At 45.8% G+C, this 71,676-nt stretch overlaps 3 protein-coding genes, 2 long non-coding RNA genes and 1 pseudogene across 9 annotated transcripts in view; 4 read left to right on the top strand and 2 right to left on the bottom strand.

Annotated features, from left to right (window-relative positions):
• The window catches only part of LOC133888197 (uncharacterized), a 3,628-nt gene extending 1,592 nt beyond the window's left edge, over nt 1-2,036 (bottom strand). For 2 of the 3 annotated variants that reach the window (XR_009903745.1, XR_009903743.1), the window contains exons 1-2: nt 1,547-2,036; nt 491-692 (exon numbers count right to left, since the gene is read on the bottom strand). This is a non-coding gene — a long non-coding RNA (uncharacterized LOC133888197). The remainder of the gene's footprint in view (nt 1-490; nt 693-1,546) is intronic. The other variant, XR_009903744.1, reaches the window with a different exon arrangement.
• A 3,245-nt stretch (nt 2,037-5,281) lies between these two features.
• Nucleotides 5,282-11,490, top strand: LOC133912137 (putative disease resistance protein At3g14460). 2 transcript variants are annotated; one of them, XM_062354729.1, is made up of 2 exons: nt 5,282-10,054; nt 10,411-11,490. In XM_062354729.1, the coding sequence occupies exon 1, from the start codon at nt 5,844-5,846 to the stop codon at nt 9,963-9,965; it is 4,122 nt and encodes a 1,373-aa protein (XP_062210713.1). In that variant the 5' UTR covers nt 5,282-5,843; the 3' UTR covers nt 9,966-10,054; nt 10,411-11,490. The 2 variants fall into 2 exon arrangements, with proteins under 2 accessions (XP_062210713.1, XP_062210722.1); XM_062354738.1 differs by having other exon boundaries at nt 10,419-11,490.
• A 10,371-nt stretch (nt 11,491-21,861) lies between these two features.
• On the top strand, nt 21,862-31,674 carry LOC133912150 (cullin-1). Of its 2 annotated transcripts, XM_062354756.1 has the most exons (18): nt 21,862-22,197; nt 22,304-22,403; nt 26,274-26,459; nt 26,580-26,627; nt 26,703-26,906; nt 26,983-27,060; nt 27,184-27,273; nt 27,357-27,437; nt 27,516-27,578; nt 28,798-28,833; nt 28,916-29,002; nt 29,103-29,252; nt 29,344-29,399; nt 29,501-29,783; nt 29,950-30,093; nt 30,171-30,389; nt 30,483-30,650; nt 31,056-31,674. In XM_062354756.1, the coding sequence occupies exons 1-18, from the start codon at nt 22,058-22,060 to the stop codon at nt 31,155-31,157; spliced, it is 2,235 nt and encodes a 744-aa protein (XP_062210740.1). In that variant the 5' UTR covers nt 21,862-22,057; the 3' UTR covers nt 31,158-31,674. The 2 variants fall into 2 exon arrangements, with proteins under 2 accessions (XP_062210740.1, XP_062210734.1); XM_062354750.1 differs by lacking the exons at nt 21,862-22,197; nt 22,304-22,403 and adding an exon at nt 22,435-23,667.
• Nucleotides 31,675-33,556: 1,882 nt separating this feature from the next.
• On the bottom strand, nt 33,557-37,463 carry LOC133883285 (probable potassium transporter 3; annotated as a pseudogene).
• A 1,510-nt stretch (nt 37,464-38,973) lies between these two features.
• LOC133888209 (uncharacterized) lies at nt 38,974-41,282 on the top strand. The gene is made up of 3 exons (XR_009903746.1): nt 38,974-39,256; nt 39,876-40,992; nt 41,076-41,282. It is a non-coding gene; the product is annotated as an uncharacterized LOC133888209 (long non-coding RNA).
• A 22,175-nt stretch (nt 41,283-63,457) lies between these two features.
• On the top strand, nt 63,458-64,329 carry LOC133888215 (protein SRC2-like). The gene has a single exon (XM_062328373.1). It carries the CDS (start codon nt 63,469-63,471, stop codon nt 64,327-64,329), a length of 861 nt encoding a protein of 286 aa, XP_062184357.1. The 5' UTR covers nt 63,458-63,468.
• The last annotated feature ends 7,347 nt before the right edge of the window (nt 64,330-71,676 follow it).

Here is a 71,676-nt window from a genome sequence, read left to right on the forward strand (position 1 = left end):
AACTGATATGATTGTAACAAACGTACACATATCTGTGTGAAAAGCCAACCCTCATTTGAATGAAAGCACAAAAGTGTAATTGAGTTGGAATGACAGATTTATTCAGTTCGTCATGTAAGTTACGACATCATGTAAATTTAGGGTAGCTCATGCAAATGACTTCATTTTGATGCTAATCATCCAGCTTCATAACCAAAATTCCTCGAAATTTGATGGGTTCTCACAGAAGTTGTTAACTTGTTAAGTCTTGTCATAAGAATATCCTATGCCAGGCTAGAAAAAGAAGTAATCACCAAATACGCACGAAAATGGTCAAGCTTCAGTTATACCAGTTCACATAACTTCTGTTGACAGTGGTCAGTGAATGCAAACTGATAAAAAATTGCATATGAAAGATCATGGCAGCAAGGGACTGTATTAATACTGCAGTTTATCCATGTAATCTATCTAACATAATCCATGGCATGAGTCGCATCGCAGTAGAGCATACCTTGAGATGGCTAAAATTGCCAGCAGCCCTTTAGCAACAAAATGAAAGAGGAGCAGAAGTTTAGCTGCAACGAATGGGAAGGGAGAAGAAGAATAAGTGTAGCACTCATTTGCTTTCCGAATGCAACTACTAGTTCTTGGTGTTTGCTCTGATATCCCTCCTTTACTTACTGTGTTCTTTCTCCTTTTCCTCCCTAAAACACCTGCAGTAAAAAAAGTTAAGGCATGACCAGGAAAATGCAAACAATGTATGCCGAGCATCCTAGCTTCATTTTCATATCTGTTGAACCAAATTTCATATTTTTAGTTAAGAGTATCATGGATAGTCACTTTTAGGGCAGCATCTGGCTATAAAGCAAGAAAATATTTTACTTAAACAAAAAGAATATTCAACTAAGAGATAAATTTCAGTATAGCCAACTACCACCTGCAAGGTTGCAAGCTGCAGACACCTAAAAGTTAGAACACAATGAGAGAAAAATTCAGGATAGCCACCAACATACACGCAGAGCCGCAGAGGATCCAAAAGATTGTTTAGAAAAGAAAAAAAAAGTTTCAGGAGTATACTGTATAAGTTCAAGATAGGATGGGGACAACTCTTTCAGAAGTTTCATTCGCCCAATTTATACAGCAAACAAAAATTTATCTCAATTCGTTTTAAATCTAAATATGTACACGGCACTGAATTCAGTATAGGTAACTATGACTGGGTCCATCTTCTAAAACTGACCCCAAAATCATAAGAAACAAATAAGTGTCCTCCTAAACTCAAAATCACAAAGATCTCGACAGCACATCAGCCAGCAGAAACAAACACTTCCTTAATGCAAACATCTATATATATCAACGTGTAACAGGACGCGAATGCTGGAGCACCAAGGCAGATATTGAATAGTAGCATATACGAATGAAAGATGAAACTGAAGCTGTTTGTGCATTCTTGGTACCTAGGATTAAGTCGGAGCAAGCAGCCAGGAATTTGGTAGGAAATTTAACTAAAGAACTCTGGAAGATATTCTATATTTCAGTGCGGAGCAATAAGTTTAGTAAAGCTCACTTGTATGATGGCAGAAAGTGCACAAAAATTTCTGCCAGAAGAAATACACACGCAGTCTGAAATATCTGCAGATCAATCCACTAAACACAACTGGCATATGAAGCCACCAATCTGAAAAGACAAAAATGTTCAGAGGAGTGTAAGTCAGAAGAAGAGAAGAAATGGTTTCGCATACCGATGGGCCATAGTTCGTTCCACACAACAAGCACGTCTTTTGTATGTTGGCTTTGGATAATTTTTTTAGTATGAGAATCTCTATAGGTGGTCAGGTGAACCACCACTGAGTGCATACAATACAGATGAAGTAATCAACTAAACGAAGTCCTATAGTACAGATGAAGTAATCAAGTAACCGATGTGGGGGCTATATAACACAATCAGGATTTTTAAACATACAGAATCTTCAGACTGTCATGGACCGCTCAAACAAAGGCAAAGGAGACATCACCAGCTCCATATTCTACATGACTCGATCTCAACCATGGATGTTCAAACAAGGCAATCAGATGACTATGAGGTTACAAAGTATAAACAGAACACTCTGTTGTTGTTTAAGCTGATAGCCAATTGCAATTTATTTCTTGGAAAAATCAATATGCTGGTACCATGATATTTTTATTCAATGATAATGACACATGAACATATCGTGCATGAAGTATGAACCCATCAGCTATAACAATTGAGCTAAATTTCTCAAGTCAATAATATGCAAACAGATAAACCACCGCATAAGAAACCATGAAGGTTATAAACAGCCCAAATTTTTTCTGTAAATGTAAAACTTGATAATAATAAGTTGCATAGTCTTATACAAAGAAGTATAAAACATGGTACATATGAACGAACAGTGCAATAAATTATTGACTTCTATTGCACACTTAACCACCCAGATTATGTGGACATGCAAACAAAAATGCATGCAACTTTTCTTATGCACAACAGTATGGATAACAAAATATATTATCAGACACCTAATTAATAGGTAAAAAACTAACATTCAGAGTAACCTTATACGCATTCCATCTCACGAGCGATGTGGCGAGCCAGCAGCCACTGGACTCGCTCGCGTGCAGGGAGGTGCATGTACCCGGAGGAAGCGGAGAAAGCTCGCGCACCCCACTGCCGACGACAATGCCTCGGCTCAACCTGTGGGTGGAGCTTGACAGGAGCTCCCTCGGCCAGCGGCGCGAGATGTCACAGTCCAGCTGCGCAACTCAATCTCTAGAAAGATCTTACTACGTACTTGGAGCAAGATACGCCCTAGCGCGCGGCAACTCAATCTCTAGAAGCGTGAAAGATCGATGCACCCTGACCCAACCCCCGCTACGTAGGATTGGTCAACTCATACTCCAGTCAATCATGGACCGGTGGGATTACTGCTATCACCTAGCTGAGCCATGCGTCAGCAAGTGGGCCCACTCTTCAGCTGCGGTTCACAGGAAATGCCGAATGCGTGACCCCACGGTGATCGGCGCAGTTTCATGGTTCCTTCGGCAGATCACATCGTGAGCATGCAAGTGCGGATCACAATCGTACTGTCAGCCCTCGGAGTTCCATTCTTGCAAACGTCAAAAGAGAATAAACCACTTTACACTTTGGAACTCTTGCCTCCATCCAACTCCAAAAGCATCCAACAATGGAAGCAATCACCATCCAGCTAGGTGTGCCTTTGCATTCTTATTGCAACATGAGAAACTAAGCGAAGAAGTGTCTTAATTTGTATGTGATGAAATATTAATCATAGTTATTATGTCTTAAACTTAGTTAGCATATATTTGTGGATTCTTGTTCTGGTTCTTGTCTAACTCGAGTTTGTGGTATTTGAAATTGACGAATTCTTCTCTATACGCAGAAAAATTACACACCGAAAATTCCGTGTAAACATCAGATGTTCCGATGTTCACCGGAAGTCCCGGGGTGGGAAGTATGTACTCGTCCGACTATTTCTTGTAGAGAGCAATTTTTTGGGTAAAATTGGAGATCAATACACCGAAAGGTCCGGTGAATGTGGTGGCTACACCAGAGGATATCACCGAAGCATTTTCAGTGCTGAAGCAAAAATGAAAGCAAACATCGGATCGTCCGGTGATGGACTTTGAGAGTGCTGGAGTATTTTCTACAGAGAGAAAATTTTTGGCATCAAGTTTGATTATGTACGCCACATAGTCCGGTGCTGTAATTATGAACACCGAAGAATGCACTGGACCTTTTGCTGCAGAGAGGTTGCAAGAGGGTGGTTCAGTAGATTGGCACACATAGGATTATCCGGTGATGGACATAAGATCACTGGAAGCCTTCATCGGATATTTTCTTGCGGAGAGCAAAGTTTTCTTGGAATAGATAGTGTTACACTCACCGGATAGTTCAGTGTTCAGGAGCAAAACACAATGGAACATTCGGTATTCACGTTTTCTGCAAGATGTGCTTTGAGTTGAAGTTTTTAATTTTGGCTAACCTAGAAATGTTTTGAAGTGTGGAAAAATATGTTTGATTGTTTCAAGTTGTGCAGGTGACGGATGCAACTTGGTGATCGGTGGCGAGTAATCGGGGCTATGTGGGTGTTTGGTGTCGGACGATCAAGGAGGGTCGGGCAGAGTCAAGGGTAATCCTAGCTGTACACATGAAGGTCAGGTAAAGCATGAAACGAAGGATGGAGATGGCGTGTTGACAAATTGAAGCGAAGGGGAATGCCGGTGCAAATGATAAGACAGCCCAAGAGATCGGGAGCGGTGGAGACTTGTCGACGATCAAGATCACAAGACGGAGGACACATGTCATCATCAGAGCGCTTGCTTCAGGTGGGAGAAAGTGGCGGCTCGTCACGCTTTGAGAAGCGTGCTAGGGTTTCCCCGATTGGTCTCAAAACCATGGGAGGACTGGAGAAGTATGTGGCACCATCGTGAAGCTTGTGTCGAGACGAAGCTAAATCATAGAGGTGCCACGGCCATCCTACAAATGAAGAAGAAAATAGACTAAAATACTCTCAGTGGTAGGTAGAAGTGTATTACAAGAGAGAGCTATTTTGGAAAAAAGTTAGGAAACTTAGGGGTCAAATTTCGAGGGCCTATAAATAGAGGGGTGAGGCTATGTAAGAGTGTGTACCAGCCATTTGAGCCCATTGTACCACCCATATGAGAGCATTGTGATAGGGTTTTAGTGGAGAGGATGATGAGCGCTTAGTCTATGTAATAGGTGAGAGTTTTGAGAGAAAATTTTTTATAATCCGCCTATAATAGGGCTGACCTCTTTGAGTAATAAAGTTTATTTTGTTTCATATGCTTGATTTCACCTCCTTCTAATTTTTCTCTCTTGATTTCTTTGCCTTGTGTGCAAGATTTTTCTTTCTGGTTTTGATTTTTATTTTTACTTTTGGCTAAAATTTCAAGTAACTTGTAAGGTCATTCTTCTAATTACTAGAAGCATAAAATTCACATATACACACTTATGTGATAGGGTCTTAAATTCTCTTGCCTCTAGATAATCAACTTTGAGATTTTCGTTGCTCGGTGTTCATCATTTCTTGTTTCTTTGTTAGTTGTGATCTTTTGAGTGCTAAGACATATTGATTGATCTTAAATAGAACCTATGGTTCATATACTATCCGTAGTGTCGTGTTACCTTAATTTTTTCTTATTAAAATTTCTCTCGATTTTTGCTTCCGCTTGAGTTTTAAGGTGCGTTGGGTGATTCAAATAGGAGAAGACCATTTCGTAAGAAATTTGCTAAGATGTCTATTCACCTCACTTTAGTCGTCAATCTTGTTCCCACATAACACGATTAATTTATGCACATATGAAATATATATGGTTTCAGATGATATATAGTAGCCAATTGTCCGATACTCGCAACGAGCACTCGATAATTTTTAATGTGCCCATCACTTGGGTCAATTATTACTAAGAAAGTTGTCAGAACTCAGAAGGCCGTCCCTGACGGACACGTATCCTCTGACTTTATAAAGTAATTTGATATGTCCTTTTCAGATTTAACAGTTTATAAAACTTAATATCATGACATTGTTCATTAAGCGAAGTTAGAGGATACGATGCCGTCCCTGACTGGTCTGTGCTGAAAATTACTCACAGTTTAAGTTTTCCGGTCAAGTGGACGGCTGCCTACCCTCTGAGATTTTGTCCTGCTCGCTTCCCTCCAGTGACGGGCCTCACCTCGTGCCAATCCCACTTCCACTTCGCTGGCCTTTCTCACCTCCCCAACGCGGCTCACACCCTTGTCGCTGTCGCAGCCGCTGCCACCACCACCACCACCACCGCATCCAGTTTCCAGTGATGCACGCCCGATGATGGCGGCCTCTCATTTGGTGAGCGCTGCCCGGTGGATCGCCGGAGTCATCACAGAGAAGGTCATCACCAGCAAGCTAAAGGAATGGGTTTCCCAGTTCTCGGGCCTCGGAGGCGACGTGGACGACCTCAAGGCACAGATGAGCTACGTCAAGACGGTGCTAAGCATGACCGAGGGGAGGCGGATCCGGAACACTCACCTGACCAACCTTCTCGCCAGGCTGCACCAGCTGATCCACGAAGCCGACGATGTGCTCGACGAGCTCGACTACCATCGCATCCGTCAGGAGGCGGAGACGGCCGCCACCACAAACATGGTCAGCGTGCCGTCGGCAGCGGCCACGGCCACCTCCTACGCACTCCATCTCCTGAGCGATGTCGCGAGCCACCATCCGCTGGTCTCCCCTACGTTCAGGGAGGTGCTCATGTACCCCTGGGGCCGGAGGAAGCGGAGAAAACTCGCGAACCCCACTGCCAACGCCAGTTCCCCGGCTCAGTCGTGGGTGGAGCTTGACAAGAGCTCCCTCAGCCGGCGGATCAGACAGGTCACAATCCAGCTGCGCGACGTTGGCGACCAGGTGTGGAAGACACTACAGCTGGAGGATCTGGAGTCTATCGGCCCGACGTCTGGTAGCCGGCTTGAGAATCCACGGTTGACAAGCTCGTACCCCGCCGGAGAGCAGAAGATGTTTGGCCGGAACGGCCAAAAGGAAAGCATTATTGACGTGCTGACCGATACCAAGTGCTGCAGCCAGAGCAGGCTGTTAGTGCTGCCCATAGTCGGCAACGGCGGCATGGGAAAGACGACTTTGTTGCAACACGTGTATCATAATCAGAGAGTACGGAGCTTCTTCCAGATCAAGATGTGGATCTGGATACCCCGCTGCCACAAGTTCGACGTCGTGCGCCTAACGCGTGAGATGCTTCTGGAGGCTGCGCATGCCACCGGAGAGAAGGAGAATAAGGGGAGCAAAAACCTGAACAGTCTTCAGGCAAACCTCGTGAAAAGGTTGCAGGGGAAGAGGTTTCTGGTTGTCTTCGATGACCTTTGGGATGTCGAGAAGAACAAGTGGGAAGTGCTGCTGGCTCCACTGGAGTGGATCAAGGCCACTAGTAACTGTACAATCTTGGTCACCACCAGGGACCGGCGGGTTGCAGAGCTGATCAGAACAGCACCACCGATCAATTTGAGTGGTTTGAAGGGAGAAGCATTCTGGGATTGCTTCAGAGCTTACATATTTGGTGATGAGAAGCATGACGGGCATCAACATTTAAAAGACATTGGAAGACAAATTGCCAGCAAATTGAACGGTTATCCGTTGGCGGCAAAAAGTGTGGGGGCATTACTGAGGAAGGACCTTAGCATTGAACATTGGAATAGAGTTTTAGAGAGCAGAGAATGGGAAGCGAAGGATGGAACTGATGGCATCATTTCTATTCTAAGGCTTAGCTATGACGACCTTCCTTTTCATCTCAAGAGGTGCTTCTCATACTGCTCACTGTTCCCGAAGAGCTATCAATTTCAGGAGAAAGATCTTGTGTTTATTTGGGTCTCACAAGGCTTTGTTGATACTGGATGTGATAGGAAGCCAGAAGAAGTTGGTCGCGAGTACCTGAATGACTTGGTTAGTTTGGGCTTCTTTCAGAAGATGGTCAATCCTGCAAACTGTCACACTTGCTACCTTATGCATGATATAATTCATGACTTGGCAATTAATGTATCTTCAGATTATTGCTTGATCATCGATAGCTTTTCCACGCTCAATATGCAATCATCGGCAACCATTCGCCATCTGTCCATAATCACAGATAATATACATCATGGGGACATATCCAGGAATGTACCACGTAATGAGAACATTGAGAACATTGTTACCAAGATAGCCAGTTCGATGCAGATGAGATACCTGAGGTCATTAATGCTGTTTGGCAAATATGATTCTAACTTTGCACGTGTTTTCAGAAGGGCTTTCAGAGAAGCAACAAATATGCGCTCAATAATAATGCGCATTATCCCCTATCATGAAGGTTCTCTATTGCATGACCTAGGCCAATGCATTCATCTTCGATACATAAAAATCATTGCTGATGATCATGTTCAGTTCCCGGAAGCTCTGAATGGACTCTACCATTTGCAAGTGCTGGATGTAGGAGGAACCACTGGTGATCTATCGGGAAATGTCTATAATGTATATAGTGGGGCATCAACTCAAACAAGGTTGGCAAAACCTGGTGTCCTCACTTCTCTGCATTGTCTCTATCTCAATAACTGCACGGGGTGCAAAAATTTTCCAGCATTTTCGCAGTTTCCAGCACTTAAAAAACTGCATTTGATTGGTATGCCTGCTGTAACAGATTTGCAAACCGCTTCTTTAGAGGAAGTGATATTATCTGATATGACAGCACTAGAGACATGGACTGTCACAGAAAAACACCAACTCATTGATGATCTTAAGGTACTCGATATCTGCGATTGCCCCAAACTGGGAAACTTGCCTTTACCACCTTCTGATGAAGTGAATTATCGCCAATTTCAAAGATTGGTGATTAAGAATTGCTCTTGCCTGATGGTGCTTCCTCCACTTCCTCTCGATCCTAAAAGTAACCTGTCTATTGAGGATGTACAGTCATTTCCATGTAGAATCATATCTTATCGTGCAGATACCAATCCATCCTTGCTCCTAAAGGGGAAGGATGAACTGAGAGTTCTTGATGGAAGGGTTTTGTCATTTCGAAATCTACTTTATTTGCAAGAGCTCTCCATTGATGGATGTCCTAGCCTTACAAGCATCTCATGGGAAGGATTTCACCAATTTAGAATCTTGAAGGATCTGAACATATATCGCTGCCCGAACCTGCTCTCAATGCCTATTACAGAAACAGAGCAACAGCTCGCTAAGGGACTTCTTCCATCGCTCCAGAGGCTTGAAATCTGGTCCTGTGGTATCACTGGGAAGAATCTATCTTGTTTACTGTCAAATCTACCACATCTCTCTTTCCTGAAGTTAAAAGAGTGTCGTCAAATCAGAAGATTGGCTGTGGACCAACAAGCAGATCAAGGGAGCGCAATTTTGCTACCTGATGGTGCAGTAGATGATGGGTTGTTGCACATCAAACCTCAGTCCTTGACATCATTACAAGAGTTGTGCTTCGACAGCTGCCCAACAGTTTGTGAAAATGTGGAGGGTCTCAAAGGACTTGTTACACTCAAAATATTGGAGATACTTGCGTGTCCAAGGTTCCTTTCCTACTTAGTATTTCAAAATGAAGATATGAATCACATCGAAGGTACATGTCTCCTTCCATCATCACTGCGAGAGCTCAAGATAGACCAGGCAGAGTGGAAGTTGATGTCCCTCCATGGACTCACTGCCATTGAGAGGCTATCCATTAGCTACAGCGAACTAGAAGCTCTTGACTTGGAATCCTGCATGGGGTTGAAGTACATTCATGTTATTTGTTGTCCAGCACTTTCCACCCTACAAGGTTTGAAATCGTGTCTTCAGCTTAGAGGATTGGAAATATTTTTTAGTCCCGTGTTTTGGAGAGCATGGGACCTTGCACTGCAAAGAGATGGAGCAAGTGATGAGTTATCATTCCCAGTGGAATTTGTTCGCACGAGCGATAGTTCAATTCTTACCTTGTCAATATGCAAGCACCTAAAACAGCTTTGGCGGCTAGAGTTTCGCTGCCTTTCCGATAAACTGGTAATGGAGCAGGAGAAAGCACTTGAGCAGCTCATCTCTCTCAATGAGCTCCAATTCTTTGAGTGTGATTGTGACTTCTCCATACCAGCAGAACTGCAGCAGCTTACATCACTCAAGAAGTTAGAGCTCATGAGTTGTTCGACTACTTCCTTATTTCCGGAAAGAGGCTTGCCACCTGCGTTGGAACATTTGGTAATTGTTGACTGCAAGTATCTCGAGTCATTACCTGCCGGAATGCATGGCCACTCCTTTCTGAAGAACTTGGAGATAAAGTCCTGTCCACAAATTCGGTCTCTGCCTAGAGGGGGCCTGCCAGGTTCTCTTCAAGAGCTGAAGTTTGAAAATTGCAGCAGTAAGCTGCAGGAGGAACTCCAAAGGATGAATACAGCTGGAATGGTAATATTATGGTCATGAGACGATTTCTGTGGCTGAGCAGATACTGGAGCTTTTATTTCCTCCAAAACGATACTGGAGTTTTCAGTGAGCTTCCACCCATATGCCAGGTTTGCCTTAGTAACCCCATCATGTGCATATGTTTGAAAAATCATTTAAACTATGAACTGTAGATGTATAGTGCAAATTCAAGGTGTGTAGACGTGGAATAACATCATTGAGATGAGTTAGCTCTAGTGCACCGACTAGATGCATGTTCTGTAAATTGAAGGACATTCAAGTAGAGATAACACAGGCTTCAAAGTTCTTCGTTAAATATTGAGTGGAGCAAACATCGTATGATTACCTTTCCTATGAAATATCCTTGACATTTGACAAGCAAATCATAATAATGTCCACAACGTATCCTAAACTGATTAAAATTTGTAGGAACAGGCCTCTTTTTTAACAGAACTTTCTTGCTCAGCATTGCAGGTTGTGTGGCTGCAACAACATTCTGATGTACCACAAAACTAAAACTTTGGCAATAAATTTCTGAAGACCGGAATGTGAGTACCTTCAGTTAACTTTGGCTCAGATTAAGTTATACAGCAGGTCCAGGGATCCTTAGTTATTTCCTGAGAGATGAAATCCCCGGCCTTTTGTGTTCTGGCTCACGAGCTTTGGTGGCGGGTGCTAGGCACCTATGTACCGGCCGATGTGATCTCGTTCCTCGACTGGTGGACGGATCTTCGCCGATGGGTAGCAAGTAATTTCCGGAAGGGTCTCAACTCTCTAGAGGACTTTTACGGTACACCTAAATGAGTGCATACCGTCCATTTTTTTATCCGGTGGCTTAGATTGGCCCAATGATACTCTATCGCCCATCAGTATCATGGGTATCATTAAAGAGTATCATGGGTATCATAAGGGTAAGATTGGAAAAAAAAAACTATGATAAACTTGTAAATTATATGTTTAATTAGGGAAGATCAAAATGTTAGTTTATTCTTCGGATAAGCTTTCACTTATTCTGTTCATTTCATTTATTAGGGTTTCTACCCTCTGTCGGTCGGTCAATGATGGGTGACGAAGGTCCGAAGTCCGATCAGTCAATGACGTAATTACCCATAAGGGTATCAAGATAATTACAATAATACCTACTAAAATGGACGGTTGGATTACAACAATGATACTTTCCATCATCTAGTATCATGGTGTACTGTAAAGGTTCTCACTCTCTAATCCTCCTCACCGCTTGGCGTATTTGGTTATCGCGGAACGATGTTATTTTCAATAGCCGTCGCGTCAGCTCTGACACCCTGATGGCCCATATCATGGAGGACGATGCACGATGGTGCGAAGCCGGGGCGAAAAACTTGGCCATCCTTTGGGAGCGGCTGTGCACGTTTGGCTCAGTGCTCTAATCCTGTTGCGGCTCATGTTCATAGAGGTTGCTTCAGTCATGTAATAGCTTCTTAAGATGATCCTTCTTTTGACCGTTTAACGGTCGTGGTGTAATAACTTTAATTCATTTCTCTTCTTAATATAAAGATGTGCAACTCTCTTGTGTATTCGAGAAAAAAAAATCCCCGGCTTTTTGGAGAATCACCTCAATATGCAAAATGACTGTTCTGCCTTCCAAGTCCAAACAGGACAGAAGCAAACCTCAGACATTGTACAAGCAAAGTATTTCGAAATTCTTGAATTCAGATGAAAGCCAGCCATAAAAACACAACCTGGAAAAATGAGAGAGAAAGAGTTCACTGTCACAGTAAAAATCGAGCCATGCATTGTCATTGATTTGTTTCATTCTCCGAGCGAATAGCATGTGTCCAGTGGTAAAATTGACAGTATTGCTTTGCAAAATCTTGCAGTTTTGAAGCCAGATCCAACCTTAGGCTATGTTTGGAAGCAAGGGGAGGAAATCCTAGGGAAGGAGATCCTTTATGGGTTTTTGAGGGCAATTCATTTCCCTAGGGGATTTTCCCGTCTGGATTTATTTCCCCTGCGGCTATTAGGAACTAAGGGGATGGAAATCCCGAGGAACAAAAATAGTCTAAAAAAATCAGAAAAAAAAAGAGAAACTCATTGCAATATCAATTAGCATTGAAAAACTCTGCACCAAAGGTGCTATGCAGGCTCCATCGAGCGAATTTATCAAAAGTTCAAGGAACAGTACAGTTAGGTAAGATCTCCAGCAAGAACTATCATCACACCACAGCTTTATAGGCACAACACATTACTTCCAAGTTCCAACACTATATTCCAAGTTTCCAATTAACAAGGTACCTAGAAATAGATACTATACTAGCTAAAACATCCCTACCACTGCAAAGAGGTTTCTGGCTTGATACTTGAATCTTCTGGACGCTCAAACCTGCAAAAAAGAAGAAAAAAACAGATATTGTGAGGTCATTGTTCATCATCATCTTCTCATCTTTGTTACTAGCTGTCTTGTTCATAAGTGAGCAGAAAAAGAAGCTATTTTCACTTCACCCTCTCTGCTTTGTTTGGTCATGCACTACATAGAAGTTTCCTGACAATATAAATCCTGGCTGGCTCTTGCTAAATGGGGAACACTACATTTATTTTCAGTTGCATAAATGCCAAATTTTTCCAGGAGGAACTAATGATTCTTCTATCAGTATAAGAACAGTTTATTTTCTAGGAGGAGGAACATACAGGGAAATTCAGTAGAATTTCAGGACCCCAGTACTTAAGAGCTGCAAGATCATAAGCACGAGCGGCTGCCTCCTTGCTATCATAAGCCCCTGGAAACAAAATATTCATCACAGGAAAGCATTAAGAATTGTTTCATATTGAGACAAGGATGCAGATCAAAAGATAATCTGGCGGCTAGTAACATGAATTTGGCAAAACAGGTGGCAGCTGGATTAGATATATTAAGTACTTGCCTTTGAATAACCATGGGCATAAATTTAGTGATGACATCATACAAAAGTCATCAACCAATATGATTATATACAACTACAAGTATGATAAAGGCATCAGCAATGACGGACACTAGAATATGTATTGAACTTTGTATAAGGCATCAGTATGATCAGTTCGTTACTGTCATGCGAAAATGCTTTTGTCCAAGTGAACCTCGAAGCTAGCAATATGACACTCTATGAGCTGCAGAAAGCAATTAGTGATCTTTGTATGATCGGTAGATATGCATGATTATAGCAAATCACATCCATTTGGCCAGATTGAAGCAAATCGGAGCGAGATCGCGGCAAACCTGGTAGAGATCGGTGTAGGAGAGGATGAAGAACTCCTTCTTGACTGGCTTGAGTGATCAAAACATTATTGCCCTCCATTCTTGCGATCTATGACTCAATGAATCTATTCTCCGGGCCTCCCCGACCAAGATCTACGAGAAAAAGGTGAAGAGTTGAGGAACCTAGTGTCAACAGGAGAGGGAAAGGGGGAGGAGAACTCACGAGTAACCGGCGAGAAGGAAGTGGAGGCGGCATCCACAGAGGCGGAGGTGGAGAGGAGGTCGGTGGTGGTTGCGGCATCGTGGAGGTGGAGAGGGGATGATGGCGGAGGTAGTGGCGGCGGAGGAGGCTGAGATGGAGAGGGCTGGCCGTGGTGGATGGGGTGGCGGTGTTGGCCGCGGAGGAAGCAAGCGAGCAAGATGGGGGAGACGCGCCAGACCTGGGAAGATGGGGCGTAAATTCCACATGAAAACAGCATGAGCCGGACATAGATTCACGTCGCATAGGCTTCCAAACACACCTTCCACTCTGCCCGTGGATCATTCCCCGTGGGCTTGCTCCTCTGGAAAAAGGTCAGGATCCCAGAGGGTTTTGAGCCTTCCAAACATAGCCTTAGAGATGGAGTTTCCAGCGGCCGCTGGCCGAACAATCCAGCATCGCTAAGTGCCTGCGGGCGGCGGCAGGTAGTGAGCGGAGAGGCACCAGCGGCCACTGGCAAGCAGCGACGTGCACACGGGTGGATGGGTGCCCGATGGCAAGCGGGCCCACGCAACGGGCAGGCGATGGAGGTCGACGGCCCACCTGCAGCGGGCTGTGGCGACACTTGGGCTGGCGTGTAACGGCCATTGCCATCCACCGCCGGGGAGGGGGAGCAGCGGGGTTGGACGAAGCGACTGACAGTTAAGCGAGCGGCGCGATAGCTACTTGCCGGCGGACGGGCGATGAGCTCATTTCCGACTGGCAGGCGCCCGAATCGCAGCATCGCTTAGTCGGCCGAGCGCCGGCGAGACAAGAAGCAACTGGGAACAAGGGCCTTATACAAACTGCCGAATCCAAAATTCGGCTTAGCTGACATTTTGTCCAATGTTTAGGTTGTTTTTATTTTGATGACATATCGATAATAGAGTAAATTTTACAAAATAACAATAATTTTGTGAAATCTTTTACAAACTCTTAAAAAACGGTCCATGGTTCAATCACTGATATTCAGCTGAATATCCCTTTTTCTTTTTGCAAAAATTCAATATATAATGAACCGTTTTACGATACCTATAAATGTACCATGTTAGCTTGTGTTAATTTTTTTACCAATTTATAGAATTTAAGGTACATAAGGTAGAATTATTAAGTATATTTTATAGAAACAGAGTGTTTTCACATATTTATGTGTAAGCATGTGATAGAAAATGCGCTCGTGAGTGCGTAAGTGTAGTATGCGTGTATGGTGGTGTGCACGTGTAAAATTTTGCTACCTCTAAAGACGAACTAAAAAAAGATTATACATGATAGGTACAGTATGCATATATGCACCTAGTTAACTTAAATTGATGGATTAATTGTGTGCGCCGGAAACCTATATGGCTCCAAGATTACTCAACGCAGGAGCCAGGTGGCATAGTTGTGATAATTTTAGTTCGGTTTCGATCGGTTCAGTTGTCTCATCATTTCTTCTTGGTTCTATGTACGGCACAACTGAGACAAGAAGAGGGAGGCCATGACCCGTCGCCGGCACACGACTACGCAGCCTTCCTCCACCACAGATAGCTCGGCATGTAGCCGTCTCTTCAAGATTGTCACGTTGGACTGTGCAACTGTCCGGCAGCGCCAAGATGGAAAGCAGCTAGCCGGCCGTCGAAGCAGCATGTGTATCCAACAGGGGCATCGTCAGAAGGTGATTTTGTTCAAATATTTTGTAGTTTATCTAAATTATATGCGTTCTCTCTAGTATCTGAACAATTGTTCTGTTATATACGCTGTTGTGATTTTTTTATTTTGAATTGAGTAATATTTTTTAACTTCCAATACCGGCTCGAAAAATGTTGTGTTCACCCACCACAGGATTTGAGAAACAGTTGTTCTATTTACATACCACTTTCTCAATCTTATGCAATAAAAATACATGTTATCCTCATTGAGAACTATTGGGGATAATAGTTCTAGTACCACATTATTTGTTGTGTAATATATTCAATCACCGTTCCATGCATGCATACCTAGTAATGAATATAACCAATCCATGATTTCGCACATCGGGGATGCATTCACCAAGGTTATTGATTCCTTGGAACGAACTTTAGATGATACAATTACCATTTTTCTCATATCCTTTGCTATGTCAAAGCACATATGTGTATATCTGTAAAACCTTCATGAATAGGGTCCTTTTGTGTCATCGATGCACATATGATTTCTATCTTTCTTTGAGGATATACTCCATATGATCCCATGATTAATTAGCACTATCTATCGCCAATACAATTAGTTGGCATGCAGGCTATTTTTATTAAGTCTCCTCTGCAAACATTTGCAGGTGAAAATCAAAAGTAACAAAATGACTCATCACGATCCACCGGTATCTCACTTATGACACTTGAATTATTAGAACAATACTAGGCCTACAGTAGGAAAGACATGGTTGCCGCTCGCACACCAAAGGAAACGTTAAAAAACTCCAGATCCCTCTATTAAGTCTAAGGCCAGTGTTCTCTCGCGCCAAACATTGCCAAGCGCCATCAATGCATCCAATTTTATATTACCGATTAATTTCTCGTGCCATCACCAGTGGATAGGATTAAATGGTTGTGACAACCACATCCGACATTGGAGGCGGTGAAATAGAGGACATGGCAACTAATTTGGTGAGGGAAGGCGACAAAGAGGAGAAAACCTATAGTCAAATTTGGTAAAGAGTGGCTTTGCCGATCGAGGAAACGATTGCCACATACAAACTAAGCTTCACACCAGTGACTCGTCATATTTACATGCCCTCTTTCTCATTGTTCCCACCGTGAGAGATAAGCAGGTAGACGAAGAGATGAGTGGGAGGAGACTAGGACAAAGGACTTAATATAGGGGTATTTTAGTCCCTTTGCTATCTTAATTGTAAATTATTTTACCGTGAAAAATAGAACATGAGTTAACGAAAAGGGCAAAAGTGGTGAAACATTAGTCCAATTTCTGCGCGCACAATAGTATCTATCTCTTGCAATTCCATATTAAAGCAAATATTTCAAATTTCTTGTGACACTCTATAGTAAGTTGGAATATGCCGTATTTTTCCATTTATATGTGGGCCTATCACTAGCCTTTCCATCCTAGTGCGGAAGCACCTGAACTGTCCCTTTTTCCACATTGCCGCCCACCAGCGTCAGCTCTCAGCTCCCAGTCCCCCGCACAGTAATACTCAACTGCATAAAGAAATGGCAGCAAATCGAAAAGGCAACTTTCCTATTTCGTCCTCCTCCTTTGAACTTTTTAAATAATATTATTTTATTAAAAACTGTAAAAATAATAGTTTAAATTTATAAAATTACAAAAATAGGTATCTATTGGTACGTTGAGTACCGACAGGTCTTTTATCGGTACTCTAAATATTGACAACCTACGTAGCACTGGGTCGGGCACCTATCGGCACGTGGAATACCGACAGGTTGTGGGTCCGGGTAAATGGGCATGCCACGTAGGCTTTTTGTGGAGCGAAGCGGCCTGTCAGCATGGCGCATGCGGAGTGCCGATAGGCCTTTTATATATTCCATGGCCATCGATTTGTCTCCCACGCGCTAGCGTACACAAATTGTGCAGTGACAAGATGTTGGTCTGCTTCTCCGTCATTGAATAGAGGGATGCGTAGCCCTGTTCAGGGCTTTTCTAGGGACCGAGAAGCACGGTCTAACGAAGACCTTTCTCGTTCAGTTTGTGGTGTGTATGTCTTGTACTATTTTCTCATCTCCTTTAAGTTATTAACGGATGAAGATAATTGTACTTGTTCCTTTTTTGACAGACGGACAACATCCACCTACTGGTAGGCGACGAGAACGTCACCCACCACCTGGAGGCGTATCTCCTGTGGTTGTTCGGGTGGATCATGTTCACCGAGACCCACAGCAACACAGTCTCGAGAAGCATGATCTCCTATTTGCTAGACTGCACCGGTCTATTAGAGGTAGCATTGAAAAGTTTATTCGCATACAGATCGACTACTTCATCTCCACCACAATCTCGATATAGGTCAATTATCAAACTATAGCCAGCCATCACCTCATCGCACTGCAATATTGAATCATGCACATGTTTTCTGTGCCACTACAATACTGCACGCTAATTAGCTTACTAGAGTATCTGATAGCCTTCGTCCATATAAGGCACTGTAGCATTGACTCATGCACATGTTTTTCCCTACCGCTGCAGTGACATACAATTATTAGCTTACCAGAGTATCTGATGCCCTTCGTCAATATAAGACATCTCCATCTCGACCATCTGAACAAAACCAATACTAAGCATGGCGAAAAGAGGAAGATGTGGAAGGGCCATTCAACTATTTGAAGGTCATCCACCAAATGATCCAAGCAGAGACGCGTTAAATAACCGCTTACTCCCAAAATGTATGCCGAGACCCAAATGCCATTATGGATAGACATGCAGTGTTTGGTGTTCCCATGACTTATACCTTCGGGAGGAGGTACTTCTGTTGTTCGAACATAGATGCGCTTTTCAAAGAGAGCGAATCTTCAGGTAATCACTTTGAGAAAACACAATTTTCTATTCACTTCATGTGCTAACACTTTTCGTCCACAAGCAACAAATCACGTCCAGCCACTAACCGAGGTGTGTACATTTCACCAATAGATCGATGACTTCATATCCCCCAAGGACCAGGAACAAGTGGGTCAAAGGAAGAAGAGTGACGAGGATGAGCTGAATTGGAGGTGTGAGAAAGAAGCCCGTGCACAAGCACGTAAGAAAGAAGCATCAAGTGATGAGGATTAACTCCGGTGAGACTCCACTATAGGTCGACTATTTAATTTCCCTAAAGCGTGTCGACATGTTATGCTTAAGTTTTGTATCGACCATGATACCTAACATCACAAAAATTGTAAATTTCCTATGTATGCGCCATTTGACATTGTAACTGTGTTATGTAACCGTACTCGGATGAATTATCATCCTCGGTTATTCTAAAAACCATACTCCATGTTATCAGAGAAGATGTTTATGGCAGTTGTAGCGAAAATGGCTCTATTAGGTCATGATTATAATTTTAGTGATTAATGACAACATAGTCATTACGACTAACATGTTTGTCAAGAATATATGTTAGTAGTTCTCATTGATGCAACACATGAAGAAGTCACCGAACTTGGGACAAAGTTTGGTTGAATTGGAAGAAGTTCCAGGAGAAATGACTATACCGGATGGTCCGGTGCTCCGGGTATTTGCACTCATCGGAGCATCTCTGTCAAAGGGGGAAAAAGGCATGAAAGATGCACCAGATAGTCCGATGATCGAGTGTTGGCAACACCAGACAATACACCGGACAATAAACAGTGCCAAGATGAAAAAGAAGCAGAAGACACCACCGGATAGTCCGGTGATTGATTTGAACACACTGGAGGCAAGCACTGGATCATTGCTGAAAAAGAGGAGAATGTAGTGACCTCACCAGATAGTCCGGTGATAATGTGATGTGCACCGGAGAAGGCACCAGAGCAATTTACATAGAGATCCGATGGCTAAGGCATACGACCTGGAAAGTCCGGTGATGAAGATAGAGTATACACCGGAGTATCCGGTGTTCACAAGGCTTGAGTGAGGTTCCAATAGCTAGTTTGTGAGAGTATACTCACCGGATGATCTGGTGTTAGTACTATTGTTATCACCGAATCATCCGATGTTAACAACTTTTCAGAGCCGTTGGGTTAATAGCTAGTACACGGGTTTAAGGCTATAAATACTCCTCCACTTAGTCATTTGAGTGTTCCTGAGTCTAGAGAAATTCATATACACCTGAGAGGACATCCAAGCCACCAAAGTGCTTAAAGTGATCATCCAAGGTGATTAAGCATAAGATTAGTGAGTGATTAGTGCTTATAGGCCTAGAGAGTGAGTTGCTAGGTGATTGCTGCATAGAGAATAGATCAAGGAGTGATCCAACAATGTACCTCTTGGTACGTCGGTACTTTAGAGTCTTGGTGATTCGCCGGTAACCTTGTTGACCCTCCGACTTGGTGTAGAGCGACGGCAAGATGATTGTGCAGTGATGCGGAGTCCTTTGCCTTTGTGTCTCAAGCTCTGAAGTGATCATGACGGCGAGGAACCAGAAGAGAGGCTAATGGTGAGACCTTACATTGGTGTCTCATCCGGGTGGAGGTCTTGTCTTTGTGACTTGGTAGCTCAAAGACCGTGGCCGGGTGCCGACCAGAAGCATATCCTTTGTGGAGCTCCAACATGGACTAGGGGTGACATTCATGCCATCGATACCACGAAAAAAAATTCTTGTATCGAGTTTGCTCTCTCTACCTTATTTATATTTCCGTATTTACTTACTTGCAATTTACCTTTTTAGATAGGTTGCAAGCGCTTTAATCGGTAGAGTAGACACACTAGATAAACCTAGAGCATATTTAGATAGAATTTGATATAGGCTTATCTTGTGTTGTTTTTGGAACCGATATAGTTCTAAGTGTCCTAATTCACCTCTTTTAGGACGTCACCGATCCCTACAGCAGTATTACCCCCTTGTGTATATAAGAGTAACCCATTCATAGCTACTTTATCTCCAACACAGTCCAACATAATCTCTTCCATGGCAAGCGAATCTGTGTCCAGGTCCAACAAGGATAAGAGCAAGATGGGTGCATATTGCCTTATGTATTGTAGCCAAAAACATGCAATGAATGCTTATGATGACCTTTATATGTGATATACTTTACTTTCATCAATGAAATGCTCGGGATTTATCATTCTACCAATACGTTTTTCTAAGCCCAATGCATTTATAGGTTTCCTTGTCTTCCATGCAGAGACAACACTAACTCCTCGCTGAACTTTTGCAAAATAAAATGATCGCACCAAACAACAGTTTTCACAGAGAATCTGTCAATCATCATTGCCACAACCTTTCTAGCTTTCACAGAAAATCCCTACTCATTTGTCATTGGGCACAATACTCCCATGCTCCAACCCCTAGTCATGCTCATGCACTCAATCCATGCACTAGCCCCATAAATAACCCCACCCTCAACCATGGATAGATCACTCCTTAGCTTCCTCAACTGCAATGTCTTTATTAGCTCCACCAAACCAACCCAAGAAACATTGGTAGGTTTTCATCACCTAGGGGGTCGAACCACCGATGTGCTTCTGTGACAACCCTTATAGGCTACGTGAGTTCCACGACATCTCCTACACCTATGACAAGCGTTTCTTCATGTGTGCCAACTACCAGTATAACCCGTCTCGATATGGACCGTATGAGTACCCACTGGTATAGTGACATAGATCACTCATGTGATACTTTCCATACGATCTCATGCTTTGTCTAACTAGTCTCCCCTCTTGTTTCATTTCTCCAATCTTCTCCACCTATATATGACTTCATGGGGTAGCTGAACATGGAGCAAACTGAAGACTAGAAGCGGTAGGTCGACATGAGTATGCGGTGGAGGAGGCAAGCTTACGAACTTGGGAGTACGAGAAACAGTAGGAGAAATTACATCTCAAGCGTCAGGAGGAGGAGCTCAAGCGTCAGGAGGAGGAGCGCATGAGGACGCAGCGAAGGAGCGCGCCGCAGTTGAAGCACGCGAAACAGAGAGGCAAATGAAGCGAGAGAGGGCCTGTCACGCTAAGACAGTGGGCCCCAATGCTCTGAGAATAGGTAAATTTCTGAGGTGCACTCAGTAGAGAGCATCTAATCATTCAGTAGAGAGCATCTAATGTAACCCGACATATTTTCATTCCCTAAGACATATTAGGATTAGTAGCGGCACGCTATTAGATTAGTCTTTATACGTATCATACATATCAACGTTTGTTGTCATCATTTTTTTATAGTTATCAACGTATGTAACCTCTGTACAGGGTTCTATAATAACTGTGCTTCTCAACTACTATTGTTTGCAAAATTATATTTTATATTCTCCTAACTTTACTTCACTCAAAAATTACTCACACAATTTTAGATCAACTAAATTAAAAAAATATAGATAAAATCATATCCAACCAAAAATAGGAAAAATGATCACTTTGTGATGCTATTAGCCTCAGCCTCATTAGAAAACATCCACGCGCCTCATTGCCTTAGCCTCTGTGTAGTCATAGTTGATGTTTCAAAAGAGTGTGAATTTTTCTATAGAATATACACTGAGTTCTGGCAGTGCCTTATTAATATTTCACAAATTATTATTAAAAATCAAATAAAAAGAGATGTAACTTGTTGGCTAGCAACCAGACTGATACACATATCGGTGTTTACCTGGGGGCCTATCCGCACATGAAATACGTGTCGATATGCCTTTTCTCTGTATTTTACGTGCCACAGGCTCATGGGCCCAATATCACGTAGGTTATCAGCATTCAAAGTATTGAAATGTGCTTTATTGATACTTCGCATGCTAACCTGTATTATTCTTACAATTTTACGAATTTACTTATTATTTCTAAATTTGTCAATAAAATAATATTATTAAATGAAAACTCCTCCTCCCTTCCGCCTTTCATCCAGACGCGGGGAAAGCCACCGCCCGCACCACCCAGCCAGCGAAGCAGCTAGCTACCTCGCTCACACGCGTCCCCGCTGCAGATCCGGCTGCCCTCTCCGGCGGGATTCCCCCGCCGCGCGGAGCCGAGCCGAGTCGAGCCGGCGGCGGAGGGGGAGGGGGAGGGGGAAAGGTGGCTGGGCTCGCGATGGCGACGCACGAGCGGAAGACGATCGATCTGGAGCATGGGTGGGAGTTCATGCAGAAGGGAATCACCAAACTCAAGAATATCCTCGAGGGCAAGCCCGAGCCGCAGTTCAGCTCCGAGGACTACATGATGCTCTACACGTGCGTGCCGCCCTCTTCTCGATCCCCTCGGTGCTCGGGGTCTGTTTTGCTTGCCCTGTTCGTGCTTCGCTGATCTGATTCTAGGCTTTTGTTTGCGATGCCGCAGGACGATTTACAACATGTGCACGCAGAAGCCACCGCACGACTACTCGCAGCAGCTCTATGAGAAGTACCGAGAGTCCTTCGAGGAGTACATCACGTCCATGGTGAGGTGTTCTTTGAAATTATTCCTGGGTTAATTAGCCATATTTGGTGTCCATTCTGCTATCTTAGCGTGGCTGTTGGGTTGGAGGAGGCCCACTCCGAAGATATTTATGGAAATGGTCTTGTTGCCCGTGACACACAAAGGGTGGATAGACATCACACATTGATTGAGTTATACGAAGTAGAACAGCTTATACCGAGTGGTTCGATGCCTGGAACCAGAATCCTAAGCCGCTGAAAATCAAGAATAGAATTGTCCATTCCAAAAGTAAGCTTGGGAAACTTTGATTTGACCACAAAATTGTGTGACCCAGGTCTCCTGGAGGATTCACGCTTCTTAGAATTTGGTACCTTTAGTTTGTGGTTGATTGCAAAGTGGTAGCTCAATCATCTTTGGAGTTAGCCTTAGAGTGATATATCAAGTACTCCCTTTTCCATTTAGAAATATATGGTGTTGCATAATTTGAATGGCCAAACTTCCTTACCTTTGGTTGCAAATATGTAGAAAATAATCACCTCTTTGTTGAAAGCTATACAAATTTAGATGCAAATCAATGGTAGAGATTAAGGGGTAGTCTTTGTATTTTTAGAGGTTATATGGTTATTTTCACGTTGAGAGTTTTGCTGTGAAGGTTGCCTGCCATTAGGTCCAAACCCTTACCATTGGACATCCTGAACCCTACTTGATAACAGTGTAGGCTGTTCTTTGAAGAAGATGAATGCAATCAATGTCTTGACAACCCAACTGCAATCCCCCAACCCACAAGCATCGACACATTCCTTGCAGCGGTACGTGCAAGCATACCACACCGTCACAACATTGAGCACCATGGAGAACATTGTCTTTGGCAGGAGCGCAGCAAGCAGCCGAGCACCGCTGCTGCGGTGGCCATGTGAAATGAGCTCATATGGACATGTCAACCTGCATCGGTACATGGAAGGCCCACTGCTAACTCTATTTAGATTCGCTTCCAACCTTTCATCATTTGTTACATGCACCGAATCAAGAGCCATGCACATCGCCACCAATACAGGTCAAAAAAAAGAAATAAAGCAGAAGGAGAAAGAAAGATAAATGTTGTGCATGTTGTTGCGCGTGAAATCATACTCTGGATTTCGATCTTGGATGGGCCTGGGCTGGGCATGAGCTGGTTTGGAGTACCCATGCTAAAACCAGATTGTTTTCACCGACACAGTGAAAGTAGGCAACTCTTTGGAAGAGTACTGAAGCAGGATCCAAATATTTTAGCTGGGAACATGAAAATGGTATTAATTATATTTGTTACGAGAAGTACTTCCGAAAACAGTGTTTTCTACTTTTTACTAACTTATTACTGTGAAAATCAATGGTGAAAATTGCTTATTGGAGATTGCGTCTTGTCCAAATCGTCATGTATTTTTGAACAGAGGGAGCATAACTTCCCTTACATGTAGAGATTTTAGCTATCTTGATATGGTATTTGTGTATGGTCTGATTTTGATAAACTGGTTATAATGGCCTGAAGTTATGTTTGTTTTGTTTTGGGTGGGAGCAAGCAGCATGCTGATCCAAGGTCATTGTACTTGGCTGCACTGGGGTTATTTTATTGTACATTAGCATTTCACCTTTTTTTTTGTGAGATTGTATATTTCCAATTATCCTCCTGTGCAAGGAAATGACAGCATTTAAGTATGAAGATTGAACCCAAGAACTTTTTGCATGGGACTATGTAAACATTCAGCGCTGCCGGTTGTGCTGCTCAAATTGTAATACATTTAAAATTTCCCTTGAATGTATGTGCTCGTTTCTTTGTTAACATTTGATATATGTGGCTAGTCTTTTGATTGCACTTGCTTGTGGTAAGCTATCTGTTGTAAAGTACATTGTTCATGGTTTTTAAGGCGTCGCCTAGGTGACAAGGTACTCTGGGACGGCAAGACATCGCCGCACCTTACCAAAAGCATTGACGAATGAGGGAGAGAGCAAGAGTGGGAGGAAAAGCCTCCTCCCTCATCCCTGCCAGCTCCGGCACCAGTGGCCGGTGTAGCGCTCCCTCCTGTCAGCGGCGGTAGTCGATCTGGAAGGGTGGTGGGAGGGGGGGGGGGACAGTGGGAGGCACGGGAGTGCCTGGAAGATGGAGTGACTGGCTGGCAGAGAGAGACGAGCGACGGTGCTGCGCTGCGCTGCAAGAGAGAGATAGGCAACGATCGGTGGTGATGTGCTGCGCTGCAAGAAAGAGACGGGTAGCGAGCGGCGGCGCTGTGATGAGAGAGTGATACAGGGAATCGAGTGGTCCAGGGCTAGTAGATAAGTACAGGGCATTACAGGAGGGAAGGGGTATGGGCTGGTTAGTGGGCTGGGCCAGCCCCCTCCCTTCTCCCTCTTTTTTCCATTTTCTTTTCATTTTTTATTCCTCCTCCCGGCTGCTGTTTCTGGGATGGGTATGGCGTCGCCTCACCTTGCCTCATAATCGCCTAGGTGTTGGGATGGGGGTGGGTTGCCACACCTTGCCTTACCGCCTTAAAAACCATGACGATGTTGACATATTTTACTTAGTTGTATGTATTCCCTATTTTCTGCCAAATCCTTAGGTTGTCATTGCAAGAAACTAAGCCTCACTCAGTTGGTTGAGGTGTGAATGTACGCCTTGACCACCCAAGTGAATTTGGGTGCCTATTTCTAATATCAAAGCCAACTAGTTCCTCCTAGGTTGGTCAAGTTTTCTTTGATTGTTACTGCATGAAAATGCACATGCTAATAAGGGGGGAATGACCATGGTGCTTTGTCCCTGTCCTCACCCTGCTGCTATCCTTATTTTGATACAATTTGTTTAGTTATGGCTAGTTAATTATCATGCTGAAGAAGTACTTACCTTCAATTCCTTCTCAGTGGTCAGATTCAGATAAGTTATTGTTGTATGTTTTGTTATTTGTTTCTCGTGTGAAGATAAACCTTGAATTAATGAAGTACTGAAGTGTTGATTCTATGAAGAAAGAGCATCTTGAATCTTGAATTAGCAGTTCATATTGTCAGTGACTCAGTGATAAATCTTTCAATTGTAAGACAAAACTGTATTTCTCCGCATGCAAACATGTTGGTCCTGTCTTCTGATTGAACTTCCTTTCCTTAACACTGTGGTTGGATGAAATTGTCAGTGTATTGAAATTGATGATTTTGCTGTACCTTCTACTACCTTAAGTAGCAGGGAGCATAGATTAAATGTAACCCTTGATTTAGGAGATTATTATAGACCTTTTACATTAACTTATTTGTAATTTACAAACCTATGAGACACCTGACGTGGAAGAGCTAATATGGGTATATGACAATGATTAAGAAACTTATATGTGGTTAACAGAAAGAAACTGTCTCCCTTATCTTTCAGCAAAACAGATCCATCTCTTTCCAATTTTTTCTGCTTTCTCAATCCGCTAATTACTTCATTGTTTAATCAACTGAAATAATCCCCTGAGCCAATGACTACTTAATCTCACTGGGAGGTATGAATCTTGTCGAGCTGTCGAGGCTTGGATTAGACCATGTGCAAGGGAAATATAGTGATTCGCATAGGTGGGGTGGCCAAATGGGAAGGGGATGTGCCTATGCTGGGTTCATGATGGGATTAGGAATTGTACTCAGAGTTGGGTTTAGAGTTGTGTACAGTTATTAATTCTCGAATAAAAATTGTACCCCTTGTCACTTGGTGGCATTGGATCGGGAGTATCGGTAACATTCTCAATCAATCCACTCTGTTAGATGGAAAAGAATGGATGGGCCAAACATTCGTGGGTACTGTAAAAGGAGCTCAGATCCTTACCTGCACGATATTAATCATATCCCCTTTTTTTTCTGTATTTGCTTGTACCCTCTAACTTAGTTCTAATTCGTCCAGGTCTTACCTTCTCTAAGAGAGAAGCATGATGAGTTTATGTTGAGAGAGCTAGTAAAACGGTGGTCAAACCATAAAGTGATGGTTCGGTGGTTGTCACGCTTCTTCCATTACCTTGATCGGTACTTCATTTCACGAAGGTCACTACCACCTCTTAGAGAAGTTGGGCTTAGCTGTTTCAGAGACTTGGTAACACAACTACTTTATTTGAATTACTGATCTTTCTGTCCCATTTTATTGAACCCACCTAGTGGTTCTCTAATCACTGTAATAATTCTGGATTTTAACCACTTTCAATTCTGGTAACAGGTATACCAAGAGATCAAAGGAAAAGTAAATAGTGCAGTCATATCTTTGGTGCGTCTTCCCATCTTGTCATGTGAACTTATTTGGTTGTGTATGGTTGGTTATGAAAATTTATTTCTTCAACAGATAGATCGAGAACGCGAGGGTGAACAAATAGATAGGGCCTTATTGAAGAATGTTCTGGATATATTTGTTGAAATTGGCTTGGGTGGTATGGAGTGCTATGAAAATGATTTTGAAGATTTCTTGCTCAAAGATACTGCCGACTACTACTCTATCAAGGCTCAAACCTGGATCCTTGAGGATTCTTGTCCAGACTACATGTTAAAGGTATCATCAACTTCAAGAAGGCTTTTGTGAACATTTCCGTGGGTAAGCACATTTTGATGGATATTTCTTTCATCAGGCTGAGGAATGCTTGAAACGGGAAAAGGATCGTGTTGCTCATTATTTGCATTCTAGTAGCGAACAGAAGTTATTGGAGGTAAGTGGAAAACCATATTTTATTACTGTATATTCAATGTGCCGTAGGGTTTCTGATAAAGGACTAGTCACAATTTCTTTACCCTATATGCCGTGGTTTACCATGCTGTCTTGATTTTGGCAGAAAGTGCAGCATGAATTGCTAACTCAGTATGCAAGCCAGCTCTTGGAAAAGGAGCATTCTGGATGTCATGCACTACTTCGTGATGATAAGGTTTGATGGGAGGTCTCTGTCTACATTAATAGCATATTGAGGATGTACGAAATAACATTAATATTTGTGCAACCCTGCTGCAGGTTGAGGATCTCTCAAGAATGTATAGGCTCTTTTCGAGAATAACTCGTGGCCTAGAACCTGTTTCTCAGATATTTAAGCAGGTATTGTTTGCTTCAAATGTGTGCTATGTTTCGTTATAAATCTATTTTATGTTGTAATCAAACAGTACTTCTCTGCAGCATGTTACTAACGAGGGCACAGCCTTAGTCAAGCAAGCAGAAGATGCTGCTAGTAATAAGAAGGTGCAGTATTATTGTATATTCAGCAGTTGATCTTTTATGCTTCCTTTGTTTTCCGTTCCTTTTTTTTGTCAGGGCATTAATTTAAATATCTTGTGGTTATTCAGTAGCATGCTTTCCATCAATCATCTAGAGTTTGACTCATGCTGGAATGTCTATACTGTGTCTCACATGTAAACTATCCTGCTGCATTAGATTCTTGCAGTTGTGTATAAATAGTTGAGAGTCGTCCAATATAAGTTGAACATTTATGGTTTGTTTCAAATGTTGCTTTTGCTAGTATTGCTTGTTAAGAATTAGATGCATCAATGCAGAACCAAGAATTTTTATTATCCCAAACCGGATGTATGGACTGTGGACGTTTATGCCACAACCAGGAATATTTGCCATACTTATTTTCTGCTATTATTGTATTTTGTAGTGATGGCTTGGACATAAAATGATCAATGAATCATACTTGCCCGATGGCTCCCTATTTATTGTCTGTTAGGGGAAATCCATAAGGCTCCCCATTAAGTTACTTGTTATATTTGTTTGCGCCCCATAACTCATTTCCATTCGTTGATATACTGTTCAAACATACCCCTATAAGTCAACCCAATGCTGTATTCCGCATGCATCATGTTTTTTTGAAGCGACCTTATTGTATTTGGGTCAAGTCGACCACTTATTACACATTAATCTAACATGCAATCACAAATTCTAAACATGCAACCACCAATGTATTATACTTTGGCTGGGAATAACTGGCTAGGTATTTAATCTGATCTCTGGCTGTTAGATTGGTTGAATTTCGCTGACTTGACCATGTATTGCCAAGTTCTTTCAATAAATCGCAAAAAATAAAGGAAAAAAGAGTTCTGGAATAACTTGGGGGGGGGGGGGGTATGAACAATATGTCTACTTATGGGGATGTCAGTGAATGAAAATGAGTTATTGGGGGGCTACTTGAAATAACAGTTGACTTATTGGGGTGTTTGTGGACTATCCCCTTGTTTTTATCGAATTACTCATTTAGTTATGAATCAAAATACAATTTTCCCCTGTGCTTGTTTTATGTCATATTTAACTACATCTTGTTTTCCTTTTGGTTATATGCCTATTTAGTTCTAGAGAATTTTCCTTTTTCTTTTTGACGGATCTTTGCAACTAATTCAACAAATTGATCTTTTAATTTTTTTTCCCTCTCGATTGCTATCTAAGATCATTTGTTGTATTACAGCCAGAGAAGAAGGACATGGTTGGTCTGCAGGAACAGGTTCATGTCTTGATATAATATTGCTGTTAGTTTCCAATTTTTGTTATGGATCTGTTAGCCACTGAGCTTTTCTGGATTTTAGATTTTTGTCCGGAAAATCATTGAGCTGCATGACAAGTATGTAGCATATGTTACTGAGTGTTTCCAGGGTCACACACTCTTTCATAAGGTCTGTCATTTGATATACTTATCTGTGACTGTTAGTTCACGCCATTAATTCGACCATAATATTGAAACGTTGGGTCCTGTTTTGTGTTTTGTTTATACAGGCTCTTAAAGAGGCTTTTGAAGTTTTCTGCAACAAAGGTGTTTCTGGTAGTTCAAGTGCCGAATTGCTAGCTACCTTCTGTGACAATATTTTAAAGAAAGGTGGCAGTGAAAAGCTTAGCGACGAAGCAATTGAAGATACCCTTGAGAAGGTACAGCCATTGATGTGCCCTGTTTGTACTGCTAATGCCATTACAATTTTTCAGAACTAGGAACTTAATCTTGTTAGTGTACAATTACCAGGTGGTAAGGCTACTTGCCTATATCAGCGATAAGGACTTGTTTGCTGAATTTTACAGGTAATTTCCTTCTTTTGCGTACTGATTCTAACTGTCTTTAAGCTCCGGGAGACCGGGACAAATTAGAATGGAGGTCATTGACTTTTGGAGTTAATTTGCAGAAAGAAGCTTGCAAGGAGATTACTTTTTGACAAGAGTGCTAATGATGAGCATGAAAGAAGTATCCTAACCAAACTAAAACAACAATGCGGAGGGCAATTCACTTCAAAAATGGAGGGCATGGTTACTGATCTTACTGTTGCAAGAGATCATCAGACGAAATTTGAAGAGTTCATAAGCAGCCATACCGAGTTGAATCCTGGGATAGACTTAGCTGTTACTGTTCTGACAACAGGATTTTGGCCGAGTTACAAATCTTTTGATCTAAACCTACCTTCTGAAATGGTAATTTTTTGCTTCTTCTTTGTGCCAACTAGAGAGCTATCATAGGGCTTGCTAAACTTGATCATCAATTTAAAAATGGGACGTGAATTTTCCTTGTTTTCTGAAGTATTGGTAGCTAATGCCTTACTCTAAATAGCATACTTATTTGCATTTTAATTTTGTCTAGGTGAAATGTGTAGAGGTTTTCAAGGAGTTTTACCAGACAAGAACAAAGCACAGGAAGCTTACCTGGATATATTCTCTGGGAACCTGTAATATCAGTGCTAAGTTTGAGGCCAAAACTATTGAGCTCATTGTTACAACTTATCAGGTAACTCTAACTGCATTTGGGATGAGCATTTGCTTCATGTGTTGGATGCCCTCTGATATGTTCTCTTATGTTGGCAGGCTGCATTGCTGCTGCTATTTAATGGAGCTGACAGGCTTAGCTATTCTGAGATTGTGACACAGCTAAATCTCTCAGATGATGATGTTATTCGTTTGCTCCATTCTCTGTCTTGTGCAAAATACAAGATTCTTAACAAAGAACCAAATAACAAATCTATTTCACCAAACGATGTCTTTCAATTCAATTCAAAATTTACTGACAAGATGCGAAGAATAAAGGTATCTTCTTTTATGTTTTCTATATTGGATAATTTACTTTCCTGACTTTTATTCTTTTGTATGCATTATCTTGGATTTTCATGCTATTTGTAGGTGCCACTTCCTCCAGTTGATGAGAAAAAGAGAGTAGTTGAAGATGTTGACAAGGATCGTAGGTATGCAATTGATGCATCCATTGTGCGCATTATGAAGAGTCGTAAAGTTTTGGGTCATCAACAACTTGTAATGGAATGTGTGGAGCAGCTTGGTCGCATGTTCAAGGTATGAAAACATTTATTCAAGAAAGTAGTTAAAGATGTTGTCACCAAAAATACTTTTCTTGCCCTAATTTTGAGTGCTCAATTCAACCAATCAGCTGTACACTGTTAGATTTTGTTGTTTCTCCAAAGGATTGTCACAAGTCCACTTCGCTTAGAATTGAGATATAACATTCGTTTGTTGGGGCTGTCTTCCATTACATAGCACAGGTTGTTTTGCCTAAGCATGCCTTGTTTAGCTCTGTGCATGACATACAGCCTCTGCCTAGCCCCATCATCTTTTTAGCCTTTTGTTTCGTGTAATAATTATGTATGTGGTCAAACTGGCATTCACAAAACAAATCTCACTTGTTTATTTGAGCTTTGTATGATGACTTCACATGATAAAGTGCTGCTGTTTTCTCTGTAGCCTGACTTCAAGGCCATAAAGAAGCGGATTGAGGATCTTATCACAAGGGATTACTTGGAGAGGGATAAAGACAACCCGAATGTGTATAGATACTTGGCCTGATCAGTTCTCTGTCTCTGGACCGATACTTCCCAGAGCCTGACTCCTGTCACCTGCAGTATTGCACGATTTATTGGTGATATTCCTATATTTCTCATGTGGTGCGGCTTTGGATTTTCTATAATTGCTGGCAATTGTATTGTGTTCGGCATGGGCTTATCTCTGCTGTACATCCAGATTGCCCAGTGGTTGGCCTGTCAATAGAGCTCACCAAGACCGATTCACAGGTGGGAATGCATGAAAAACATGCAAACATAACCTAAATTATCACACCATCTATTTGGTCCTGTACTATTTGTTGTAATTTTCCCCCAATATATATATGTAGCTTTGTTGTATTTTAGTTAGTTGTCTAGGTATAAATGGAGATAGAATCATGAATCGGCAGGCCCTTCATTCTGCTCTCATTGCAGCAAGATGTCAATCCATGTATTCGTTGTGAATCATGTCTTGTATAATTGCTTGAGATGCTGGTGGTAATGCATGGTCACAAGCGTGGCCTTGTATGATGCTTCAAATATCCTGACTGTACAAGTCGAGCATAAATCCAGTCCTGTGTGTACATGTAATTTTGCAAATTATGCCTCATTGTGATTAGCAGAAATTCCAGTTTGAAGGCTTCTTTAATTGAAGAGCTCTTTTACGGTGGTCCATACTACCTAGAGGTAAGAGGTAGTATAAATCTAATCCGACGATCTATATAATTGGATATTTTGGTAATTGTGGCAATTTTGTTAAAATTAACTACCATGCTTTTGTTAATAGAAAAATTGATAACGCAAACATCGGATCGCTAACCCTAGCCGATGGGTAGCAAATGAACTCTCATACCGAAGACAGATTAAAATGTTAAAATAACAATGAAATATTACTCTATTTAGAGACATATAACTGCAGTTAATTAGTTTTATGTAACGTATTTTTCTTCCCAAAATAACTCTAATACTACTATACTACTCACATATACTACCTATACTACTAGTAGAAAATGAGTAGTATTCTGACTAATCTGGATTGTTGGACTCTAAAAATAGATGGCTCATATTAATTTTGGACCACCATAAAATTTCTCTAATTGAATTACATGAATTTGTGAAAGAAGGAACGAAACTGCTGAAGCACCGTAACAGAGAAATTGGTTGGAGATGGAGAAAAGAATCACTTTGTTTTGTTATGAGCAGAGTGTGTCATTTTAAAACCACAGCTTAATTATGCACGGAACATGTGACAACTTATGGTTCTGAGCTCTTAGTGGGCCGGTCAGTGAAAATAAATAAATAAACTTCAGAACAGCACAAATTTTTGTTGCCAGCTCGACTGGAAATGCAAATAAAATGGTTCCTAACCAGTTTAACAGATCCCAGCCAATTGCCGACAAGGTGTTACATCTTTTTCTGGGGTTCAAAATTTTGATTTCGATTAGAAAAAATCAGATGGATTTTGAAATGGGGATTGTTATCCAAGTTTCTGTGACGCTGAAAATCATTTGGTTCCTCCATATTCATAAAGAAATAGACTGCTTAAAGCTTTATTGCCAACATCTTCGGTGCACCGCATGTTCTATAGCAAGATTCACTGTGAATTTCAGTCGTAGTAGATAGTACATTATTATTAAACCTGATTAATCATCAACCTGAGTATTATGACAAGTTTAATATAAGCAATAAGTCTACTTAGCCTCCCGAAGTATTGAGGTTTGTCTTACATAACCCTAAAATATGAAACCAGGTATTTTAATTCAATATATTACAAAAATCAAAACTTAAAAAATACAAAATTAAATATCTTGAATCTTAAATTTCATATTTTGATGATGAATTTCAAAAGATGAGTTAACATTCCATATTCAAATGTTCAGATTTGATTTTTAAAGTTATTTTTAACATTTCTTTGCCAAGTCAGTGCCACGTTATCAGTCATGTGGCCGTCACGGTGGCGAAATCACTTCTAAAACCACCTTGAGAGGTTATTTAGACGGTACTGAATAGTTCGAGGGACTCAATACCTTTCATACTTTGGAGGTTATCTAGACGAACCTCAATACTTCGTAAAGCTAAGTAGACTTATTCCTTATTTATACGTTGGGTTTATACGAGGAGACAACCATGTACTTGAATCTAGCCACGCAATTGCTTGGGCTATTCGACTAGTTAACTGAATTATCGATCGCAAGAAGTAAAAATGTAATTTGGATTCGCACTGAACAATCCATCCTTGCACTGAAGTACAATTTGATTGAACACATTCGTAGCATACTACTACTATCATAAAAGCATGGATCATCATGCCGAGCCCTACCTTGTGTAGAATTACTCAAGCATTAATTCCCAAACCTAATTAAATTGGTCGCAGTTCAAACAATTAATTAATCAATCAAGACACTAAAATAAATTAAGGCAAGACTAGACATAGTAGATCATGCCAACTTCGATGAGGCTGATGTGTGGTATGTTGAGCGCCACGGCGGGGCCCCTGCAGTTCTTGCGGAGGAACGAGTAGGCGACGTCGATGGCGAACTTCTTGAACACCGACGAGCTCTTCCTTGCCTGGCCTCCACGAGCGCTCTCAGCTCCTCCCTCACCGTCGGGTCCATGCGGTCGCCCGTGGAGTCGTCGATCTCGAACCGGACGCGCCGCCGGTTGGCGAACCCCGGCGACTCGGCCTCGTACATGGTCTGCAGCGACTGGAGCGTCTCCGACTTGCTGCTGTCCGTGGCCATGGCCGCGGTGGTGGCCGCGTGCACAACGAGGCTCTCCTCCATGCCGGCGGGTAAGGGCGTCAGCATGGAGAGCCCCGTCCAGGAGAGGTCGATAGGGCGCGTGACAACGGCCATGCGGCCTTCCAGCGAGCCATCGCTGTTGCGCGGCGCATTGGCGTTTGTGGTGGCCTCGCCCTCGGCGGCCTCCATGCGCACGAACTCGGCGATGCGGAGCATGAGGTTGTTCTCGAAGTCGTTGTCGTCTCCCGGCACGTCCTTGTAGCCGTGCCTGACGACGCAGCGGTACATGCGGAACTCGCGCGGGCCAATGCGGCCCACGAGGTGGCGCTCGTAACTGCGGACGTGCGGAATGGCCACGGTCTTGACGCAGGCGAAGACGACTAGACGAGCACCTGGTGGAACGCCGGCAGGTTGGTGACGAAGTGGGAGAAGATGGCCGGCACGCCGGTGGCGAGCTCGGAGTAGATGAGGCCGATTCCCGAGACGCGCACGATGCCCAGGCTGGGGCCTAGCGCGTGCAGCCATTTGAGCGACACCTTGTTTTGCACGTCGAACAGGTGCCTCCAGCGCGTGCCGTAGTGCCACACGTACATGACGAACACCACCACCAGCGATAGCGCCAGCGGCAGCCACCCGCCCTGCGGCACCTTCATCAGCGCCGCCGAGAGGTAGACGGACTCGACGGAGCCAAAGGCCAGCAGGAAGAGCACCGCCAGGAGGAAGCCCTGCTGCCACACGAAGACCATGACCAGCAACATGAGGAGCGTGGTGATAAACATGACCCCCGCGCACGCCATCCCGTAGGCATTTCCAATGAGGTTAGTGTCGCGGAAGCCGACGGTGACGGCGAGGCAGACGACCATGAGGATCCAGTTGATCTCGGGGCTGTATATCTGCCCGTTAGCTGATGCGGCTGGAGGTGTGCACGATCTTGACGCGCGGGAAACAGCCCAGCGCGGTTCACTGCCGCACGATGGAGAAGGTCGCCGAGATCACACGATCGCCGCCAGCGTCGCAATCACCAGTACCGGCCAGAAGATATGCGGTCACATCGCATCACCAGATCACACTGTTCGAAATGAAGTGAAATATAATGTGCAGGTGATGATGTGCAGGTGATGATGGTATGATTACGGGGGATGGACTCGAAGAAGACGAAGTGGATGTCGCAGTCGGGGAGACTTGGACAGGAACGCGCCTGCCCCATGTACTGCAGCACCAGGCACGGGTAGATCAGCCCCACGAACGCAACCTGTAAACACCCACACCATGCATTGCAGAGTTTACATTTGAAGTGATGAATGGTTTACAATGTCTGGCATTCCGGAGCAACGGATACAGACTTTGATCTGAATGAAAAATACATTGGTAAGGATTAAAGAAAAGCCAGGAAAATCTTAAATGTATATATACCCTTATTGATGCAGCAGTGAAGTGGCCAAGATCAGCAAACATAGCTTCTGTCCCTGCATAATACAGTGCAATGAGCAAACAAGGAATTAATGTGACTCTTCAGGCCAAAAAAGCAATGGCAAACTTGATAAACAATCATTGCACGATAGATTTGCATAAAAGTGCAAATTGTCCTCCCTACAGAAAACTCTATCAATGTTGGTTCCAAACCACCATCATTATAAATTTTAGAACTAATATTAAACAACCGACAATGATTTGGAGGTTACAATTGTTGGTTCATGCTACAAACTGGTTCTTACCACTCAATTATTTGTAACAGTTGGAGATTGTGAACGGGAAGTGATACTATTATCATTGCTAGTTTTGGATGAACCAACAATGATATCAGGATGTGAATTGAGGTTTTGTAGTAGTGTATCGTGGTAATTTTGCACTGTTAATTGATTCAAGAAAACAAATTCGTGCCAACATGTCATTTTCGGCTGCTCTGTACAGAACAGATCAACACGAGAGCAGTACTGTACCTGTCATGGAGAGGAGCACTCCTCCAAGTGAGATCCACCCCTATTTGCCGGTGCGCTGGAAAAACCTGACGAGGTAGTAGGGAGAGAGCGCGCGCAGGACCCTGGGGGTTCCACACGATGATGTTGTAGATGCCGAGCGAGGCGAGGCAGAACAGCCAGATGATGACGACGGGTGCGGACAGGAAGGCGACGCGGTTCGTGCCCCATTGCTGCAGGGTGAAGAGGCACACCAGCACGATACACGACAGCAGCAACACCTCACCTGACCACCAAGTAGTCTTGGAGATGTAAAGATCAGCGAACTGGAATTGTAAGACCGCAATTGGAGGTATACTATAATTACCATCTGAGAGTGCATTTGAATGTACTTGGAGACCGGAGAAGGACGAGAGCACTGGGAGACATAATCGAAACGCAGCCAAGATCAGCGAACTGATCTTTTTTTCCTGAAAATGAGCGGCAACAAGAGTAGATATCCAGATTCATTGCGCACCGGACATGGCCGGCGTGAGGACGCCGTCGCCGATGACGAGCGAAGCTCCGACGAGGACCATAAGGAGCAGGAATGTGCGCGACTTGCGGTGATTCTCGAGGAAGTTCCTGAGCGCCTTCAGGATGGGCGTTTCCTGCGCCGCGTACCCGGGACGGAAGTACGCCGACAGCTCCTCGTCGGCGGCCTGCTGGTTGGGCATCAGGCTGAACTTGGCGTGCCGCACCAGCAGCGAGTACAGTGCGAACGTGCCACCTGCAGGGAAGCAGTTCAAACAGCATGCAAGTACGTGTCATGATTCTGCGATGAGTGCGTGTAAGGAGTGAAGTTTGGATGTTGACCTTCGCCGTTGTCGTTGGCGCTGAGGACGATGAAGACGTACTTGAGGAGCGGGATAAGCGTGTCATTAGTATTGGCGGATTCTTTAGCGCCAGCCCTCTGGGACCCTTGGGTTCACTTGGCTTTTGAGGTTTCGAGAGTATACTTTGGGCCATGACCCTTCATTAACATGGATGGGTCTTTAGATGTCAGTCTTTTGGAGCTCTTAGTCTTGTCCAATTCGTTGAGGTGTCGAGCCCATACGTATGTGACAACCCTCCATTTATCTTGGCGAGTTCTTAGACGTCAGCCCTTCAGGGCCCTTAGCTCCCTTGATTCGTTGACATGTCAAGTCCATACGTGGGCAATGACCCTCCGTTTAACATGAGTGAGTCCTTAGACGTCAGCCCTTCGGGACCCATAGGTTTGCCCGATTCGTTGAGGTGTCGAGCCCATACATGGGTGATGACCTTTCGTTAATCTTTAGATGTCATCCCTTCGGGGCCCTTAGGCTCGTCCGGTTGTTCAAAGCAGCAAGTCTTTGGACATCAGCCATAGAGGAGTCCTTGGACTACTACCCTTTGTGCATGAGGCGAAACTAGATACTCTTTTTAGGAAATTCATTTTCATTCATTTAGGGATTACACAAGGAGCCTGCCTCATTAAAAACCTTGCACCCTAGAATGGGGCTTCCCCTGCAAGAAAAATAGTACAGCTCCAAAGGTATCTACTTTTACATTTTGCAGAAAAGTAAAGACATCCTAGCTAACCCTATCTATTAAAGCAAGGAACCGAGGGGTGGTCCTCAGACCCAGTATTTGCTGATCAAATCTGCATTCCATGTGTGAGACAGTGTTTCACCCTCTAGGGTGGCCAAGTGATTCGAGCCTGGTCTTTGGGAATCTGTCACAATGAAAGGGCCATCCCATTTGGACCGGAGCTTCTCCACTACCTCATGATTTAGCTTGCACCGGAGTATGAGATCCTTGGGATGGTAAGTAGTGTCGTCGACCTTCTTGTCCACCTATCGTCTCATTTCTTCTTGGTATTTTGTGAGGTTTGCAGCATCCACCAACCGAGACTCTTCGATGAGGTCCTTCGACAATGCTTCATCTTGGGATTCGACAGATAAGATTCTCCAAGACTTAACCCTAGTCTCTTGGAGACCGGGGTCACAACCTCGTCTCCAAATAATAGCCAAAAGGGTGTGGAACATGTAGACCGAGTGATCGTTGTGCGGAGGAACCACAGAACATTCGGCAATTCTTCCACCCATTTGCCCTTGGGTAGCCCAACTAGTTGCTTGGCCACTGTGGTATAAATGCCTCCATTGGCCCTTTTGACCGCCCCATTGGACTGTGGATGGCCAACTAACGCAAATCACAACATCACTCCCAAGCCTTCATAGAAATATCTGAATAGTGCAGAGTCAAATTGAGTCACGCTGTCAAGGGTCACGTCTTTAGGGACTCCAAATCATCAAATGATGGTTTGCTAGAAGAAACACTTAATGTGTTTGGGGAAATATCTTAGCCCACAGATAATACTAAGGGGATGCCATCAAGAGCTTCTCTGGAGCTCTTAGGCTCCAAACTCCTTGTAGAAGCTGGCCTCCGAAAGGAATATTAGCAAAAGGAGAACACCAAAGGCAATTGGCATAACACAAAGTGATCGACAATTAATGCCGGTGCAAGTGGTGGCCAACATGACATCCTAGCGCAAGTAGGAGCCAGACTGATACCTTGGACAGCGTGGCACCATAGTAGACGATCGACTGAGTACCGCACCTTAGGAAAAATTGCATCATTGTATTGACATAGTAGATAATATCTTCTGATTAGAGGTAAATACATCCTACCTAGACCCGTGCGATTTGATCAGCTCTAGGCCCCTATGGTATAGTGATAGCTTGTATTACTATCTCTCACTACAAGACAAACCCCTTTTTAACAGTGCATACTATGCAACGTATAACTAAGTCGTTGCAAATACCATGGTGGCAACGTTTACCAAACGTTGGAAGCATCATCCGTTCGGTATATGACATTCTCCTATTCTCCCTTAGTTTTTTTATCTCCTAATTTTTTAGTGCACCGTGGTGGGCGCACCTAGAAGGAAAAATATTTTTTAGTGCACCGTGGTGGGCGCACCTAGAAGGAAAAATAATTTGTACAAAAAGTTCTGCACTGTGAGACGAACCTGTACCTCTTGCCACTCAGGTCCACGCCATTACCACCTGAGCTATTAGATTTTTGTGTGTAACCTTGCCTGAGAAATCATCTTATATTAATACTATGCGTGCAAATCATATAGTTTCCTCGGGCCCTCCCCCAAATCAAGGGTACAGAGGCCATCCCTATCCGCTTGCCCCTGCTCCCGCACGCTACGCCCAGGACCAAGGCGACCGGTGCCCCGGCTCCAGGAGCATACAGCAGGCGCGACCAAGAGCAGAGGGCCGGCGGGCCGCATCGCCTGGGCCTCCCCCGCGCGCGCCCGGCGCGACCAGGAGCTGGCGAGCAGCACACCGACTGCGGAGCTCGGCGAGCAGGAGCAGCACGTGCGGTCGCAGACGTCGGCGTGCTCGCGCCCATCGCACCCGATTCGGCTCGTCGTCTCCTGCAGATCTCCGACCGAGGTGAGAACCCGTCCGTCCATCCATGGATCGTTGTTTGCTCCGCTATTTTCAGTTTCGATTCGATTTGATCCGCTCCGTTTGGGCTGCCCTATATCCTCCTCCGCTGCCTCTGTGGGTTCCTTCGGTTCGGCCATGACGGTGGTTGATGCCGAGTCCCGATTACTTGGAGGTGTTTGATGTCTGAAATTGCGAGTTGTCATTTTGATTCAATATAGATGCTACTATTAACTATTTTGTAGATGGCTGGAGAGTGTTAATTTTAGTGCCAGCCTGCTGCTCGTGGTTTAGGTTTTGGACAAAACTCTGTAAGGATCTGTGCCATCTGCTACCACACTAATTTGCTCAACATGTGTTTGTTAATATGCTTCAGACAAAATTTATTATGTACTCATATATTTTCCAGTAGAGATTCTTGAGAAATAATGCAGGTGAGAGTGTGAGACATGCATTTTTCCCAAATGAAAAATCTAATGATTCAGTTATCATGGTGAACTAAATATTTCAAGTCTACTCTGAATTTAGATTCCTCCCTTCTTTACTCTGAGTTTTATTGCTGGTTCATTACATTACCTGTTGATTTCATCTTCCTATTCCTTAATCAATCCTTCTCTACCTACAGTCCCTTGTTGCCCACTGCATTAATCTCCGGCCAGCTCCGTGGTTTGAGCAAAGAAAAAGGAGGTTTTGAGAAGACAAAGGTATGGCGTAATCCATCCTAATCCTGCCAGGTTCGATAATCTCCGGCCAGCTTCGTACTAAGTTTGCAGGAAACAGAAATTTTTGTTAGATTGTTCTAGATGCATTTGTATAATTTATCTCAATTGGAGTAAAAGTAATTGTCTCTGGACTCCCTTGAAAATTACGTCTAATGCAGACCTCCTAATCCTGTTCCAATAATTTATCAAATTGTTAAGTGGTATGTCTGCAATATTTCTATCTTTATTGACACTTTATAGCAGATAATTTAGTGTGTATTTTTGTCAACTAAGCTTCACTAGCACTTGAGAACTGTTCATTGGCCTATTAGAATTCACAGGTTAGAATATTTTAATGTGCATTGTCTTGTAAAACTTTGTCCACTCGTTAGAATATTAATGTGCATTCACAGGTTAGAATATTAATTATATAGCACAGTAGATATGCCTAGTCTGTCCACTCGTTTGCTTGTAAAACTTTGTTTCTTCGGAGCTTGTGCTGACTTTCTTATTTTCTTCAGAGCAAAAATATCTCAAAAGGAGCTTGTGCAGCCATGCGTGCTACTGTATAAGAAACTTCTTCTAAACTTCATGATAGTTATTTCCTTTTTTCAAAGAATTCTCTTAGCTACAGACTGATGTTCCATATAATTTTTTTTTATAGAAACAACAGCATGGTACAGGCAGTAGGTTAGTGATCAGCTCAACGATGGTATAAGAGTGTTTATGTTCATTAGCAATTTATTTTTACAAATGGTTAACTTTCTGTTGTTTGATTATTTTGCTCAAACACTTCCATATATGCACTAGGCTGGCACTACAGTATTTTTGAAGAGCTGGAAAAGTCAAAATAAGAAAGTAGCTGTTTCTACAGTAGTAAGTTGTGATCCAACACACAAACTTGATGGTGTCCCAATAGGAAATGAATTAGTGCGTGTCAATGTTGTAATTGCTGCAGACGAAGCATTGATACGGCCATACAAAACCTACAAATTTGTCGGTGATGCAGATGGAGCTAATATTGCTTGGCCTTCAACATTTGTACGTTCACATCTTATTATCTTCACAATGAGATTCTGTTTCTTCCTAATGTTGCATTAAAGGATTCCAATTTTTTAATGTAGGTTGAAAAGATAAATTGGTGATGGTTTCAATGACAAGCTTGACGGAGGATGGACAGTGGTGGTGGCATTTGCAAAATACTATTCCTTGTGTTTAATATTTGTTTCAATAGGAAATGATGTTTAGATCAAACTTCTATCATGAATCATGTGGATGGTATTCAATGTAATGCAACAATTCCATTTCAATATATCAGTGTTTATTTGCCATGTGATGTGTTCTCGATTGATTTTTGCATAAATTATTTTCTCATTAATTGGGCTCCAAATAAAAACTAATTAGGCCAATTAGATGAACAATTGCTAATTGCAACATTTATAAGCGTCGCAACAATCTCAAGTTATGTGTTGGAAAAGACTAGAAAAGTCATTTGTCCAGGGTATATACCAACACATGTAAGCGATGGTATAGCCCACTATATCCGTTGCAACCTTGCAACGGTTTTTACAGCTATTACCAACACTTATATATGCGTTGTAATAGACCCTTGCAACGCCAGTTCTTGCAACGAATAGTGAATGCGTTGGTATTGATCCTACCAACGCTTATTTGGACTTCTAGCAATGCATATATGCGTTGCAAAAGAGGGGTTTGTCTTGTAGTGTCTGTAAGAGCATGCTTGCACATTTACACCATGAACGATACTATAAATACAGACCCATGGCTATCAGGCCAGATGACCAATCTTTTTTACAATTAACACGTTTTTGGTTCTCCCTCCTCCCTACTTCTTCTCCAAGTTTGAGTCTCCTCTCTAGAAGAGACTCTCGTCACACTTTATTTGTGGAAGACATCTTGTCTTACGCCAATAGTGCGCCGTCTGTAGGGACCAAACATAGAAGTACAAGGGGAGGTAGGGCACCACCAAAGACCACCAAGGCGCTACCCCAAGCAGTCATTTCCATCACCGCACCCATGTAAATGTATGCATGACAGCTGCGATCGGGCACAGCATGTACACCCATTAGCCCCGCAGTTGGGTGGAACGATGACCATCCGGCTACCGCCGACCAAACAGCTTGGGTTGGCACGGAGTCCCAAGCCAACGTGGAGGTGTTCTAACAGTGGCGTAGCAAGGTCCCCATCTCACCCCAGGGGGCTACAACCAAGGCCACAACCAAACAGATTGCCTTCCAATGGTTCTGGGTGCCCGAGCCTAGGGGCACTCATGCGTGGGCCTGGCCCCTAGATGCCTCTTGTGACGATACCTAGTGCACCTTTGTCGAGATAGTGTCCTCTGAGAGTCTGGTTGCCCGACGGCCCCGACAGCCTCCCTACGGGGAAGTAGGCTCCAGGGAGACCACTGGCCCCAAGGGGCGCAGATCCTGCCGACATCCTTGGCACCGACCACAAGCTCCAGAACCACCGAAAAGGTACTGGTGCATCCTACATGGACCCGGATGTGGCCACAATATAGAGGGCTGTCAAACCCTCATAGCTTTCTGGGAGGATTATCTCAAGAGACAGACAGGATGCCTAGCAAGCGAAAAGAGCTGGCGATAGGCGACCAATGGGTCGCAAGCCTACAGTGGGTGGCTAGGCCTTACCAAGCCCCCTTAGCGTGTTATGAGCACTGAGTCATGAAAAGGCCCTAGCCATAAATAGAGTCCAGCAAGCCTCTAACGTAGGGGGCCCCACCTGAGCCTCTGGAGCAGTTGGGGCCGATGACGTGCCTCCCCTGTCAGGTTCGACACTAGTGGGATCGGCCACGGCGAAGAGGTTTAGGGCTCCGGCAGTAGGGCTCTAAGTCCTCCGGATGCCCACACAGCCTAGACCCTTCGATAGGTAGCCCTAGCCAGAGAAGCCGACCCTTCCATTGCCTTTAGGCTGTGGAGTTCTTCCTGCCCTTTGACCTTACTGTGGAGCCTCATTTTGGAAAAGGTACGCCCACTCATGGCCACCTAGCAATAGCTTACCTAGCTAGTTAGTATTTATACAACAAAGTCAGTGCACTCTAAAAGTAGCTAGCTTATCTGATTGAAAGTCTCTATGACAGATAGCTGCTAGGTAGCAATAGTATACCTTAAGACCTAAGTTATTATCTATGTTCAACAATAAACAATAAAACGTAAGTTATATCTATAGTAAAAAATTAAGTTATACCTTCGCTGAAATAAGATATAGAGATTAAAAATCTCCCCACCGATGGCTTAGCCTCGGTGGTGGAGATATCTTAAAAACCTCCCCACCGATGGCTTAGCCTTGGTAGAGGAGACATCTTAAAAACCTTTCCAATGATGGCTTAGCCTTGGTGGTGGAGAATCTTAAAAACCTCCCCACCGATTGCCTAGCATCGATGGCGGAGACATCTTAAAAGCCTCTTCACAAATGGCATAGCCTCGGTGGCGGGAATATCTTAAAAACCACCCCACCGATGTCTTAGCCTTGATGGCAGAGACATCTTAAAAAACCTCTCCACCAATTGCTTAGCCTCGATGGTAGGGACATCTTAAAAACCTCCCTCACCGATGGAATGGACTTGGTAGAAAAGATACCTTAAAAACCATAGAAACCCTCCAACAAGCCGTTGGCGTAAGCCCCGATATCATAGAGGTAAAAAAAACCCTCCGACGGGTCGTAGGCGGAAGCCCTGATGCCATAAAGGTAATGAAAACCCTACAACAAGTCGTAGGCAAGAGCCCTGATGTCATAGAGGTTCGAAGAAACCCTCCGACAGGTTGTAGGCGAAAGCCCCGATATCGTAGAGGTACTAAAACCCTCCGACAAATCATAGATGAAAGCCCCAATACCGTAGAGGTAAAAAGAAATCCTCTAGCAAGTCATAGGCAAAAGCTCCAATGCCGTAGATGTATTGGAAACCCTCTAGCGGGTCATAGGCATAAGTCCCCATGTCGTAGAGGTACAAAGAAACCCTCCGGCAGGTCATAGGCTAAGCCTCGATATCGTAGAGGTACAAAGAAACCCTCTAGCAGGTCGTAGGCGAAAGCCCCGATACTGTAGAGGTACTGAAAACCCTCCGACAAGTCATAGGAGAAAGCCCTGATATCGTAGAGGTACAAAGAAACCCTCTGGTAGGTCGTAGGTAAAAGCCCCGATGCCGTAGAGGTATTAAAAACCCTCTGACAGGTCGTAGGCAAAATCCCCGATTTTGTAGAGGTACAATGAAATCCTCCGACAGGTCATAGGTGAAAGCCCTGATGTTGTAGAGGTACTAAAAACCCTCTAACAGGTCGTAGGCAAAAGCCCCGATGTTGTAGAGGTACAAAGAAACCCTCCGATAGGTCATAGGCGAAAGCCCCGATGTCGTAGATGTACTGTGTAGCGAAAATGATCCTATTAGGTCATGATTGTGATTTTGGTAATTAATGACAACATAATCAATGGGACTAACATGTTTGTCAAGAATATATGTTAGTAGGTCTCATGGATGCAATACATGAAGAAGCCACCGCAGCCGGGACAAAGTTGGACTGAATTGGAGAAGTCCCAGGAAGATTTATTTCACCGGATGGTCTGGTGCTATGGGTGTTGAACTCACCGGGACATATTTGACAAAGGGGGAGAGAGGCCTGAAGACCTCACCGGAAGGTCTGGTGATCAGCAAGTGTGCTCACTGAAGCAATTCTTCCAGAGAAGGGTGTCGTGCTGAAGAATGAATGCTAAGCCTCACCGGATAGTCCGGTGATCAAAGCATGGCAACACCGGAGTGTTTCTGTCTAGAAAGTAGAATGGAACAACCCATCGGAAAGTCCAATGATCAGAGGAAGATACACATCAGAGCATTTCCACCAGAGAGGGTTGCAGCAATGGATGATCGAAGATCAACATGCCAGAAGGTCCGGTGATGAAGTAAGACTACACAAAAAATACACCGAACAATGAACAGTGCAAAGAGACAGAACGAAGTTCAAGACATTGGATAGTCCGGTGATAAAGTGATGTGCATCGGATGCTTTCACCGGAGCAATTTACACAGAGAAGAAGGAAATGCTCGGATGGTTTAGGATAACTCACCGGATAGTCCGGTGATGGAGATGAAGTATACACCGGAATATTTGGTGTTCATAGAGGCTTGAGTGGGGTTCCAACGGCTAGTTTGTGAGAGTGTACTCACCGGATAATCCGGTGTTAGTACTATTGTTCTCACCAGATCATCCGGTGTTAACAATGTTTCTGAGCCGTTGGGTTAATGGCTAGTGCACAGGTTTGAACCTATAAATACCCCTCCACTCAGTCATTTGAAGGTGTTACATGCTGCTGATGTCTAGAGGAAGCTCATACATACTTGAGAAGATATCCAAGCCACCAAAGTGCTTAAAATGATTATCCAAGGTGATTAAGCACAAGATTAGTGAGTGATTAGTGCTTATAGGCCTAGAGAGAGTGTTGCTAGGTGATTGCTATCTAGAGAGTGGATTAAGGAGTGATCCAACCTTGTACCAAGTGGTATGCCGGCACCTTGAAGTCTTGGTGGCTCGCCGACAAGCTTGTGTGTGGAGTGGCGACGAGAAGCATGTACAAGAACACAGAGACCCTTGCCTTGGTGGATCAAGCTCCAAAGTGATCACGACGGTAAGGAACCAAAAGAGCGGATAGTGGTGAGACCTTGCCTTGGTGGCATGATCAGGTGCCGACTGAGAGCATATCTTTTGTGCTCCAATGTGGACTAGGGGTGGTATTCATACTATTGATACCACGAGATAAATATCCTTGTGCTGAGTTTGCTCTCTCTACCATATTTACGTTTCCTCATTTACATTCTTGCAATTTACCTTCTTAGATAGGTTGCAAGCGCTTTGATTGGTAGAGTAAACACACTAGATAAAACTAGAGCACATTTAGATAAAAAATGATATAGGTTTATCTTGTGTAGTTTTTGGAGTTGAATAGATTCCAAGTGTCCTAATCACCCCCCTCTTAGGACGTTACCGATCCCTTCATACTGAAAACCCTTTGACAGGTCGTAGGCATAAGCCCTAATGTCGTAGAGGTACTGAAAACCCTCTGATTGGTCATAGGCGAAAGCCTTGATGTCGTAGAGGTACTGAAAACCCTCAAGTAGGTCATAGTTGAAATCCCTAATGTCGTAGAGGTACAAAGAAACCCTCCGACAGGTCATAGATGAAAGTCTCCATGTTGTAGAGGTACTGAAAACCCTCCAACAGGTCGTAGGCGTAAGCCTCGATGTCATAGAGGTACTGAAAACTCTCCGACTAGTCATAGGCGTAAGGCCCGATGTCATAGAGGTACAAAGAAACCCTCTAGTAGGTCAAAGGTGTAAGCTCAGATGCCGTAGAGGTACGAAAAACCCTCCGGTAAGTTGAAGGCATAGCATCAATGTCATAGAGGCACAAAACCCTCTGGCAACTCGAAGGTGCTAGCCGAGTACCAAGGAGATCATCTCAACCTCACCATCGGCTTCACCTCCAGCAACTACCACTGGACTCCAGATGGCCCTGCCTCTAGAGCCTCGTCACGGCTAAGGGCTGAGGGGGTCACGAATTGCCACCCTCGGTCTAGCCATAGGCTTCACCTCTAACAACCGCCATTAGGCTCTGAATGACCCTGCCTCCGGAGCCTCGCCACAACTAAGGGCTGAGGGGGTCACGGATTGTCTCCCTTGGTCTAGCCATCAACTTCACATCTGGCAACCATCATTAGGCTCCGGATGGCCCTGTCTCCGGAGCCTCGCCATGACTAAGGGCCAAGGGGGTTGCGGATTGACTCCCTCAGCCTAGCCATTGGCTTGACCTCCAGAAATCGCCGATGTGCTCTAGATGGCCCTGCCTCTTGAGCCTCGCCACGACTAAGGGCCGAGGGGGTCGCGGATTGCCTCCCTCAGCCTAGCCATCGGCTTCATCTCTAGCAACCACCGCTGGGCTCCGGATGGCTCTGCCTCCGGAGCCTCACCATGGCTAAGGGCCGAGGGGGTTGTGGACTACCTCCCTCGGTCTAGCCATCGACTTCACCTCCTCTAGCTGCCGCCGGGCTCTGAATAGATTTCATTGAGTAAGAAATTTAGAACAAATTTGGAGAGGAGTCTATACTAGTATCAAATAAAAGAATGTTCACATCATGCTGGAACCTAGTGGCGGCCAGGGCTTAGAGGGCTCAAAAACTGCCTCCCTCGGCCTTAGTCATCAGCTTTGCCTCTATCTAGCGCCTCTAGGCTCCGAAACTACCCCACCTCCGTTAAAGAACTCATCTCATGGCCCCACTATCAGCTACACCTCCTTCACCAGAAATGACGAGGTCAATATCCCCCGTAAAAGGCCTCGGGGTCCAAACCCTCCGCACGTCGATGACACCAATCTTAGTCGCGTTGAGGCCTAAACCTGTGTAAGACATCATCGCTCCAGTCACCCCTAAAACACTAAAAGAATAAAATAACCACAATCGCACTCTCTGGCTGCTAACAACTGCTCGTGCGAGAGGGCGAGGGAAGGTAAAGCACTGGAGCTTAGGTGCACACAAAAAAACATGTCTGGCTGCATGCCCAGAGCATCGCCATACACTTTGATCAAAGAAAGAAAAAAAACAACACTAAGCGGACCTTAATAAAATTCACATCCAAAAGATGCTTACATGCCTTCCCGAGTTCCTGGCATCTAGACTACTCGGGACCAAAAGCATGTTCAAAGGCATGATGAAAAATGAGCAATGCTGTTGTGACGATGAGAAGGAAGAAAGGTGAAGGTTAAGTTTCGTCATAGGTGAAAAATCCAACTCAAACTAATGCTACTTTACTATAATAGGCCTTTCTTATTTGGATCCGTATAGTATGAACTGATGAAAATGCATGTTCAAAGGCATGAGGCAAAATGAGCAATGAAACATGAAGGCATGCTCGCATCTGGACTGCACGTATTTTTCTCAAATGCATCTCACCCCAACAAGCCTCACAACTACAAACGTTATTCTTAGGGGCATAATATAGCAGGTTCATACATATTGATCATGCAAATGCACGAAGGAATTTTTAGTGAGTTGCTTAGTGAACTTAACTACTTACTAAATAACGCTCTAATTATGTTTAGGCTACTTCATTAAACCAAGCTCTGATACCGTGCTGTGAGGAACTGTCCAAACAGTATTCGAATTAATCACTAAGTTGATCACTGACACGATCATGACTTCAGCGATTAAACAGAATACCATTCCGGTAGTCTCAGCACGTGTTTTGTGCCCAAGGATCGGAACACATGCCTTCCAACATGTACATCACAACATAGATTAATAAGGAGAAACTAGTAAACATTTATATTACAAGTATTAAGCATGCAATTGATTTCAACAATTTACAACAAAAGCGAGCTAGGAGGAGACAAAACCCCTCAACTCCTAACCACAAAAGAACTACGCAGCGAAAAGTTAAACTTATGAACAACAAAAGAGAACGGCGGCACATGCCCTTAGGCACTGTCTCAACATGCCACCTTTAGAGTATTATGCACTACTCTTGCCCGCCACCCTGATCGGCAGGCACGAAGTAGCCAAAAATAGCCTCTTCTCCAGCAGTAGGAGTACCTGAAAGCGCAGGCATGAGTACGAAGGTACTCGCAAGACTTAAACCATATAGAACACATATACATAGCTCGACTCCAAGGATTATGCATTGATCATTAGCAAGGATGAGCCACAGGTTAAGCATAACATATGCACTAAGTATCCTAGACATATGTGTGAGCGACTGAAACTTAACCAAAACATATGAAAACTACCCTTCTAACAATTGAACAAAAGTAACTGTAAACAACATGTATATCAATAAGTAACAAGTACCAACATCACCATCTCCCACATACCGAACCACAAACCATACTTGAAACTCTATGACCGATGCAGATGGACAGAAGCATGCTCATGACCGAGAGCGTATCAGTTCGAACTGTTTATACACCCTGCAGGGGGATACTCCTGGACCCACATGACACTTGGACCATTCGGCTTGTGCCACCGGCCAAAGTGCATACAAGGGGGTACTCGTGACAACCTTTCCCAATCAGCCCCACCCGTTTGGATCATGCATCGCTCGGCGCAGCGGTACTAGAACTACTCCTGAAGCAAACTAGTACCGCTACAAGCCCGTCCGCTCACACCGTCGATGTCCACGCCCAAAAAGCCACAGCTGCGAAGGTATTCAGCTCGCCTTACCATTAGATCAGCAGGTGGTGAGCATAGACATGCAAGAGGACCCAATTGGGCAAAATTTACACGATGTTTACAAGCTCGCAAAGAGCTCGGGATACTCATAGTGTATTTTATCCTCACGCTCCCAAGTTGCCTCATCCTTGGTGTGGTTGCTCCGTCGGACTTTGATGAATTTTATGGAATGACGCCGAGTTTTGCATTCCGCCACATCCAATATCCGAATAGGTCGCTCACAATATGTAAGGTCCGGCTGCAACTCTTGAGGTGCAACATCAACAACCTCAATTGGAACGCGGAGGCACTTCTTCAATTGCGACACGTGGAAGACGTTATGCACGGCGGAGAGAGACGGAGACAAGTCCAGTTGATATGCCACCTCTCCACGTCGAGCAACAATCTGGAATGGTCCCACGTATCGAGGCGCTAACTTGCCTTGGATTTGGAATTGGCGAATACCCTTGAGCGGTGAAACCTTGAGGTACACATGATCTCCAATTGCGAAATCGAGGTCTCGGCGGCGAAGATCCGCATAGCTCTTTTGCCAAGATTGAGCCGTGAGAAGACTCTTGCGGATATTCAGAACATGATCTTCCGCCTCCTTGACCAAATCCGGACCTAGGAAAGCCCGTTCGCCGGATTCGAACCAATTAAGCGACGTTCGGCACCTTCGGCCATATAGAGGTTCAAACGGCGACATCTCCATACTCGCTTGGAAGCTATTGTTGTATGAGAACTCCGCGAAGGGCAAGCATATGTCCCACCTCTTCCCATAAGTGAGAACACAAGCTCGAAGGATGTCTTCCAAAATCTGATTTACCCTCTCGGTCTAGCCGTCGGTCTGAGGATGGTATTCCGTGCTATGAAAGAGCTTAGTTTGCATAGCCTCTTGAAAGCTCCTCCAGAAGTGAGAAGTGAATTATGTGCCTCGATCAGAAATGATCTTCTTTGGAACCCCATGTAGGCACACAATCCGGGTGTGATACAACTCTGCATACTGCTTTGCATTGTATTGGTTCTTCACAGGAAGAAAATGTGCTGACTTCGTGAGTCGGTCCACAATGACCCATATGGAGTCGTACCCATTCGAGGTCTTCGGCAAGCCGGTAATGAAATCCATTCCAATTTTCTCCCACTTCTAGGAAGGAATGGGCAAAGGTTGAAGTGTACCGGCTAGCTTGAGGTGCTCGGCCTTCACTCTTCGGCAGACATCACACTCAGCTACATATCGAGCGATCTCTCGCTTCATGTGAGTACACAAAACTGTGGCTTGAGGTCTTGATACATTTTCGTGCTCCCTGGATGAATGGATAGCAAAGAGTCATGAGCCTCATCAAGAATCTTCTTCCTTAGTGCTTCGACCCTTGGAACCACTAGTTGTTTCCCAAACCACAGAACACCCTGATCATCTTCATAAAAGCATACGGCCTTGCCAATCTCCATCTTCTCCTGGATTCGGGCCATGCCCTTATCATCCTTTTGAGCTGCTTTGATATCATCCAAGAGAGTGGATTTAATCTCCAAATTGGCAAGGAAGCCATCAGGAACCATTTTGAACCCAAGCCGGTGAAAATCATCACAAAGTGTGGCATTCCCGGGCTCGACTCTAAGGCAATGATAATGAGCCTTCCAGCTTAGTGCACTGGTGACCACATTCGCTTTGCCTGGATGATAATGAACTTCTAGTTTGTAATCTTTGATCAACTCAAGCCATCTTCACTGCCTCATGTTCAGATCGGCTTGAGTGAAAATGTACTTCGAACTCTTGTGATCCGTATAGATACGGTACAAGTTCCCCATTAGATAATTACGCCAGATCTTCAGAGCGTGCACGACTGCAGCCAGCTCTAAGTCATGTGTCGGATAATTCTCCTCGTGGCGCTTCAACTGTCGTGTGGCATAAGCGACAACCCTGCCTTCTTGCATAAGAACACATCCGAGGCCTATGTGAGAAGCATCGCAATAGACATCGAAACCCTTGCTCATATCTGGCTGAGCGAGAACTGGAGCGGTCCTGAGTCTTCAAAGTCTGGAAAGTGGACTCACACTCACTTGACCACTCGAACTTGTTACCTTGCTTCAGTAACTCGGTCATTGGCTTGGCAACATTGGAGAAATTCTCGATGAACCAGCAGTAATAGCCCGCAAGTCCGAGAAAACTTCGGATGTCCGTGACATTCTTGGGTTGTACTCATTTAAGCACATCTTGCACCTTGCTTGGGTCAACTGCAACACCATTTTTCGACAAAATATGACCCAAAAAGGCTACCTCCCTAAGCCAGAACTCACACTTGCTGAACTTGGCATAAAGCTGATGATCTCTGAGACGGTCAAGAACAATACGGAGGTGCTCTACATGCTCTGCATCAGTCTTGGAGTATATGAGAATGTCATCGATGAAGACCATGAAAAACTTATCCAATTCCTCCATGAACACCGTGTTCATCAAATACATGAAGAATGCCAGCACATTCGTCAATTCGAAGGACATGGCAGTGAATTCATATAGCCCGTAGCGGGTCGAGAAAGCTGTCTTTGGAATATCCTCCGATCGGACCTTAATCTGATGATAGCCCAGTCTCAAGTCGATCTTCGAGAAGACCCGGGCTCCGGTTAGTTAATCACACAGAATATCAATCCTAGGGAGAGCATATTTGTTCTTGATAGTGACCTCATTCAACGGACGGTAATCAATACACATCCTCAGAGTGCCATCCTTCTTCTTCACAAAGAGTGCCGAGCATCCCCAAGGTGAGGAGCTTGGGCGAATGAACCCCTTCTCTAGTAACTCCCTCAACTGCTTCTTCAGTTCCGCCAATTCATTTGGCGACATCTTATAAGACCTTTTTGATATTGGGGCTGCTTCGGGCATGAGATCAATAAAGAACTCTACTGCTCAGTCGGGTGGCATTCCTGGCAAGTCATCCAGAAAAATATCCGGGAATTCCCACACCACAGGAATACTTAATAGTTATATGGTGGGGACAACCTTCATAGCAAAGAGACAAGACTCAACAGCCTCAAGCTTCAATTGAATATGGGTGTCGGACGGACCATTTAGGGTAATCGTCCGCTGAGCACAATCTATGACCGCCTTATTCTTAGTGAGCCAGTTCATCCCCAATATGATGTCTATCCCCTTCGACTCCATCACTAACACAGTCACACCAAAGGACATCCCATTGATGATTACCGAGGTGTTGGGCACATATTGCTTAATAAGGACATTGGCTCCAGGTGCATCTATAACATAGGGCGTAGGGGTGGTGCTGACTGTCAACCCTTGACGCCGAGTATAACTTGCCGCTATAAAGCAGTCAGAAGCCCCAGAATCAAAAAGAACAAATGCTGGAGCTATGACAGAATGTGAATGCACATGCAACGTACCCATCAGGATGGTGTCACTCTCGTGAACATCCTCAGTGGTGGTGTGGCATTCTCGGTTATGCTTGGGGACGTGGGTCGCCTGAGAGGACCGAGGTGCAGACTGAGCCGGTGGTGGCCTTGGAGCGGTCACCACGGCTCCCGGCTTCGGATATTCGCAATCCCGAGCATAGTGGCCGACACGGCCGCAGTTGTATCACGGGCCGCCGGGGCCACCGGTCACGCTCACTTGAGAGCCAACGGGTCTTGCAAGCTGCCCTTGTGGAACGGAGAAAGACGGGCACCGCACCATCCACATTTGTTGGGGAGCTGTCGAGGCCGACATGTGAGATGGTTGAGATTGACTCTCCGTGCGGGCGCGTTGAGAGCTCCCGCCCATGGAAGGCGACGGACCCCCCTTTTGCTTCTTCTCCTCCTGTTGGTTCTTGAGCTTGAACTCCACCGTGAGATATGTGCTCACCCGCTTGTTGAAATCGGGGAGCTTGTGTGCGAACAGCCTGTCCTGCATCTTCGAGTTGAGGCCATTGACAAAGCAATATTGCTTCCGCTCGTCGGTGTCGACCTCATCCTGAGCATACTATGCAAGATGGTCGAACACCTGCACGTACTCCATGACGGTTCTGCCTCCTTGCTTGAGGTCCATGAACACTTGCCTCTTGATCTCCATGAGGCCTTTAGGAATGTAAAAGTCACTGAATGCTTGACGAAACTCCGCCCAAGACACCTGATGATTGGTGGGGTGTATGGCCAAATAGTTGGACCACCATGCGCCAACTGGGCCTTGAAGCTGATGGGCAGCGAAGAGAGCCTTCTCGTGGTCCTCGAACCAAAGAAGAGTGAGCTTCTGCTCGATGGTGCGAAGCCAATGGTCGGCGTCGAGTGGATCCTCAGTACGTGTGAAGGTAGGCGGCTGAGTTTGCAAGAAATGCGAGAAATCATCTCGGCGCCCGGCTCCACCTCCTCCATGAGAAGCCGTGTTACGCACGAGAGCCTCGAGGAGCACCGTCTGAGCTTGACAGTTTTGCTCGATTTGCATTAGGACATCCGCCATACTCCGTGGTGGAGGTGGCGGAGGGTTCTCCTTAGAACCCTCAGGAAGATCTCCCAAACTATCATGGGTTCTCATGCTGTTGTGACGATGAGAAGGATGAAAGGTGAAGATTAAGTTCTGTCATAGATGAAAAATCCAACTCAAACTAATGCTACTTTACTATATTGGACCTTACTTATTTTGATCCGTATACTATGAACTGATGAAAATACATGTTCAAAGGCATGAGGCAAAATGAGCAATGAAACATGAAGGCATGCTCGCATTTGGACTGCACGTATCTTTCTCAAATGCATCTCACCCCAACAAGCCTCACAACTACAAACATTATTCTTAGGGGCATAATATAGCAGGTTCATACATATTGATCATGCAAATGCACGAATGAATTTTTAGTGAGTTGCTTAGTGAAGTTAACTGCTTACTAAACAACACTCTAATTATGTTTAGGCTACTTCATTAAACCAAGCTCTGATACCATGCTGTGAGGAACCGTCCAAACAGTATTCAAATTAATCACTAAGTTGATCACTGACACGATCATGACTTCAACGGTTAAACAGAATACCACTCCGGTAGTCCCGGTACATATTTTGTGCCCAAGGATCGGAACACATGCCTTCCAACATGTACATCGCAACATAGATTAATAAGGAGCGACTAGTAAACATTTATATTACAAGTATTAAGCATGCAATTGATTTCAACAATTTACAACAAAAACGAGCTAGGAGGAGACAAAACCCCTCAACTCCTAACCACAAAAGAACTACGCAGCGGAAAGTTAAACTTATGAACAACAAAAGAGAACGGCAGTACATGCCCTTAGGCACCATCTCAACATGCCACCTTTAGAGTATGATGCACTATTTTTGCCCGCCACCCTGATCGGCAGGCACGAAGTAGCCAAAAACAGCCTCTTCTCCAGCAGCAGGAGTACCTGAAAGCGCAGGCATGAGTACGAAGGTACTCGCAAGACTTAAACCATATAGAGCACATATACATAGCTCGACTCCAAGGATTATGCATTGATCATTAGCAAGGATGAGCCACAGGTTAAGCATAACATATGCACTAAGTATCCTAGACATATGTGTGAGCAACTGAAACTTAACCAAAACATATGAAAACTACCCTGCAACTAACAACTGAACAAAAGTAACTGTAAACAACATGTATATCAATAAGTAACAAGTACCAACATCACCATGTCCCACATACCGAACCACAAACCATACTCGAAACTCTACGACCGATGCAGACGGACAGAAGCATGCTCATGATCGATAGCGCATCAGTTCAAACTGTTTATACACCCTGCAGGGGGATACTCACGGACCCACATGACACGAGGACCATTTGGCTTATGCCACCGGCCGAAGTGCACACAAGGGGTACTCGTGACAACCTTTCCCAACCAGCCCCAACTGTTTGGATCATGCACCGCTCGGTGCGGTGGTACTAGAACTACTCCCGGAGCAAACTAGTACCGCTACAAGCCCGCCCGCTCACACCGTCGATGTCCACGCCCAAAAAGCCACAGCTGCGAAGGTATTCGGCTAGCCTTACCATTAGATCGGCATGTGGTGAGTAAGGTAAGTGCTAAAGCTAACAACACCGACGATCGGTGCTTAATCGGCGCAAAACGGTCTACGGTGTTTGGTTTCCTCTACCGACCTACCCAGAGGAACTCCACATCCAGGCAGGACAAAATACCTCCTAGCACCGCCCACACCTCATCTCATACTCACCACTCATACAATCATCTCAACCTCAATAAGTGTATGTAATCGTAAGAAGGTCCTATGCTCGCGAACAACGGGATGCTCTGTCGTTCGACTTCTACCGAATGACCTAATGGCTAAGCATATAAGTCGAACTCATACCTGGACATTGATAACATCTCAAGGCTACAAGGAATGTAAATACACAAGTATTCAAAGTAGAAGAATGCAATCGGCATAGGTTCTACCCATTGGTACCCGACACTGACTCACTAAATATGCATACATAAATAAGCATATTTCATCAATTTTAGACTTATCCAATTTCACAAGAGGGATCAATATGCTTAGTTGCTTGCCTGGATGCACTGGCTCAAATAGGTGGGGCGCCTCGAGATCGCCCTGGACCTCCGGGATCGACGGATTGGTGATCTCTAAAAAGGATCAGCGCGTGCAATGCAATGAGTATGAATTAAGTGCAAAAAGTATGCCACAAAGCTTAACAACATGCTAGAATCATAAGATATGTGAATCAACGCAATACTAAACGATCTAAATAAAATCCGGAAAATAACAGCCATCCAGAGTATCTGGATTGGTTCAGAGTATCTGGGATGTGCCAGACACTCCGAGTGAGGTTTTGAATGAAGCTCTTGGCTACACGATCACACAACTACCCAGAGTCTCTGGGTTTGACCGGATTATCCGAGTGATACAGACTTGGGTTCTTCACGATTTTTTCCTTTGGGTGATTTGACTCACTTTACAAATCTGTGCTACCTAAACGTGCATATGCCCTATCCAAAAGGTCCTAAACCAATCTCGTACCCTAAACCCTAACCAATTTTGAACATAATTCAACGGACCATTTCTGCTGAATTCGGAGTCTCCGGGTGAGTCCGGAATATCCGGGCCAGCCTAGAAAAGCTGTCATCAAGTGGATTTTTGGTTGATTCGAGTTGTGATCTTTTCCAAGCCTAAAGGAAACATGTTAGGGGTAGTCTAAGGGTCCTGGAACTTACTTATCAACTAGCAACACGACTCTAGAGCTCAGTTTCGACCAAAACTCCATTTTTGCTCCAAAAAACTCAAGAACGCCAAGATTTTCAAGAACTACTCGATTCCTCCATGAAAATGAAAATGGATTGGATAGATGAGTAGCTCATGAGCTAGAGAATGCAATGGTACCACATGAATACCTTGAATCCTCCACTTGAGCTCAGATTTTGGGAGAATAGAGAGAGTGAGCTTGAGTGGGAGAGTGAGAGGGGGAGTTGCTGCAGCTGAGTTGCAGAGTGAGGGTGTGTGGAGTGAGGGAGGAGAGAGAGAGAGGGAGCAGGTGGGGCTGCCCCATTTGGTGGGTGGGATGGTGGGGCCACTAGTGGGGCCCACATGTTAGAGAAAATGGGTATTTCCAATGCAATTTTCATTATTTTCTCCCCCAATTTTCTTTCTCTTATCCAAATAATTTTTAACGAAGTGAATTAGTGCTCCGAATTACCATTACGCAAAATTAAGCATAATACTTAAGAAGCATGATTTTGTTTAAATGCGTGATTAAGAATTTGGGACGTGACATCTTGACTGGTGAAAGTGATGATGATGATGGAATTTGTGCTTGTCCCAGGACCTATGGGTCTCCCTCGAATGTTCCTCCTTCTCCTTCTCACGAGGTGCTCTTTCCTCGCTTGCCTTGTGGCTTTGAGCCTCTAGGGTTGGCCTATCGGTGTTCCTTTGGAGGTTCCCCTCTTCTGCCCTTGAGTACTCCATCTTTTTGAACAATTCATCGATGTCTTTGACCGCCTTCTAGGCTTGGCGCGATGCTAAAGCCCCTGGTCGGAGCCCCTATCATGCGACATCTATCGCGGTGTCATTGCTGAGGCCATTCGCCTGGCACTTCACTTGCATGAAATGCCAGGTGAACTCCTTTAGACTTTGATCCTCCTTTTGATTCATCGTAAACAAATCCCCAGTGGTGATCGGGGTCGTGTAGTTGCCTTGAAAGTGCAAGAACAACGCTTCTCGAAGCTACTCCTAGGAGTATATTGTCCCCGAGGGGAGGGAGGTAAACCACGAGAGAGTAGTTCCCTTGATGGCCAGGACAAAGGCCTTAGCCATGGTTGAGTCATCTCCCCCTGTGGATTCCACCCGGTGTCACACCCTGATTTTCATGTTTCTCAATTTTCTAAAATTTTCCAAGATTTGATTATAGGTTGAATAGTTAAAATAGGAAAAACTCTATTTTCTAAATTCAAATTCAAATTTGAATTAAGGTTATTAATTGTTTGTATGCATTCATGCTGATTAATAGGCATTTAGGTTTTATTGGATCTTATTAGATTTTATTTGAGCTTCTTTGGATTTATTTGAATTTGTTTGTGTTAAAATGAATTCCAAAATGTTTTCATAAGCTCAAAATATTTTGTTTTGTTTTCAAAATATTTTCTTGAGCTTGTTGGATTTTCCTAGAAATTTTTAGGCTTTATTTGGTGCTTTATTTGAGTTGTATTGTCTTCTTCCTTTTTCTGAAATTACTAAAACAAAATCCAAAAAAAAAAAAAGAATCTGTTAGACCCAGCCCATTCCCTCCTCTCTCTCTCCAGCCCAACCCGCCAGCCGGCCCAACTTCCCTTCTCCCCTCCCTTTTCCTTCCCGCCTAGGCCCCACTCTAGCCCAGCGAACCCACTGGCCGGAGCCAGCCGCACACTGCCTCGGCCCAGAGCCGCACTGCTCACGCTCGTTGGCGCCCCGCGCCGAAGCCACCTTCACCCCGCGTCGCCGCCATGTGGGCCCGCGCCGCCATCATCTTCCACCTGGACTTCGCCGTCGAGTCCGAGACCGAGACCGTTGCGTCGCCGCCCTCTTTCTTGGCGTGCGTGCCACGAACTCCATGATCCCGTCGCCTATATATGGCACCCGACGCCCCTCCGTCCCATCTCGCCAAAAGCCACTGCCTCCCGTGCTCTATTTCGCCGAATCACCGAGAGCCTGCCGCCGCCACTATTAGAGCCGACCGAGCTCGCCAACTCGCCGATTTCATCGCACTTTGTCGCCGACTAGCCGCCCAGAAGCTCCTCCATCAACCTCCGAACTCGCCGGTACCTTTTTCTTCGCTTCCCGGCCGCTGGAGACCCCTTCCCGACGAGCTTCCATGCGCTGCCGCCTTCCTCACCGCCGCTGGGCCTCTCCCGTGCCGCGCCACCCGAGGTAAGACCTCAATCGGAATCCCCTTACCCTCCTGAAGCTTATCTGCAGCTCGCCATTGAGGATCGACGCCGGCGACGAGGTCTGCGCCGATCTCCAGCGAGATCGCCGCAGTGATCCCCTCGGCTCAGCCATGTTCATCCTCTCAGCAGCCCCTCCCTCTATGAGCCATTAGATCCAAGACGCACGGCCTAGATTAGATCATCATTATACCCCTTCGGCCACCAATCCCATACCGCCACCTGTCCACTTAACCCAGTTAGCAATACCTTGCCACCTCATCTTGCCACGTCGATATATATGCTGATGTGTCATCCTTGTCATCGTGCCACGTCAGCCATGCCAGCTCAGTCAACAATTCAAGCTTTTCCAGTACAAAGATAATTCCAAAAATTCCAGATAATTCCTTTAGTTGGTAATTTTACAGAAAGACCCCTAGACTCTTCTGTAATAACAAAAGAGCCCTATCTTTTTACAGATCAGTCCCTAGACTTTTTCATAATTACAATTAGGTCCCTCTATTTTTACAAAAAGGTCCCTAAATTTTCTATTTTATTCAAAATAAGTCCTTTTCTTTTTCAGATTAAACCCTAGAATTGTTTTAGCCATATCTTCTTCGTTTTAGCTCCGATTTGAGTGATTCTTGTGCTCAATTTTTTTTTAAAAATATGATCTATCTATCCATGCTAGTTTTAAGTATCAATTCTCATATCTTTATAGTAGTTTTTCCTTAGTAACACCTACATCTCTATAACCATACCTTTATTCCCCAGAAGAATTTCAGTCAATCTTTTCTATCTTCCCATGTGAAACTTTAACCCTAGTTCCCATCCCTTAAACTTTCCTCGATAGTGGTCCAGTCAATTCTGTTCTCCTTGTTCATCCCAATCCAAGATCCCAGTTTATCGTTCTGTTTCTTTTGGAGTTTATTGGGTGTTTATTCAATGGTGTTTTTGTTTGTCGATAGAATTCGCGATTAGTTGACAAGCTTCGGATCCGTTCGAAGGACTTCAAGACCAAGATTTCGACAACACTGAGCAGCATTGGGTAAAAGGCAAGTGTCCTTGATCATATTGAACCTATGTTTTTAAATGTTTTGTTTTACAAAATTGCATGCAGTGTCAATATGATGGGTAGTCACCTATATTAGGGTTTTCCCTAGATTTTCCCTTATTATCCGTTGGAACCTAGATGGTTATTGGTTAGGAGTCTTTTATGGGTAGATTACTTAGCCATGCTTTTGGGATATTGGAAAGTGTCATAATCTTGACTAATGAACATATGCAGTAATGATGGTTAATTTGTTGATGGTCTAGCAACATGGAACATTAGGTCTTGAGCAAAGTAGTTTTGATGGTGGTCATGGTTATGATGTTGGTTTAGTATTTTCTCAAGTAACCTAAGTAAGGACCGATTCATGGAGCGACAACCCAAGAAGTAACGTACCAACCATGAGGCTGATATGGGTAAGACGTGACATACTGATTAGAGTCTGTCTAGTGTGCGATGGGTCAGCACAAAAGGGGGCTTCTGGGTATTAGCTTTGCTTGCGTAAATCCTGACGGTGAAACCTAGTGGGCAGACACATACTGGATTAGTCTCTGGTTAGTGAAAAGTGTCATACAGTGATTATTGGCGGCACACCACTAGCGTGTGTTAAGTGTCTTGCAAACACGGCAACATGGAATTTACTAACTCGTGGGGAAAGCTGGACAACCTCTGCAGAGTGTAAAACTGTTATAACAGTCGTGCTCACAGACATGAGAGACTTGGATCCTCACATGATTAGAGGGTGGATGGTTTTGGTTCTGGTACAGGGAGTGCCAGATGGTGTGGTTTTGGTCTTAGTACAGGGAGTACTGGACGGTTGTAGTATGCAGGGTGGGGAGCCTTGTATGCTAGATGATGGATTGTTTGGGTTACATTCATTTAATACTTGTTTAATTCTTTCGAGTCCAAATGTGTTTTCATTACTCGCATTTACGCAAATATTACCATGTGTTAGCCTATTCTTGATATAAGCCTGCATATCATTACTTTCCCCCACTTGCTGAGTACTCTATGTGCTCACACTTGCTATTTTTCCTATACCAAGCGACATGTGTGCTGCTGCTCAGTGAGTGAAGATGTTGAAGATTATCAAGACGAGGTTGTGACGTTCTAGGCGCGTGTCTCCCGGTCGGTTGTCTGCGGTGTTGTTGGGCACCAGTGCTTCTGTTCCGCTGCAGATATCTTCATAGAAGACAATATATGTTAATTGTTGTAAGAGTTTAACGTTCATTTAATAAAAGTATTACTTTTGTTACTTCACCTGTGACGTCCTTATGTGTGATAAACATCATGGGCACACATAATCCGCATCTGGTTTTGGCCATTAAAACCGGGTGTGACACCCGGCTTCAAAACTCATCACGAACTCCCTTGGGGTCAGTTTCACCGTTGTGCAAGTGAAACCATGGCATCTTGAACCCCGGAGGCCACGATCACGTTTGTAGGCCTGGGGACAGTGGTCTACTGCCCACAAGCGGAGAGGTTCATCCGACCCTCGCCGATGAGCCACCTCCGGGTCCTTGCTGTCACTGAGTCTCGCCGAAGGCCCTTGCTGAGAGGATATGGACTAACAAAGGGACCTAAGCTCTTTGTGTAGCTCTTGAATCTATTTGTTAGCTTCCTCCATCTAACGTCTGTACTGCACAGTGTTGCCTTCGTGAGCTCCAGCTCCATGGTCCCCTTGGACGTTCGGTGCAGTCACACGATTCTCTGGAACATCTGGTGGAGCTACCTTATCCTATTGAGTGCCCAACACAATCTCCTCAGATACTTTGATTCTGCCTTCTCCAACCCTACTGGCTTCAGGTACCTCAACTCGGGGGGTCTCTCCCGAAGCTCCAACCCCTTCGACCACAGTGGCCTCTCCTTGATGCAAAAGTGTGGCCAAATCCCCTTCGACATCCTTAGCTTCCTACGCTCTTCTCTTCCTAGTCTTCAGTGGCATGACGATACCACGTGATCGTGGGTTTGACCCCCACGAACAACGCCAAATGTTGGGATCTTGATCGCAACACAGTGAACAATATACTCGTAATAGTGAGTGTAATAGTTGTTCCCCTTGGTATTACATCAATTAGGTGGGAGAATTTATAGCCATACCTCAACCACTCTAATCATCATTACATTTGTGTCCCTTATCCACAAGAATATTCCACTCAACACCAGGGAATATTCCAAGATATTCGCAGGGTATTATTGTCATTGTACAGTTATAAAGCATTATCCTAACTAGGCCTGACACATGTCCCAAGGGACTAGCATCAGGTCTCCCTTTGGTGCTATCGACAAATTCCTTCTGATTATCTACTCGCCAGATTCTTGCTAACCCGTAGGTTCCTCTTGAGGTAGACCTTTGCTATCTCATTGAAGGTCTCTCCATCGCATCCCATCATCATCAGGGCTTCCTTGCATCCCTTCATCCTCTGGGCCACGTGTCCAGGCCTCCTGGGCTTTGCTATCGCTTCCACCCTTCAGTATTTCTTTCTTCATGAGCTCCTTTTGGGATCATCGCTTGCATCCTCGGACCTCCGGTCATTCGTTGTACGCTATTTAGCCTAATTCCTGTAGAGCATAAGGAAAACATCTTTGTCTCGACATTAGTATTGCTACTTTGCCTTTGGAATCGACTGATATGGATGAAGTCAATGAACGGGGGCCAAGATGGTACCATTCTCCCAATAGTTTCTACACATACCTGTTACTAATATGGATTCGGTTTAACTTTTTTCACACGATCATATTTCTTTTTACATATTTTAGCAAATCAACAAGCAGCATGTACTTCATATTATGCGATGTTTGAGAACTCATTAAGAAAAATACATAATTGTAAAAACTAAAATAAGTGCATAATTCCACACCTTGTTGCCTTACCTTCACTATTAAGTAGGAAAACTATCACGTGAAATCCACCAATTTAGTGAAACCGTTGTGCCGTGATTCATGAATGGGTGTCCCCACTAGATATTTTCCCTAATAAGTATACCACAAGCATAACCCTACACTAGTGTTCTCAAATTTCAGTTAAATTTCTTCCAAAAATATAAAATTACTAGCAATAGAATTCCCATAACAGACATGTCAGCAGATGTGATATAGTTTTTGCACCAATAGAAAATAGGGAGATGATATATTTCAGTATTGAAAATCATGTTCTTTTAAATCTATGTGTTTCAACTGTTAGATCTTAATCAGATGATAGTTGTTCCTTCTTCAACCTTCAGATCATACAAACAATGTTCTTCTTGGTCCAACAATTTTCTTTCTTCCATCGCTCGCTCCCGCCCCGCTTGCCTCCGCGTGTCTCCAACATCTCTCCTACCACCAGATTTGTCATCGCCGTATACCACTGTGCTAACCAATCCATTTTCGTGCTCCACACCGGAGCCAACCATCGGTTGTCCTCAGTTAACCACGGCTAGCGGCGTCCCCGCCACCTTGCCGCCCCATCCGCCACCCACCTCCTCCGCTAGTTTGGCCTGCCTCTCAAGGACCTCCTCTAAACCAGGCATCAGAGACCCTCTGAAATTCTGAAACCTCTAACCTACTCATGTGAACTCCAACGTCAACTGAGCTTTCCAGATTTCAATCACTTAAAATCTTGGAAGTGGGTATAAAATAACATTGCCCTAGGGCCTATGCTCCAACGCAACGTCATACATAACCTTTGGGGCTAACAAATGACTCCGAGAGAAAATGGGGACCGCACAAAAAGTTGCAAAATTCGAGAGACACCAGCTGAAACTATTCTTAGCGCCAAACTACAACGCACAATTAGTGCCTGCAAGCCTTTTTAACCTGCCCTTGTGCGTCTCTTCCCACTTGAGGGACGCGCGCAGGTAGCGCCAATTAATCAACAGCCTTCTCCCTCCTATGGCAACCACATCGGCGGCACCGGCCATGGCGTACCGAGTGCTGGAGCTGACCCTGGTCTCGGCAAACGACCTCAAGAAGGCGCTCTTCTCCCGGATGCGCGTGTACGCGGTCGCCTCCATCTCCGGGGGCGGCCCTCGCATGCCCACCCACGGCACCCACGCCGACCGCAGCGGCGGCTGCAACCCCGCCTGGAACGCGGTACTCCACTTCCCCATCCCCGCCGCCGCCGACACCCGCGGCCTCGCGCTCCACGTGCTTCTCCGCTCCGAGCGCCTCTTTGGCAACCGCGACGTCGGCGAGGTGTTCGTGCCCATCGATGACCTCCTGGCCAGCGCCGACAAGGCCGGGGATCCGAGGCCGGTGAGCTACCAGGTGCGCAGGCCGCACTCCGGCCGCGCCCACGGCACGCTCTACTTCTGCTATAAGTTCATCGATGTCCCCGCCGCCGGAGTCACGGAAACCAAACAGGGCCAATACGTCAAGTACGTGCAGGACTCCGAGAAGGGAATGGACTATGTCATCGCGCCGGCCATCGCGTACCCGCCACGGCAGGCCACGCCCGCGTACCAACCGGCGCCGTACGGCTCGCCGTACGCGGGGTACCCGCCGCAGCCGTATGCCTACGCTGGTCTGTCACCGTACGGGTACAATGCTGCTGCCCCACAACCGGCGATGTACGGGTACGCGCCGCCACCAGTGGCTGCGCCGGCGAGGCAGGGTGGAGGAGGTGTGGGGGTTGGGCTCGGGCTCGGTCTTCTCGGCGGTGCTGTCGGTGGGATGATGCTGGGGGAAATGGTGGGTGACTTCGAGGGTGACGCCGCCTACGACGCCGGGTTCAATGATGCGTTGGCATTTTAGATCTTGTCGTGGAGAATGTCCTTGTAAATTTGTAATGCACAAGGAAAAACAGCTGAAATTTGCAGACTTTGCAGATGTTTGTTCGGTCGGTTTCGCTATTGATCTCTCTGGTGATCTTTTATTTTGCTTGTTTATTTGCGAAACGACGGGTACTACGTGGAAGTTAATTTATAGGAAATGCACTGGAATTACCAGAGCTGCAGATCAGACACTACGGTATGTTCCTACTCACGTACCAGCAGCGCATCCCACCACGCCTTCCCGTGCGGGTACGCGTCCACCACGCCGGCGTACTCCGTGGCCATGAAGTAGCGCATGAAGCCGAAGTGGCAGAGGTCCGCGACGCTGATGTCGTCCCCGCCAGGTACCTTGAGACGGGCAGCTGTAAGAGGCCAAAAATTGGGGTAATTTAAAACTTCATTTTATGCATAGAAAATAAACGAAATTCAATACATAAAACCTAGATAAGTGTATACACAAAAGGTTTCCAAATTAGCTTGCAAATGCCTGAATCGTGGTTGTTTTAACTGTTTGTGTTAGCATGTGAAATAATTGAGATAAGGTATATATGTACATATATGTACATGTATATAAAGAAATTTAGAAAAAAAACTAAATTACTCCCTTAAACTATTCATAGTATCTGAATAACTCTCGAACTTTAAAAATATTTATTTAACCCTAAATTTTAAATATTTGATCACATAATCCCATAGAGTGGCTTGCAACATTGGTTTTAATGACATGGCTGCCATGTCACCTGTTTTTGTCATATGGCTACCACGTCATCTCTCTCGCGCGTTTTTGAACCAAGTTAGTTTGGACACTGGTGAAGCTCATCGCATATAGCTTAAGTCGTTTTGCCCAATAGAGAGGATGATGGGAGGGGGAGAGAGGACGATTGTCGGTAACATGGGAACCAGGGGTCCCCGAGTCCCGAGGCCAGGACAGCAAATACCACGTGGCGCCTTCCCTTGGGGACCATCTCCCCGAGGCCCGAGAAGACTCAGTTCTGGGAGGGGTGCTCGAGGCCATGAACAGTGATCCCCGAGTACCCATAGTTCCCTGAGGATCCGAGAAGACACAGTTCCGGGAGGGGTGCTCGGGGCCATGAACAGTGGTCCCCGAGTACCCGTAGTTCCCCGAGGACCCGAGAAGAGCCAGTTCCGGAGGGGTGCTCGGGGCTATGAACAGTGGCCCCTGAGTACCCGGAGTTCTCCGAGGACCAAGAAGAGACATATCCGGGAGAGGGCGCTCGGGGCTATGAACAGTAGTCCCAGCGCACCTAGAGTTCCCCGAGCACCTGAGAAGCTGCAGCCCCATAATAGTTGCTTTCCGTTTATGGCTCATGGGAAGTCGTGCCCTCCTTTCTGGGCACGCCAAGCCTCTCCCGACGGGATAAAAGGGGGGTGCACCTCGGAGAAGAACAAGCCTAACAAGTTGGATAAGCTGAAGCAATAGGCCTGAACAAGTTCAGAAGAGCTGAAGTACAATCTTTGACGGATCGATGAAGAACAAGCTCAAGCACACAGTTAGAGGTCGGCACTTGAAGACCGAAGCTCTAGACTTAGACAAAAAACCTTGTAACACAAGAGATCCAGAAAAAGACATTCCCAGAGCATTAAAAGCATACACACAGGAGTAGTGTATTACGCTTCGTACGGCCCGAACCTGTCTAAAAATTCCTTGAGCATTTACTCCCACTAGCAGCCAATCATCTGTCCCGCCTACATCTCACATATTCGCATTAAATCCACGTACGAGGTAGATTCAGAATCATCCCCCTGGCCGAATCTCAAAGGGGGTCCCTCAGGATCCCCGCTTGAGGAGTTCATCCTTCGACAGCTGGCGCGTCAGGTAGGGAGGTTGCATCCCTGAATCCGCCTTGTTTTCTGCAGGAAAAATGGCAGGCGAACATCGTCTCCAACGCACCGGCTCCAACTCGAGCGAAGAAGTGGAGGCCATGGCTCAGGAGGCCCCAGTTTCTGCTATTCCTCAGCAACATCAGCGGTCAGCCCGTACGGCACCCCCCTCCCTTGGGGACAATGGCGCTGGGCCCAGCAGGGCCGCCACCGCTGCAAGTGGGCCACCCAACCCTCAGCAAGCGGCAAACGCCACAAGATCGACATCCGGACAGCGCCGAGCACCGTTACGGCGTAGGCTCGCCTTCGGTGACACCAGCCCTGGGAGTTCTTTGCTTGCTGCGCAAGCACTCCTCAGGCACCCGCCTGTCCAGGCAGCGGGGGAAACCCCGGAAGGCCGTTGGCCGCAGGAGGTGGCCGCATTGGTGGGCACGGCTCACTAGCAAGTGCTGGCCGAAAGTTCCCGCGCCACCTCCCACCGCGGTGCAACAAAAGCCGATCCATCTTCAGGTGGCGGCAGAACCGGCCGGGGGGGCTCCAGGCGGAGTGCCGCCCCCTGGTCATGACAGGAGCTCAAGACCTCTGCTTGCACCTCAAGGAGCGGAGGGCTGTCGAGGATGCACGCGTCACCCTCGAGCGCCACCGGGAGTCCCGGCACGAGACCGAGGCAGAGGACCAGGCTTCCTCTATGCTGGCCGGGACCGCCGGGGTTCCCCGGTGCGCCAGCGTTCGCCCCCCAAGGGCACTGCTAGTGCCGTGGGATACGGCACGGGCTACCGCGCATTCACTAGTGAGCTCCGCTGGGTCAACTGGCCCACGAAGTTCCGTCCAGAACTACCGGAGAAGTACGATGGGTCCATCGATCCCGTCGAGTTCCTCCAAATCTACACCACCGCCTTCCAAGCGGCGGGCGGGAATGAAAAGGTTATGGCCAACTACTTCCATATAGCCTTGACGGGCTCTGCCCGCTCCTAGCTTATGAACTTACCCCCAGGATCTATTAGTTCCTAGGATGATCTGTGCCACCAATTTGTGGCTAATTTTCAGGGCACCTTCACACACCCCGGCTTGGAGTGCGACCTCCACGCCATCAAGCAGCAAGAGGGGGAGACGCTGAGGTGCTTCATACAGCGCTTTAGCTAGGTCCGCAACACCATTCCGTGGATTACCCCCCATGCCATCATTGTCGCATTCCGGCAGGGCATCCGCGATGAGCGGATGCTCAAAAAGCTATGTACGCATGAGGTTGAAACCACTGCGGAGCACTTCGCATTGGCCGACAAGTGCGCCAAGGCGGCGGTGGCTCGGGTGTGGCATGTCCCGCGCCCTAAGCAACCCGCTGCCTACAAGACAGGTCCTTCCCACTCCAACAGGTGGGAAAAGAAAAGGAGAAAGAAGCACGACGCCGGCACGACAACCCCTATCGTGCTGGCGGAGGGCCCTGCCCGCATGCTGGCACGCCGGGCGGTTGTCGACAAGAAGCCCGCTCCCGCGAGGCCCGAACCGGGAAAATGGTGTGAAATCCACCAAACCGACTGGCACGACCTCACTGAGTGCTGGTCCGTCAAGGGCCTCGTCGAGCGGCGCCAGAAGGAGCGCGAAGAGCGCCGCAAGGGTGGCGACGACAAGGCCGCCCCCGAAAATCAAGAGCTCGGGTTCGAAGAGCCCGAGCACACCATCGCTTTCATTGACGGAGGCGCGTACATGCCCTCGTCTCGACACTGCGTCAAGACAATGAGCGAGAGGTGTGCTCGGCGACCCCGGGCGCTATGACCGCAAGGTCTCTGAAGTGGTCGGAGACCCCGATCACCTTCAGTCTGGCGGACCACCGCACGAGTACTGCAGGGGTGGGGCGACTACCTCTGGTGGTGTCCCCCACCATCTGCAATGTGAAGGTCAGCCGGGTGTTGATCGACGGGGGTGCAGGCCTGAACCTCCTGTCTCAGGAGGCATTCAAGAAGCTGCAGGTGCCTTCGAGGCGCCTAAAGCCGTCCCTCCCCTTCTACGGGGTGACACCAGGGCACACAGTACCCCTTGGGCAGGTCGAGCTGCCCGTCACATTCGGGAGCCGGGACAATTTCCGGACGGAGAACGTCGTCTTCGATGTCGCGAAAGTCCCTCTCCCCTACAACGCAATTCTCGAGCGCCCGGTGCTCGCTCGGTTCATGGTGGTGACGCACTATGCTTACCTCACGGTCAAGATACCGTGCCCTGCTGGCCCCATCTCTGTGCCCGCTGAGACTGACAGCGCCGTCTCCTGCGCCGAGCAGCTATACTCGACCTTGGTCTCTGCTCGGGCCGAGGTCGAAGGACACCCAGGGGGCCCGGGACCCTCTTCATCCAAACCCTGACTCGCCGCTGACGCCTCCATCCCCACAAAGTAGGTCGTGGTGGGCGAAGACTCGTCCCAGGTCATCCGAATCGGTGGTGACCTGGGCGATAAATAGGAAAGCGCGCTCGTCGTCTTCCTCCAGGCTAACATCGATGTGTTTGCATGGCAACCGTTCGATATGTCCGGGATCCCTAGGGAGGTGATCGAGCACCACCTGGCCGTGCGCCCAGACGCACAGTCGGTGAGGCAGAAGATCCAGCGGTAGGCACCCGAGCGCCAGGAGTTCATCCGGGAGCAAGTCAGCAAGCTCCTCGACGCCGGCTTCATCCGAGAGATCCGTCACCCAGAGTGGCTGGCCAACTCAGTCATCGTCCCGAAGGCCAACAGCAAGATGCGGATGTGTGTCGACTACACCGACCTTAACAAGGCTTGTCCAAAAGATCCTTTTCCTTTACCCCGCATAGATCAGATAGTAGATTCCACTACAGGATGCGATCTTTTGTATTTTTTAGATAAAAATTCGGGTTATCACCAAATCCACATGGCCAAACAGGACGAGGAAAAAACATCTTTTATTTCCCTGGTGGGGACCTATTGCTATGTGTCAATGCCGTTCAGTTTGAGCAACGCTGGGTCTTCTTTCCAGCGGGCCATGCGCATTACCCTTAATACGCAGGTTGGCCGTAACGTCGAAGCTTATGTTGACAACCTCGTGGTCAAGTCCCGAGACCGGGCCACCCTGCTGGAAGACTTAGCCGAGACTTTCAATAGTCTCCGCACCACCCGCCTAAAGCTCAACCCCTAGAAGTACGTCTTCGGGGTACCCGCGGGCAAGCTCCTCGGTTTCTTGGTTTCCAACCGAGGAATCGAGGTCAATCCGGAGAAGATCCGGGCCATCGAAAAGATGCGTCCCCCTGCTTGACTCAAGGAGGTCTAGCGTCTCGTTGGCTGCATGGCAGCCCTGGGGCGCTTCATCTCCAAGCTCGGGGAGCAAGGGCTCCCACTCTACAAACTGCTGAAGAAGACCGGTCATTTCGACTGGACACCGGAGGCTAAGCAGGCCTTCCAAGACTTGAAGAAGTATCTCACCTCACCGCCCGTACTGGTGGCCCCCTCCGAGGGTGAGCCTTTATTGCTCTACGTCTCGGCCACTCCTCAGGTCGTGAGCATGGTACTGGTGATGGAGCGTGACGAGTGCTCAGGGCAAGGTGCTGGGTCCGAGCTCCCAGCCGCCCCCAAGCAGCCTTCGGGTCTCGGGGCTCCTCCCGACCAGGGAGTCGAGCCCGAGACCACGGCTCCTCCCGACCAGGGAGTCGAGCCCGAGATCTCGACCGGCCCCGACCACTGTGCCGAGCTCGGGGGCTGCGACAAGTCCTCAGGCGAGGCCATAGTCCGGGCCCACCGTATACAGCGACCGGTGTACATCGTCAGTGAAGTCCTCCGAGATGCCAAGACAAGGTACCCCCAAGCCCAGAAAATACTTTATGAGGTGCTCATCGCTTCCAGGAAGCTGCACCACTACTTCCAGGCGCACAAGGTCTCGGTGGTAACCACATACCCGCTGGGGCCGATCCTCCGGAACTGAGAAGGCACTGGGCGTATCGTCAAGTGGGCGATCGAGCTCGCAGAATTTGATCTGCACTTCGTCAGCCACCAAGCAATCAAAAGCTTGGCTCTGTCCGACTTTGTGGCAGAGTGGACGTCGGTCCCCAAGGTCGACAATGAAGAGTTGTCCGTGTACCCCGGGCAAGATGGGCCCGAGTACTGGGTCATGCACTTTGATGGCTCCCTCACACTGAAAGGCGCGGGGGCTGGAGTGGTGCTCACCTCCCCAACAGGTGAAGTACTCAAGTACGTCGTGCAGCTACATTTTTGGGCAACCAACAATATGGCGGAATACGAGGGCCTCATCGCTGGCCTCCGAGCAGCGGTGGGTCTCGGGATCCGACGGCTGCTTGTGAAGGGTGACTCCCAACTGGTGGTCAACCAAGTATCCAAGGAATATCAGTGCGCAGACCCGCAGATGGCGGCATATGTGGCAGAAGTCAGGAGGCTGGAGCGGCACTTCGACGGCCTAGAGCTGCGGCATATACCTCGCCGCGACAACACTTTGGCCGATGACCTCTCCTGCCTGGCCTCTGCCGGGGTGCTCTTCCCAGCTGGAGCCTTTGAAGAAAGGCTCACATGGCCATCTGTCCTGCTTGCCAACCAGGATGAAGGGGAACCCTTGAGCCTAGTTGGGGGAACCCAGGCAGCACCCCCAGTGGGAGGTCCCGTCAGGGTGCCGTCGCCCGATGAGTGCGCTGCGCTTGCCGGTGGTTCTCAAGATGCCTCGTGGATCGACGAGATCTGAGGGTACTTGAAAGAAAACATCCTTCCCAGGGATGATGTCTCTGCGGAGAGGATTGCACAGCAGTCCAAACGCTATGCCATAGTAGATGGGGATCTCTACCGGTGCCGCACGGACGGTGTCCTCCTGAAATGCATCACCCGGGCAGAAGGCAGTGAGCTCCTCACTGAGATCCATGAGGGCGAGTGCGGTGGCCATGCATCGTTCCGCAGGCTGGTCGGGAAGGCCTTTCGATAAGGCTTCTACTGGCCTACAGCCCTCCAGGATGCTTTCGAGTTGGTTCGGCACTGCAGGGCGTGCCAGTTTCACGCAAAGCAGATTCACAAGCCAGCTCAAGCTCTTCATACCATCCCCCTGTCTTGGCCCTTCGCGGTCTGGGGGCTGGACATCTTGGGTCCATTCCCACGAGCAATCGGGGGCTATGAGTACCTCTACTTCGCCATCGACAAGTTCACTAAGTGGCCGGAGGTGGTCTCAGTTGTCAAGGTTACCAAGAACACGGCAATCCAATTCATCCACGGTATCACAAGTCGCTTCAGCGTCCCGAACAGACGCATCACCAATAATGGCACCCAGTTCACAAGTGCCCTATTCGGGGAATACTGTGAGTACCTCGGGATCAAGCTTTGCTTCGCCTCTATCACTCATCCTTGGAGCAATGGGCAAGTCGAGCGTGCAAATGCCAAGATACTAAAGGGGCTCAAAACCCGAACCTACGACGTGCTGTCAAAGCATGGAAAAGGGTGGATCGATGAGCTGCCAGCTATGTTATGGGCCAACCAGACCACGCCAAGTGGGCCACC

Source organism: Phragmites australis, chromosome 1 (assembly GCF_958298935.1).
Source record: "Phragmites australis chromosome 1, lpPhrAust1.1, whole genome shotgun sequence".
Lineage (NCBI taxonomy): Eukaryota > Viridiplantae > Streptophyta > Magnoliopsida > Poales > Poaceae > Phragmites > Phragmites australis.

Coding starts and splice junctions, on each gene's coding strand:
- LOC133912137 (XM_062354729.1), top strand. CDS start 5,844: ATGATGGCGGCCTCTCATTTGGTGAGCGCTGCCCGGTGGATCGCCGGA.
- LOC133912150 (XM_062354750.1), top strand. CDS start 23,395: ATGCACCGAATCAAGAGCCATGCACATCGCCACCAATACAGGTCAAAA. Junction 28,834..28,915: donor TGGTTGGTCTGCAGGAACAG/GTTCATGTCTTG, acceptor TCTGGATTTTAG/ATTTTTGTCCGGAAAATCAT. Junction 29,784..29,949: donor TAAACCTACCTTCTGAAATG/GTAATTTTTTGC, acceptor AATTTTGTCTAG/GTGAAATGTGTAGAGGTTTT.
- LOC133888215 (XM_062328373.1), top strand. CDS start 63,469: ATGGCAACCACATCGGCGGCACCGGCCATGGCGTACCGAGTGCTGGAG.